Below are 60,948 nucleotides of genomic sequence, written 5' to 3'. Positions count from 1 at the left end.
ATTTGACACGGATCATCAACGTCACGTCGTTGACCGTACCGCTTCTGATACGATGTATCTTGGTTTGATGCCATCGGCTACTGCTACGAAGTGAGGAACATGGATGTTGGAAAAGAAAACCCTGGCTAACTAATACCAGATGAGAATATAATTGTATTGTATTCAATAATAATGTCTGAGAGTACAGGGAGCGAATATATAGAGATGCTAGATAGAATCCTAGTCTAACACGAATAATATAATCCTAGTCTAATATGGATAATAGAGTCCTAATAGTCCTAATACGAATGACCTAGAAATATGGAACAACTAACTTGAGCGTGAATAACGGTAATTATATCAAATTGATACTGTAATTGTGTTAAAATAAAACTGCAGTACATATTTGATGTATGGACCACAATGCATGGTGGACCGCAATCCACGGTATAATTTGCCCTTTAAGTGCATATCATATTCAGATTAACCCCATTCGTACTAAGTCAGGCCTATTAAGGGACAAAGTGTGAAACTATTATTTAAAAAAAAAAAAAAAAAAAAAAGTTTGACGTAATATTCTCGATATAGAGATCCCAAGTCCAGCTGTCCTCATTCTCAATGGATATGCCAACTACAACTCACATGCAGTTCTCCACGAGTCGAGTACTTGGGGTTGGCCTGGGGGCCAATAAGGTGATTATCCAATTGGAGTTTGTTTCCATCTTCAAACTGTGCCATGAACATGGAAGACTTAATTACGTCACTCACATATATTATATATACTCCTTTCGTCTCATTTTATGTGTCTGATTCGATTAACGAGGTTTAACTAGAGATATACGATTTGAATATATATATATATATATATATATATATATATATATATATATATGTGTGTGTGTGTGTGTGTGTGTATTATTTTATATTTTTATTTCATATTAAAACTTTTTAAACAAATCAAGTTAAGGTATTCCGAATTTGAATATTCTAGTCGAATCGAATATATCTACTATACTAATAAGAGCCCAAGAGAGTTAGGCCTATTAAATTAAATATGTACGCCACTTTATTACTCGTATTAAATTAAATAAATTAATAGCTACAACAAAAACTAATGCATATGCATTTAATTAATTTAGAATTAGATGTCTATAATGTCTTTTATTTAAAAAGAAAATATAATTTTATTAGTTATATTATATTTATTTTCTACAATTCAAAGATTTCTTACCTTCAAATATACTATTTATTATATTCACTACATTGTCCATTGTCTTCTTTTTACATTATCTTGTAATTAAATATCAAATTTATTTCTTCAAAAAAAAATCAAATTTATAATACAAAATATGTTTTATATATATATATATATATATATATATATATATATATATATATATATATATTTTATTTACCAAGTATTTTACACATATAATAAATATTAATATTTTGTTCAATACTTTTACATGATAACCTGCGACACACATCTCAAACACATGAAACATGTAGGGGAAAAACTACCACTGCCAAATATCAATAGGTACTTGTAAGATGAAGAGTTCATAGTACAACTAAGAATCTAAGATCTCAGTCATATATACAGCAAGACAAATATAAAGCTTCCTACACCATAATCTAATTGCACGATGAATCTCTCTATGTTATCACTAGTAACACAATTGCACATGACACAGTACCAATAAAAAAAAAAGGGCATGTACTGAAGATGAAGACAATGACAGTGCTACCCAAAAGAGAATTAAGAAGAATTAGAGAAATTTAAAACAAAAGTAATATTTATTTAGACTATCGCTTTTAGGCTAGCGTTATTACAAAATTACAAACATTTATTTAAGTGACAATTATAATCAATCTCTCATATATTATCTTACATTTATATACTTTAAATTACCGATTTAAATAAACAAATTCAATATTTATTTGTCTATGCATAATAATACATTGATATATATATATACTTTGTAATACTTATTTAAAAATAATAATTGGGCATTATCCCATTCGTGTAAAGCGCGTAAAATAATTAGTGTATATAATATGGATCAAGATTTACCATATTTATGGTGGACCTTAGTGGCTTGGTCCACAATATAACGACGGCCTCCCATCCAAGGCATAGTTTTCAATCTCTTTAGCAATGGGGACCTCTTTTCTTTGGACCCAAAACAGCTAAGAAAGGTCAGCAACTATTTACATGGTTCCAAATCAAACTTTCATTGGATTTTACTGTTATGGCTGCCCTACTAAGGTCGTCTTCCTTGTGGACTCTTTCCAAGATTCCAACTCCTTGGACCCAACCCTCTAACTTCTTCCAAGAGAAAACTATTCCCAAAACTTTCAATTTTATTCTTCTCAAAAAAAAAAAATTTACATTTTTATTTTTACTATTTATGCGAGAGGGTAACAGTGTTGTAAAAATCAGTCTAGGCACTAGGTTCCCTTAGACTAAGGCGATTCCAGCCCTAGACGGTTTTTATCGGTTGACCGATTAATTGACTGACTAAGCACCCTAGGCGCCAACTCGGCGAGTGCTTTTTTTACCTACTCGGTTATTCCTCTTTTATATTTCTCCAACCATGTACTCAACTAACCATCTAATATATGCAGTTGACTATTTTTAGGGATTATAACACTTTAACAATTTATTGCCCTGCGTAAGAAAAGTAGAGATGATATATTCGAATATTATTAGGCCAGCTAAATGCTTTAGACGCTAGACGCCTGCCTAACGTATTCTGCAACATTGGATGATAAATTGGCTTTTGACCTAAGGTTATAGATATAGTAATTTAAACATGAACCCAATTTTTCAGATCTAAGAATCAGCTTTTTGAGAGAATGATCCAAGCTCACTAAATTGGGGAAACATGCCAACTAGTTCAACTTGGCATGCAACGGGTAGATTGACCAATCTACACCTGTAATAATGACAATAAAGTCTATAATAGTCACTTGAATGTACCGCCACCAATCAAGAGACACCAACCAATTTTCAAGGTATTACTGTACATAGTTGGGATAAGCGACTCAATTTCAAAGATATTTGCCATCTTTAGTAAATGACAATTAGCTGATTGGATTAGAGAGTATGACTAGTTGATAACATTAACTAATTGTAAAAATATGTTTAGTAAATTAACTGTTAGCTAACAGCTGTTTGGTATAATTTCTTTTTTTAAAAAGTTAATTGAATAAGTTGCTTTAAACAGCTTTTTAAATTTTAGCATTTTAGAGTTACAAAAAACTGATTAACCAAACACTTATATTGATTTTTTAATCCAAGTCAAACAGCTAATAGTGGTCAAATAAACTAATAAGCTAACTATTTTACCAAATAGGATCATTATTGCACAACTAGCATGCAACGGGTAGATTGGCTGACCTATGCTTATTGCTTAGTGACAACATAATCTATTAAATGAGAGGTCTCAAGTTTAAACCCCAGTGTAAAAGGATTGACCCTTTGTGTTTCTGTAGGTTGAGAAAAGTATGTATGAATACATTCTAATAGATTAATAGTATTTAAAATTATTTAAAAAAAAAAAAAAAAAAAAAAAAACTTAGAATGTAATATCATGCCACCTAGACGGTACCGCTACTAACCAAGAGACACCAACCAATTCAGTTTGCAATGTATTAATATACATATTACGGATAGTCGACTCAATTTGCAAGGTATTAGTGTACATGATAACTTGGATCAAAGTCTTTCTAATCTCTCTACATAGAGTAGACTCATCATATGCTAATTGATTATAGATTTGTAATATTTTATAATGCACTCATTGTCTAATAGAAAAATCATATAGATCATTTCGAATTGAGTTAATACCCAAAATAATTATCGATTATCGTAATTTTTCTCAATTAATTTTGATCTAAATAATTTTGGTGATCTAATGCAGTCACAGACTTTTGTATTTTTGCTCAATTTAGTCATTCGTTTGTTATTTCGTCAAATTGGTGTTAAACAAAGGGACAATTCAGTCATCTCAATATTGGTCTCTCTTTACTCTCAGCCTTGTGAAGTGCGAAATCTCTCTTTCTTTTACGAATTACTCCTAGAATTACTCCCAGACCTAATATTCGTAGGTTTGGGAGTAATTCGTAAAAGAAAGAGAGATTTCGTACTTCGCAGGGCTAAGAGTAAAAAGATACCAATATTGAGATTACAAAAGAGTTAATACCAATTTGGTCCCTCTAATATTATGATTTCACCACTTTGATCCTCGACTATCAAAGTTGCTCAATTTAGTCCCTAACTATGTAATTTTTACCTAAAATGGTTCATCGACTTTAAGGTTTCACCACTTTGGTCCTTGACTACTAAAGTTGCTCAATTTAGTCCCTAACTATGCAATTTTTATCTAAAATGGTCCATCAACTATTAAAATTTCACCACTTTAGTTCTTGACTCTCCAAAAAAGGTCCCCAAATCCACACTAAACTTAATAGTCGAGGAACCATTTTAGGTAAAAATTGCATAGTTAGGTACTAAATTGAGCAACTTAGTAGTCGATGACCAAATTGGTAAAATCCTAATAGTTGATGGACCATTTTAAGTAAAAATTGTATAACTATGGATTAAATTGACCAATTTTGGTAGTCGAGGATCAAATTGATAAAATCCTAATGGTCAAAGGACCAAAATTGGGTATTAACTCATTACAAAATTTACTGTTTTTTTTTTTTTGGGTGTGTGGGCTGGAGGGCTGTTGAGTTTTACTTAAACACGAAACAATCAAGTGGACAAATTGATAATGCAGCCCATCTATAATAATAATACAAATACAACACAACAAACATATGAATCACATGAACCATTCTTTTTGTCTTTCCAGTGACAATTAATGAATGTGTGAAAAAAAAAAAAAAAAAAAAATGTTCTCTCTTGCAAATTTGCAATGTGGTGATGTATTACTGAACTGTACAGCATGTGAGAAGAAAAAAGCTTGAGATGAGGTTATTGTATTTGAGTAAATAGTGAGTGATCAAGATTTATCTTTGGATGGAGATGTTATGAGGTGATGCAACGTTGAGGCTTGGATAACAGCGGTAGGACTAGGTTCTCGTTCTCTAGTGCGCACCTGGCGTAGTCCCTGGTTTCTTTCCACGCTCAAAAGACGCCTAAATGGGCGTGGAAGGAGTCGCAGAAGCCGCGATGAAGTTACCAGCAGAATCACACCCATCACAATGAATAGCCTGTATCATCATCATCATCATAATAAGATCGATCTAGAGCAGTATTAGTGTTTAAGAGAGCTACAAGGTTATTCACTCTGGATTATGAATAAATTTGGGGGACAAAACACAAGTATAAATACCATCCGAGCAAAAGTGAGAGACGAGCCATTGGCGCTGAAGGCAAGCGCTCTCCCAAAGCAAGCATACCAGCAAGTACACCAGTAACAATTGATGCAACCGCAGCACATGTGGACACTACAATTGCTCTCCCATGCTTCAAACCGCGTGTCTGTTTTCATTTTCAAAGGAAACACAACCTTTTTTCTTAACAAACACTGATAGGTATATGCATGGAATACAAGTTAAATGGTTTTATGCTGGGCTGTTACTTTGTTAAAAAATACCTGATACACAAACCCAGAAGCGCTACAGCATATGCTGATCGAGATACAAACGGGTACCAGCAGTTTCGAGAAGCCTTGCTCCAAAAATAAAAACCCAATTTTCGATATAACAGATGACATCCTGCAATAATAACCTTATTTATTTCTCTGCTCAAATTGGAGATGCCTCAAGAAAGCATGCATTCAGAAGATCAATTGGACCCTTCCTACTAATGCATAAAATGAAGGTTGGTCCTCAAATTTGTCAACATTTTACAGAGCATTCATTGTCATTCAGAAAGAAAATTCAATTTATGTACCCAAACAAAATGCCAGACTCCAACCCATAAATTATTTCCTCAATCACTTCATACTGTACCTGCACGATGGATAAGTGTCATCAAATATCAAGAAGCTTCAAAGAAATAGTTTATCAGTGGAAAAGAAAATCCATACCAACTCTTGTTCTCTTCGTTGGCGTCTATAGATGCGAAGCCAGCCATTAAGGAGCACCTACATTCAACAAAAACTTCTGAGACCATTGCAAAAAGGTGGGTATTTGAGGGGGTGGGGGACGGTTAGGGTGAGACAAGTGAGAAACTTCTCTAGCAGTCCAAGTTAGACGACTGAGTATGAGCAGAAACCAGTTTCCAAAAGCACCCATAAACCCAGGAAGTTTGAGATTTGTGGCAAATTTAAGATTGCAACTTATTAAAAAAGCAGAACAATGTTTGCAAAAATCACAAGTAATTGAAGATGATGATAAATCCATTTTCTTGGTAAAGCACAATAAAGACACGTTATTCAGATTCACAATGATTTTATTTTTAGTCAAATATTAGAATGTTAGTGAAATGATAATTTTTTACTTTTATCCTTGATAAGTAATAATTTTATGTCTTGATAAAACTTATCATACATATCCATATTCTAATTTGGAGTATCAGATGGCACATAGAGTAAGATACCTACAAACAAGAATGCAACAGCAAATGCCAGCCATGGTAAATTGAAAATGGAGATTGATGAAGCGCTCTGCTCCTCCCCTCCAGCACCAACACCTGCATGCCCACATTTACATATATTAAGTAAACCATAACACGATTAATGGCACATAAAATAAACTATTTTTATGAGTAAAATAATCCACATGGAAAACAAATGAAATCTCCGGTAGTTGACTGAAAAATATTACGGTTACTTCTCTTAGCTACAACTTAAAGATTTTTCCTCTTTCCTTATATGACTTGTCTACTTCCAGGAACCAAAAATAATTAAGGTTTAAGAACTCATGCTTAAAAGAATAAAAATAATAATAAATGAAAATTTATGTCACAAAGAATATGATTGCTCCCAGTAGTTCCGCATTTCTGCTGGGACCAACATTTTCTTAGATGAATGAGTCCCTCCTTAGACATGGTTAAAGCAGAATTGGCCTTGTCTAAGATGTAAAGCCATTTTTAGTTTCTTTGTTAAAACATTTAGCTCCAAGGACTTACATTACCTATAGTGCCAATGCCAGCCAAAGTGATTCCCACCCAATCAATAGTGTTCATAATCTCCTTCAGATAAAAATGTGAAAAGATTGAAAGGATGGCAAGCCCACTGCCAGAAACAGGCTGAATGACAGAAACCTGAAAGGTATAATCAAGGTCATAACTTTTAAGATATGATGGGATGAACATTGAAGCTAATGTTCTGCACGCTTCTTGTTTATAGTCTATTAACCATAATGTTCTACCAGTTAAATTTGGTTGGTAGGAGTATTTTAATTAAATGAGCCGTGCAACTGAATCCAAAGTCCAATGGAGGGAAACCAAGCATACATAACCACAAGTTTACTGCTGATGCACTTACTGGGGCCAGAGATAATGCTCGCAACATTAAGAGGGCTCCAAAAATATCCATTAGGAAGCCTATAACCCAAACTTTGTTAAAAGCATATGCTCTTATCACCTGCAAACACAAACCGCTCAAAATTACTGAGAGGCTGAATAGAATCAAGACATTTAATGTTCTAAAACTAATCAATTAACAGATAAAAAGTACACTAATGTACGGAGTATTATTTAACAGAAACTTCCAACAGGTAAATGCTTGTAGCACCTCATCAAGAATAAGAGTTGGACAAAATCAAATCTAGAAATAAGCCCTAGCCACATATGATACTAAGGTACAGCCACATATACATCTGAATGTATCTCGACTATAATCAGATCACAATTACACTTCACAAAGTTAGGTTGATTTGTCAGAAAAACTACTCTAAATTAAAATGACTGTAAGTACAGAGGAAGATGTTTGACTTTAATTTCTAATATGATTGGCTTAAAATTGCTGAATTTCCTTGGAATTCTGTGAAATATAAACTGAACATTTTTAATGTAAAATCACAAACTCCTTTTCAAAGACTTAAATAATAAACCTTGGAGCAAAAATAAAATAAATATTCCCACTTTATTAGATAAGAATACTTGTCAATGTTTGTGTGTACCCTTTCAGAAGTTTTTCAATAGTTATTACATTTAAATACATTGACAAGGACTGTGATATGCCAGCATAAAGTACGAACATAAAACAATGGACTCTTAAGAATAAAACCATCAATATCAACTACAAAAGTTATAAAGGCAAATGTTATTTGTACCGAATCTTATACCATTTAAGATGGTTTGTGGCATGTGTCATTACCCTTCATATTATTCTACTACAAGTCAATCAAGAGAGGCAGCACGACATTCTTACAAAATTTGGTGCAAAAATGTAGTAAAAGCATCATAAGTTCATAACCCTTTGAATTAATTTTAAGAAGTTCCAAGAATGCATAAAAGCAACCCAATCAAACACATCATCATTTATGTGGATCACAGTTCACAGCATATCCTAATCACCAAATCATCAAAGGCTAACCCCATGTAAAACTCCAATGCCAGATTGACAAAACACGAATCTAAAGATAAGATTGGCCAATTCCTCACATCCATACTTCTTAAGAAAGAACAAACAAGAAACAGCAGTAAATTTGATAAGATACCCAGATTTCATAAACCTGCAAAGAATTACTGTGATCTGAATCTCCATAACCAAAAACACACCTTTAGCTTGAATGAGAGAGGGGGGAGGATGATGGTGCCCTTCTTCTGGAGGACTTTGCCGATGTTGTTACCGGCGGTGGCCGCTACCGTGAGGCAGATTGATTCCCACATCTCTGTCGCGCGCGCGAGGGGGGGTTCCTTCTTGATTTTCCTGAAGAATGATCTTAGCTTGGATCAAACACTGGTTATTTCTTTAAACAAATTCAACTACTGCACTCATCTACAGCCTAATTGCCAATATTTAATACAAGATTTGTAGCTCCAAATGATCTTCTAATAGTATATTCCTCTTTTTAAGTATGTTTTTCTTTTTTGCTTTTTCCATTTTTTTCGAAATGTGCAAGTATGCTTTACTTTCAGTGCTTACAAGTTCCTCTTTGCTTTCCCAAATCATTTGGGAATGTTTTCGGAGCAATAGAAACGCTCCAACAACACCTTTTTCTCATGTTTGACATTGTACCAATAAGGCCATCATTGCATAGTGGACACGATTCTATGTCATAATTATTGAACCTTATAATTATAAAGTTATATATTCATAATTTTTGAACTTTGTATATTCATAATTATTGAATTTATTCACAATTACAGAACTTTATGTTCATAATTGCTGAACTATATGTTTATAATTATAAAATTATATATTCATAATTTTTAAACTTCATATTCACAATTATTGAATCTCTATATTCCTAATTACAGAACTATATGTTAATAATTATAGAACTATATATTCATAATTTTTGAACTATATATTCATAATTATGAACATTTTTGGAACTGTGTCCACCTTGCAAGGTGGACACAGTTTCACAATATAATTTGCCACAATCATGTGTCGTTTCATTCCGTTGGAAGGAAGGAATTAAAGAGAAATGAATTGTAATTTAGTAGAGAAAAAATAACCTGAACATTTTAAATTTTATTACTTGGTAGGCAGAAACAAAATGACTATAAATTGAAAAAAAAAATTGTATAAAGACTAAAATACTCTTGTAAGATGAAATTCTCAAAATGGTTCTCCGACTATGGTATTTTCTCAAATTGGTCCTATAACTTTTAATTGATCCTCAGACTATTAGATTTTAAGTCAAATCGATCGTCTGTTAGTTAGGCGTGAACTTGGCAGTCATATTAGAGGCAATGTAAATTTCCAATTTTTCCCTCTAATTTGACGGCCAAGTTCGCGTCTAACTAACAGATGATCGGTTTGGCTTAAAATCTAATAATTGGATGACCAGTTTGGGTTCAATTAAAAGTTATAGGACCAATTTGAGAAAGGACCATAGTCAGAAGTAGGGGTGAGCATAATTACCAAAAAATCGACAAAACCGATAACCGAACCGACCGATAATTTCGGTTATCGGTTATAAGCCTTAAAAAAAAAGTTATTCGATTATTTATCAGTTATGAAGGTGTAATAACCGCGGTCACCGAATAACCGACGCTATTATATATATATATATATATATATATATATATATATATATATATAATAAATATTATAATATGTTAGTTGTGGCTGTTGTGCAAATCTCCATATATACACTATGCAGTAACTAAATAAACTTACTGAAAGATAGTAAGTTTATTTAGTTACTGTAAATTTGTATATATACGTAGATGAGCTTCTTAGAAATAATTATTTCCTAACAACGATTTATATAATAAAGGTTGTAATTTCATAAGATATTCACGTTGATGATTAGTGATGTGTAAAGGCGGAATTACTGGTGAAATTCCCTTCCTCTCATTCTGTTAAAATTTAAGTGTATAAGGGTTAAAAGATGTATACTGGATAAGGTTGTGGGTCTCAAAATCCTAAAGGGATTTCTATTTCTAAAGGAGGTCACATTCCTAAAGGGATTTCTATTCCTAAAGGAGGATCCCCGTTCTTCTTGAAAGAGGGTTTCTCATCACATCTATAAATACCCAGGAAAACTCTAGGGATCTTAACGGTTCCAAATCTCTAAGTCTTCTAGTCTCCCTATCATCAGAAGGTGAATAAGGTATACGGATCAGAGAGGTGAAGCATTATATTCTTGATTCATTCAATCTAGAGATTACATCTTCAATGGAACCAAGTAAGTCCTATCTTTCCTATTTAATTAAAAGTCTATGATCATGAACATTGTTTAGTTGATTGATTTGTTTTACATGCGATCATTGTTAATTGTTCTTCCGCATTTAAGTTATAGCGCATAAAGGATTATTTAACATTTAGTATTAGAGCCTGCTTGTAAATTGATTAATCACTAAAATTAGGGGTCATGATATTTGGGGATTTTTTAATTATAAGGTTTGTCGATTGCCGCTGTTCGTATGATTTGTTTTGTCGATTGCTAACGATTCATATACGCACTGTTTATACTATCATACTGTGATTGAAACCAATTTTTGGTCTTCTTTTGACGTCAACATAATTAGCATCAGTACATATGTATTTGTACGTACTATTCAAGATATATTTATATCTTGTGTATGTATTGTACTGTATATGCCGCTGTTCATATGATTTGTTTTGTCGACTGCTATCGATTCATATACGCACTGTTCATACTATCATACTGTGATTGAAACCAATTTTTGGTCTTCTTTTGACGTCAACATAATTAGCATCAGTACATATGTATTTGTACGTACTATTCAAGATATATTTATATCTTGTGTATGTATTGTACTGTATATGTTTTATATATGTTAATTGTATACGTACATGCATGCTGTGATAGATGTTTGTTACTGGATTAATTAAACATTTGGTTTCAATATGACAGTATGTACTGTAAGTTCTTTGCTATGTTGGAATAATTAACAAACATATATGGTTGGTATGTATATACTGTAATGTATATATGTTTTGGAATTGAATCATATGGAATCATGTTTGTTGTATAGTGTTCGTACGATATATGATTCATATGTTATATGGTTTGTCTCTATCAAATCATGAATTATATGTTATAAGAGAACGACATATAAATTAAGGTTTATTTTGTTTGGACAATTAAATTGAGTTTATTTGGGTTTATTTAAAGTATTATGGACTCACTTTAAATTTTAGGCTCATTTAATTTGTGTTTATATTTGAGTCTATTTGGGTTATTTAAAGTATTATGGATTTGCTTTAAATTCTAAACTCATTTAATTTGGGTTTATATTTGAGTTGTTTGGTCTATTTAAGGCATTAAGGGGGCGTTTGGTTTAGGTTATATAACATAACCAAGGGAATGTGACATTCCAAATCTCACATTCCTATGTTTGGTTCACATTATCTCAGGGAATCTAACATTCCCCAGAAATGTCATATTCCCTCCACATAGGATTTTGAAGGGAATGTGATTCCCTTCAATTTCTAAGGTTATGTAAGATAACCTTGATTATGTTAGTTTATTACACACACACACACACACACACACACACACACACACACACACACACACATATATATATATATATATATAATTATTTTTGTAATTATATATTTTTTATTTTTATTATGTTAGGTTAGCATATAAAATAATTTTGTTTCTCAAGTTCAATATTTTAGCGAATATTTTAAAATCATGTAATTATATATGATACCGTTATCTTATTTATTTATTTTAATTTTTAAATTTATTAAAATATATAAAAATATGTTAAGGATATTATAGTGTGTGAATAAAAGATAACCCTAAACCAAACATGATTATATTACATACCCCAATTTTAACCAAACACAGGAATCTAACATTCCCAGTAATCTAACATTCCCAGCAATCTAACATTCCCTAAGGTAATCTGACATTCCGTGAACCAAACGACCCCTAAGGACTTGCTTTAAATTATAGGCTCATTTGGGATCAATTATGGTTGGAGGTTTTATCCACTTTTGGTTTATATATATGTTTATAAATGAATTATTAGCATAAAGCGAGTGCGTTAGTCGCCAAAGCGGCCCACTCAAGGTAATAGCTAATAATCATTTATGTTTATAGCATATATATAAATTAAGGTTTACTGACATAAATGAGTTATTAGCATAAGGCGAATGTGTTAGTCGCCAAAGCGGCCCACTCATGGTAATAGCTAAATAATCATTTATGTTTATGTTACAACATAAATTAAGGTTTATTCACATAAATAAATTATTAGCATAAGACGAGTGCGTTAGTCACCAAAGTGGCCCACTCAAGGAAATAACTAAATAATTATTTATGTTTACAAATGTTTATCGTACACAGGTTTTTTGCATCATTGAATGACACTAAAGGATTGATAAACGTTTGTGATCATTAACACATGGTTCTAGCGGTTGCCCAAAGGTAGATCAGACATGTGATTAATGACAATTTAGGAGATTATGATTCTTGTTTTGTTAATATGTAGTGCATGTCCAAAGATGGCCTATATATTAAATTGAAACATGATGAATAATCTCATTCAAGTATGTGTGAATGATGCATGTCGGTAAATTGACATTGTATTTAAATTTGACCCAAAGGCGGATTTAAATGCAAACTTAAGGTTTATAAATTATAGTCTGAATAAATGTTTGTTACTCAAAGCAATTGATATGTGAGATAAATGTTTGCAGTGAACACCATGGTACCACACTTTAATGGTGGAGGCATCAAGTTCGACGGGCATAATTATGATGACTGGATCGAGTATGTCAAGTTTAATGCTGGCATGCATGGACCCGAGTCCGCTCTTCTTCAGGATAAGCCCGTTGAACCTACTGCTGCTAGCTCAGAAGCTGATAAAAAGCTGTGGGAGACATGGGAAAGGTCGAATCGATTGCTGCTTAGCTTTCTTAAGATGAGCATTGCGCCGAGTATTAAACCTTCCATGCCTAAAACAGGAAATGTAAGGGAATTCATGACAGAGATCAAGAGTTTTGCCAAAACAGACATTGTGGATAAGCCTGTGGTGGCAACTCTTATTAATGAATTGTCAACCAAAAGGCATGACATAAGTAAGTCCATGGATGAGTACATCACGCATATGGTTAACATTTACAACCGACTTAAAGGCCTTGATGTTGAACTTGGTGAAAGAGTTCCTGTGGAGTTCATTCTCAAATCCTGCTAAGGAAGGGAGTTTGAACAATTCCGTATCAATTATAATCAGCAAAAGGGAAAATGGACTTTAACGGAATGTAAGGCCATGCTGATTCAGGAGGAGTCAAGGCAAAGGGAGGTCTCAGGTTCCAAACCCCCTGTTGCTCACTTGACTTTTCATGACGGTCCTAATGTCGGTGGTAATGGCAGCAAGTTTAAAAGTAAAAAGAAGGGCAAGCATCCTATGAAGGTGCAAGGTAATGTTCATAAAGTGCAGAAATGCTATTTTTGTAACAAACCTGAGCACAAGACGGCTGAATGCCTGAAGAGGAAAGCTTGGATGGAAAAGAAGGGAATTTATGATGTTTCAACCTCCAATGGAAAATGAAAAGTTTCTTTTCATGGGAAACAAGATGAAAGCTAGAATTGAAGGCAATGGAACTTATAGAATTAAGTTGGATATAGGCTTCTGCCTTGATCTTGAGAATTGTCTATTCCATTATGTTCTAGAAATCTTGTTTCAGCAACTAGATTAGACATGTTAGGTTTTACTTTAAGATTGGAGACAAATGTTCGTGTCAACAAAAGACATTTCATGGTTTTGGTGTTTTGTTGGATACACTATATTGTTTAAATCTTAATGTTGACTTCGTTAATTCCTTGTTTAATGAATGCACCAAAAGAATCTTCAGCTGACTTGTGGCATAAAAGGCTTTGTCATATATCCAAATAAAGGATATTGAGACTTATTAAGGTTGGAATTTTGTCTCAATTGGATTTTAATGACTGGAATAATGCATGTGTCGATTGCATAAAGGTAAAGCAAGTCAGACATGTATCAGTACACTCAGCCACAAGAAGCTCATGATTACTTGATTTAATACATACAGATATCTGTGGTCCTTTTAGGATGTTCCGTCTTAGGGCGGTGATAAATACTTTATTACCTTATTGATGATCATTCTGGGTACTGTTATATCTATTTACTGCGTGAAAGATCTCAGTCTGTGGATGTCCTAGAGACATTCATATTTGAAGTTGAGAGTCAGTTAAATAGAAAGGTAAAGACAATTAGATCATATAAAGGTGATGAGTATTATGGGAAAACATCAAAAGTTGGGCAAATTACCGGCCCATTTAAAGAAATTCCTCGAATCTAAGGGCATTTGTGCATAATACACAATGCTAGACACACCACATCAAAATGGTGTGGAAGAAAGGTGAAATCGTACTCTAAGGGAAATGGTTAGGAGTAAGGTCAATAACTGTACATTGCTTATTTCATTGTGGATATATGCATTAAAGACAACAGCATACTTACTCAATAGGGTTCCTAGTAAGGTTGTTTTTTAAAAAACACCTTATGAACTGTGGACAAGAAGGAAACCTAGTTTGAGGCATCTCCACATTTAGGGCTGTCAAGCTGGAGTGACGATATATAATCCACATGAAAATAAATTGGAATCCAGAACCATTAGTGGTTTTTTCATTGGATATCCAGAAAGGTCTAAAGGGTACATGTTTATTGTCCTAATCATAAGTACGAGGATTGTTGAGTCTGGTGATGCTCGCTTCATTTAAAATAGCGAAGTCTGTGGGAGTGTGGGAGCTCATAATGTTGAGATTAATGAGTCATTGATGGATCCAGATTCATCAAGTGATCCTTTTTTCCTGTTGTTGTTCCTATTGCTGCAGTGTAGCCTTATGGAAATACTTTAGAACAACAACAACTAGATGCTCCAATTCCACATGAGGAAGCTATTGTAAATGAAGATGAGGTTGAAACTCAAGATGATGATCAAGTGCAATCTCAGCAGGAAGTGGCATTAAGGAGATTTACTAGATAGAAAAGATCAGCCATTCCTGATGACTATATTGTTTATGCACTTGAGAATGAAAGTGACTTGAGCATTGATAATTATCCAGTCTCATTTAACCAAGCCATACAGGATAATAATTCTCCTTGAGAATTATTTTGGCTTTGGTGGCTCATTGTGTTCTTGAGCTCGGCCAAATGGTTGTTAAAATTGCCTTTCTGAATGGTGAATTAAAAGAGGAAGTGTACATGGATCAGCTGCAAGGTTTCATGACCACATGAAAGGAAAATCTGGTATGTAGATTGAAGAGGTCGACCTATGGATTAAAACATGCTTCTAAACAATGGTACATGAAATTGTCATTTGGTTTTGTAGAGATCACTGTTGATCGGTGTATCTACATAAAGGTTTAATGGAAGCAAGTTTGTAATCCTAGTATTACATGTTGACAACATTCTTCTTGCTACTAATAATAAAGGGATGTAGCGTGATGTTAAGGAGTATCTTTCTAAGAACTTTGAAATGAAGGATATGGGCGAGACTTCATATGTGATTGGAATAAGAAATATTCTGTGATAGATCACATGGGATTTTAGGTTTATCCTAGAAGACTCACATTAACAAAGTTTTAGAAAGATATAAACTGGAATTCTGCAAAGAGGGTCATGTGATACTTACACTAAGGACCACATGCTCACTATAAAAGAAACGAATAACCTGGAGGTTATAAGTTATTCGGATTCAGACTATGTCGGATGTTTGGATACCCAAAAATCCACATTCGAATATTTTTTTTTTCCACTTGCTCATGGAGCAATATCTTGGATGAGTGTGAAGGAGCCTGTCATTGCTACTTCCACTATAAAGGCAGAATTTGTAGCATGCTTTGAGGCTACAATTCAATCATCATGGCTGCGTAATTTCATTTATGGTTTGGGCATTGTCGACACTATAGCCAAACCATTGAGGATTCATTGTGATAATACGGCAGCTATGTTCTTCTCAAAGAACGACAGATATACTAGTGGTGCCAAGCACATGGATTTGAAATTTCTGTCTGTTAAGGAGAAGGTACAAAATCAAAAGAGTATCAATAGTGCACATTGGCACCGATCTTATGATCACGGATCCGTTGACTAAGGGATTGACGCCCACGACCTTCATTGGCCATGTTGGAAGGATGGGCATACTGGTAAAGTCCTTGTATAACGGTTAACTCTGCCATACATGTATGGATTTATGTTTGATAGCACATCAGGTTGATGATACTCTTAGATATCTATTCAGGTTTTGATTTTGTTATGGTTGATGTTGATCACTTATTTATGCATAATTCATAAGTGATAACAATGGTCTTGTTTAAGACATAAGGAATAAGGTACTTTCGGATTTTACCTTATTATTATGGTTCGAATTTTTATTAACTGTGATACATGGAAGGGAGCGGGACGCTATGTCAGGCCTTTAACCGCCATGATTCGGTTAATAAAGTTCGATAAGGTGGTGACTTTTACATTTTCATATTAAGTGAGCTCATAAGGATTGAAAATTGTAAAGTCACGCACATATGAATCAAGTGGGAGATTGTTAGAAATAATTTATTCCTAACGTTGATTCATATAATTAAGGTGTCATGCTCATATGAATCAGTGGGAGACTGCTAGAAATAATTATTTCCTAACAATGATTTATATAATAAAGGTTGTAATTCCATAAGGTACTCACGTTGATGATTAGTGATGTGTAAAGGCGGAATTACTGGTGAAATTCCCTCCCTCTCATTCTGTTAAAATTTAAGTGTATAAGGGTTAAAAGATGTATACTGGATAAGGTTGTGGGTCTCACAATCCTAAATGGATTTCTATTCCTAAAGGAGGTCACATTCCTAAAGGGATTTCTATTCCTAAAGAAGGTTCCCCATTCTTCTTGAAAGAGAGTTTCTCATCACATCTATAAATACCCAGGAAAACTCTAGGGATCTTAACGGTTTCAAATCTCTAAGTCTTCTAGTCTCCGTATCATCAGGAGGTGAATAAGGTATACGGATCAGAGAGGTGAAGCATTATATTCTTGATTCATTCAATCTAGATATTACATCTTCAATGAAACCAAGTAAGTCCTATCTTTCCTATTTAATTAAAAGTCTATGATCATGAACATTGTTTAGTTGATTGATTTGATTTACATGCGATCATTGTTAATTGTGCTTCCGCATTTAAGTTATAGCGCATAAAGGATTATTTAACAGAGCTAATATATATTACTTGTGAATGTAGCTAATATATACGTACAGTTGCTATATATATATATATATGTGTGTGTGTGTGTGTGTGTGTGTGTGTGTGTGTGTGTGTGTGAATGTTCGGTTATTCGGTTAACCGAATAATCGATCGAAACCGACATAATCGGTTTTGGTCGGTTAAGAGTGTATGTTCGGTCGATTTCGGTCGGTTATGGAGATTTAAAAAATACCATCGGTTATTCGGTTATCAGTCGATTATCAACCGTAACCGACCGATGCTCACCCCTAGTCAGAAGACTATTTTGAGAATTTCCTCACTACTAATAATTCAAATAATAAAGATAAAATTGTAATTTATTATGGAATTGCAATTCCTATGGAAACCATAAGGGGATGTTTGGTTCATGGAAAATGTTTTCCAAATGAAAACATTTTCCTTAAAGTGAAGGAAAATGTTGTTTTCTAGTGTTTGGTTCATGGAATTCATTTTCCATTGGAAAATGAATTCCTCAAATTTAAGGGAAACAAAATCCTTGGTTGGACCAATGATTTTGTTGTCCATGGAAGATGGGAAGAAAAATTGAATAGATTGCCTATTTTACCCTTGCTTTCTTTTTTAATTATAAAACTTTTATTAATTTGTAGGGGCATATAGGCTTTTATACTCATTATTCCTTACAATTCCAAATTTAACCAAACAATAGAATTAGCATTCCGAGTAATTCTTTTTCCATCAACCAAACAATGAAATTCATCTTTCTAGTAATTGTTTTTCCATGGAATTTCAATTCCACTTCCCTTAAAATATTTTTCGCGAACCAAACGAGCCCTAAGAATTGTAATTCCATGGTTGGAGGGAATTGTGATTTCGTGAAATTGTAATTTCATCCTAACAAATAATAAAATTGTAGATTCCATTAAATTTAGTAGGCATAAAATTCCGATTTCATCCTGTAAACGCGAAAAACTTGAATTGTATATATTCAAAATTCAAAGTATCGGTTACAAGTAGTATGTATCAATCAAGAAGGGGTACAATCTCTGTATATGAGAAGTCCTCTGATTCTCTACTAGAAGTATGCCTATTAGATGTGTGCCAAATTTGGAATATGCCAAATTGGAAGTGTGCCGAGTCCAGAGTATGCTGAACTTGAAGTATGCCGAGTTCGAGTATGGCCGAACTGGAAGTATGCCGAGTTGGGAGTATGCCGAACTGGAGTAGTTCCTTGCTGAAGGGTCTCCGGAGTTAGTAGCTTGTTCCTCAATGAAGGGCTAATATGCAGCTTGATCTTCAAAGAAGGGCTTCCGATGTTCAAGTGACGTGTTCCTCAGCGCGGTATACGCAGTACAACTGCGGGCGTGTTCCAGACGATATCCTGGCGAGACTTCGGCAGAGCTTCAGTATGCAGATTTCCAGAGCTCCAATTCTTGAAAATGAAACCACTATTTATAGTGGTGAGGGTGAGAGAAAATCTCCAACCAACTCTTAATTCCTTATTTAATTTAATTTCTTTAATTAAATTAAGGAATGTATCGGGACACCATTGCGTCCAGGTTCATGATTTCATTAAATTTCCAAATAATATCAAATATTCAAATTTCTTCAAAATTATATAATCCACATATAATTTTGATGGGCCAAGACCAAGTCAAACCCGCTAATTAGGCAACCCAATTCATCCAAGCAGCCTGGTCCAACTCAATTAAATATTCCACCAACTTGGGCCGAACAATCCAATATTCAATTACAATTAATTAAGTAATTAGACCAATTAACTATTCAATGAGTCATTTAATTAACCCAATTAAATAAATATTAGTCCAACTAGCTTAATTAAAATAATTAATTTAATAATTAAATATTCACCACGGTCCAACACCATTATTTAAATTTTCAATGCTTACAAATTGCCCCTTCGAGACTTGCTTGACGTGCCTTAAATGCATAGGGAAGGTAGTCTCGAAATTACCCGTAGCAGTCTAATTTTGGAGAAAGCAGTCCAATAAATGATATCTTGATGGTAGAACACCTAATATGATAACAGCCCAATATTTGAAAAATCCATAGTGTATCCACCATTTCATTAAATGCCCATTCTATTTTAGCCAAATTTGACCCCAACTTTGACTAACATTAATTTCCTTGCATGGTTTTTGACAACCAAATCACAACTTTAGCTAGAATTGAGTAGGAATTCGCATACATAATCCTTATCTCATCCCCACTCCATTACTTAACACACGGCTTGCCCACAAATCACCAACACATATCTTGATAAAATGTACTTGTATTATCCTTATAATTCTTGCTGGGAGATTGAATCCACCTAAACCGCGCATACGTTGCTGATAATACAAACAAAATAGACTGCTTGCAAACTGAGTCCAAATGTGATTAACATCACAAGGACTCCAAAGCTAACCATAACACTATCAATTTGAGATAGTTTCGGAGTGCGTATGGATCATATCATCCAAACAACACTATAAATACGTCTTCATTTTCTTTGCATTTTCATTCTTCAGCAAGATATTCACTTTGCACCTTCGACCAGCCGAATACAGGTGATCTTTTAATTTATGCACCATTTATATATATGTATATTTGTCTTGAAATTTTATTGCAGCTTTCCTCTACGAGACTCCCTGGGAATTAATTTTCCATTGCTTGGACTCTCCATCATTACCAACAGTGGACTCTGAAAATTGCTTTTTCGGAGTCTCGCCATTTTCATAAACACTGGATCGGGACTGCTTGGAATCTCGCTATTGCTGCTCCAGTGCCTCTCCATTCTCACCGTACTTGGTGATGAAGAAGAAATGAGATCAAACCGGCGATTAGTATCGCATTGGACATCTGTTGAACTCACCGGGCATGTGCTCCGGCACGTTGCTGCCACAAGGTTGCATGTCACTGAGCGCGTGCTCCGGCACGTTGCTGTCATCGACGGGGATGCTAATGGTTGTCGACAATGACACCGTTTGGAGGCATGACTGTCGACAATGACACCATTTGGAGGCATGGCTGTCGACAATGACACCATTGAGTTACCGTCGATTCATCGACGGAGAAGATAGAACCACTATAGGAGTTGCTATTCCTGGAGGAGGCTCTGGAATTGAAAGGCTTATACTTTGCTTCCGGCGTATTTCAGGAGTGCATGCACAGTAGAATCATCGCCGGAAGACGGATTGCTTGGAGAAATAAGGGGTCGCTGGTGACTTCTCCGGAGAAAGAGGTTGAAGCTTCGCTGGATAGAAGAAACCGCTACAAAGGTACCAAAAATGTGCTTTTCCTTTTTTTTTTTTTTTTTTTTTTTTTGCTTTAACCTGCTTTGAATAGCCAGCACTTTTAGACAGTCTGCAATTTTGAATGGCCTTTCACGCATCCCATGCATACTCTTCTTTGCCTTACTTGTGTCAGTGTATATAAAGCTTTACTGAAGGGAGCATGTGAGTACAACATACTCATGATTCAACTTGCTTTGTCCTTGCTTTCCGTAAACATATGTGCATACATACTATATACATGGCTAGCTTTGCATGCAGTGCGAACACATATATATATGTATATATAAATCCACTGGTCCATGTGAAAGACTATATACATATGTATATATATATATAGCCTTCGATGCTCAAAGCTCTCACTTCATCCTTTTGCATGCCACCATGATATACAAGCTCTCTATGCATTCTATGCATATAATATATATGTCACCACGTGAGTGTATATGTGCGTAATATATATATATATATATATATATATATATATATATATATATATATATATATATATATAAGAGCGCTCATATGCGGCGGGATCTTATGGTGCGGCGGTGCGGTCAAATTCCAGAATACACCAACAGTGTTAACAATATGCACCAACAGTGTAATAAAAACACACCCCAATGAAATGTAATAAAACATCACAAAATAAACCACAGACTCAAAAAAATACACCATATAACTCACCACCCCCAATGGTGTATTTCCGAACAGTGTATGGTGTTTTTACTCACACCTAATGGTGTGTGTTTGGTGATGCAGGGCTCTGTTTACTCGGTTTTGTGTGGTGTATTTCCTAACGTTGATGGTGCATATTTGGTGAACTATTGGTGTTGCCGCACTGTAAGAAATAACCGCACCGTAAGACACTGCCGCACCTCAACCCGCCTATATATATATATATATATATATATATATATATATATATATATATATATATATATATATATATATATATATATATACATAGTATGTGGCCATAGATGGCATATATAATATATTTATTTATATGGGCTTTTGGCCGTATGTACGAACACATATATATCGTTTCACAGCTTCAACGTTTTTTTTTTTGGCTTTTGCTGCGCGAACGTTTTCTTTCGCCATGCTTGAATATGTGCCATATTTTCTCTTCCTAAATTTTCTACGGTGGCTCTCCTTTTAGACTCCGTCATGGGTACACCATATGTATATATGGAGAGTGCAGAGTTGGCCTAGAGCCATGTGCTGTCTTACCCAGCTTGTTGACAGAGAAGAAGAACCACTTTAAATTCACATCCACACAGAGCCTCGTACCCTCCGTATTTTATTTCTTGCGTGTGTCAGCATTCAATCACGCCTTTTGCTTCTTTCCTTTTTATTTTGAAGACCCTTTGCTTCTCTTTTAATATCCCACTGCTAGCATGAGTACATGCACATTGGTCCATATATTACTTTCCCTTGGTTTCTCTATTTGCATGCAAACATAGACGTGTACGGGGACGGCATACACAAGATGCTTTGGCTTTGTATGTGATATGGGTGCACGGCTGTACACATGTATTATTATAATACATGTGGGCCATTTGCTAGTATTCCATCCATATGTGTTTGCCTTGGATGCAGTGTAGGTATGTATGCATAACATATATCATTCGCCAATTTGTTTGTTTCTGTGGATCATATATATATATATATATATATATATATATATATATATATATATATATATATATATATATATATATATATATTATATTATAGCTTCTGCATGTGTTGTGTATCTATATAATATATATATCCGATTGGAGTAGTAAATATCACCTACCAATTGGATTTGACTTGATATTATATGTTCTCTTTGGATGTGCATGTGTTTGCTTGTATGAACCATATATATGGTATATATTATGTAGACCACATGTGTATAATGTGCTATTCTTGTTTGCACCACCACCTGCGCAGATATATACATAACACACGTACATTGATTCATAACCCATGTACTTGACTTGCATGTATTATGTGTACATATGTATCATAGGTGTTCTTGTGGCAAAAATTTTATTTTACCCTTAGCTTTGGCTTCAAACTGTCTCTTCTTAGCACTTGACCTCTCGATTCTTAATGCAGCTTCAGAACCATTTTGAACAAAGGTGGTGTTTGGGGACACCGTGGGAGCCGATCAGAAGAGGAGGCTCAAAGTATCAAGCGACGAGACTGGAAAAAAAAACATGTCGTTCATCATTCACCCACCGATGACGCCAAGAACCCTCCTTGCCCCGATACTACCTTATCAAGTGGAGGAATGGACTCGTAACGCCGAACACCAGCCATCCAAAACATGGGTTCTAAAAACTGGGCTAGGTCATACGGAGTACTCAGACCCACTCCCGACCCTAGGGAGACGGATCCTTAGGGGTGGGGTTTCATGGAACCAACATCCCAGCTTCAGAGGCAAGTTCAGCTTCACACCGGGATATTGGGAATGGACTGAGACTATACTCAGTATGCACCGTGAGCTCCTGGAGGCCGTGACGATCTACGACGGCATATACGCCTCGCTGTTCACCTACGACCGCTCGACGCATATCGTCCAAGCGTTCTGCGAATCGTGGTGCCCTATGACCAATACACTGCTTACATCACTTGGTGAGCTTTCAATCTCACTTTGGGATGTGCGTGTGCTCTGCGGTCTACCGATATCTGGCGACATCTATGATGAGTATGTCCCAACCGCCTCAGAGTTAACGGGGGAAGATGCTAACCCTGACTCCACTCCTCAAAGTTTTAAGTACTTGTTCCAAGCATATTGCTACATTAGTGACCGAAACAGGCAACGAGGGAGTCGTCGCGAAAAAAACGATAATAACCGTTCAGTGTTCACATTGTTGACTGGATAGAATTTTGGAGTAGAAGACCGCCAGTTTATGACAGACCAATGCCAAGGAAAGAGGACAAGAAGAAAACTCGCCCAAAGAACACCCAAAATCCAAATGGCAAGATCCCAACATTCAAGGGATGGACTAAAACAACCAGAGCACCCTTTGCCGAGCTTGGAATTCCCCCTGAACATGAAAATGAGACTCACTTAGCGGCATACTTGAGTTGCTGGCTATGCGTATTCGTGCTCCCCATTAAAATGACGCGAGTCATTCGCTTCCAGACATTCAAAATGGCTTGCTTAATGGCGACAGGTAGAACATTGAACCTTGGGATCCCCGTGCTTGCGAGCATCTACACTGGACTGAACGTGATATCCCAATCTAATACCCCGGGGCTAGCTGATAGTCGCTTCCCCATCCACTATGTCTATGGATGGTTGTCGCTTTATTTTGACACTCATTTCGCCAAAGATCACACGTCAGCTTCTCCGTTGATGATCGCCTACTCGGGGGAGGGTGGTGCGAGATATTACGGACCGGTAGAGGCTCGTCGCAAGATTTTCAAAGCTGACAGTGCCAACTGGCTTTGCACGACACGCCGCTTAACTAAGGATCTTCACTTCCTTGACGATGGGAATGCTCACGACACCGACGACGAGTACTTCATGTGTCTCCGTTCTAACTACCTCGTATTACGATGGACAGATGCATGTGTCGTCGAGCCTTAAACTCCTCATCGATTTAGTCGACAATTCGGGTACTATCAGGATGGCGGTTCTGGCATATTAGGCAATGACGAACGTGAATTTACGCTTTCGGAGGGTTTCCAACGTTGGCGCCATTTTACACTCAGGGGCTCAGGGTCGCGAGTGACATTTCCCGCGACTCGAGTCACTGTCACTATGAAGAAGTACTTTTCGCGGAGTTACAAGGATTGGTGGGCCCAAGTCCATGGGGACTACCTTGAGCGCAGCATTAACGATTTAGTTCCAGAGTACCCAGCCGATATGCAGCATGAAGCCGGTACCTCCAAGAAAGGCTAACGTCCAGTCCAAGAAAGTGAACCGCCACCCAAGAAGAGAAAGGAAAAAATTATTCCACAAAAGGAAGTTGATGTGATACGATAGGACTCGGATGATGAAGATAGCCGCGACCACCACTGGAAACGGCGACGAGACAGACGTTCGCCTTCCCCAGTGGAGGTAAACCACTGTTCTCGCTTATCCCAATTGTTGTTGATAGCGTTTAATTTACCCTCTTTTACTTCTTGACAGGAAAATGTGGCGATACCTGCTATGGGAGGAGCTGAGTCATCGAATCAAAGGGGGGCTACAAGCAATACTGGAGAAAGCGGACACTCAAATAATGCCCCAGCATCGAACACGCACCAGTCAGGGAATTCCTTCGACGAGCCACGCTTAAGTCAGCAAGATAGACCTGAGGTCTTTGTGTTTGATGGAAAAGACCTCGTGCTGGAAGAATTTAAGGTGGTCATCATACATGTCTGGAACAAGCTTCGCAAAAAGTTAGACGAAACCTCGGTAGAGCATGTTTCATCTTTGCAAGAGAACTTTATGAATGCTTTTGCAAACTTGCGGAAGTTAGACATTGACATCTCTCCTTTGGAAACACGGGTTGAAGAGATTTTCACAAAAGCTCAAGCCTTTGATATCCTAAGGTCCACGATTTCTGACAAAACATCAAGCGAGTCCCAGTCTTTATCTTCGGCGAAGGATGAGCTCAAGAACGCACAAGAAAAGTATAAGAGCCTTAAGAAGGATTTACTGGACCAACACAAGATGCTTAAGGCTGCCAAAGATCGGGAAGAGGAATTGGAGAAAGAGTTGAAGTTAGCTCGCGCCAAGGTGGAGTAATGCGACACTACGGTTGCCGAAATCACAGACGACCTGGACAACGCTAAAACTGCCGTTTCGACGGCTGAGGCAGAGGCCACTCGCATTAAGGAACTAACTATACTGACGCCGGAGGATGAAGTGAGACTAAAGGAGGCAAAGAGAGGCTTAGAAGCCTGCAAAGACGATATGCTTAGCTTTAGGCTTTTTTGTTGACTGATGCTCTTTGTCCTTTAGTTTCTCTTTTGATTGCAAGAATTTTCGTCATTTTGTTTCTAACTTTTGATAATTGAATGCTTCTCATTTGTATGCTGGTCTTTTAGCAATAACATCTTTACTTTGATTTATTGGACGATTGTCTTGATACAACATTCTTGCAACATGAGTTGGATTTGTTTTGTTATGACTGAACTTAGATAATCTAACTTCTAAGCTGCCTACGTACTCCTATGAAGGAGATCAAGTCAAACGTAGTTCAACTGATTTTTTTTTTTTTTTGAAAAGTAGAGCCGTTCACAGTTTAGACTCATGCGGGCCAGGAGCGTCTATGATTTGGGCCCACCCAAAGACAAAGCGAGATGCATTAGCAGTTTAACCACGTGCTGCATTTTTGGTGGATGAGTCATTCATCAGATCTTCATGACTTGTGTTGACACCCCAAGTTTAAGGGTGGTAAAGCTTTAGGAACCTTCTATTAATTGGACCGATCTTCAAACCATCTTCACTAATCAGCTTGTAAGCCCCACCGGTGTAAACTTCTAAAATCACGTAGGGACCATCCCACCTTGAAGTGAACTTGTGACCGGTTTTTCTCGTGACGATGATGGGCCTGCGAATAGCTAGGACTTTGTCCCCAATTTGAAAGGAACGGGTCCTTACCCTTTTGTTAAAAGCTCTAGACATACGAGCTTGATAGCACTCCAAGCTTTGTTGCGCTTGCAGACGTTTTTCATCCAAGGCTTCTAGCTCAGCCAAGCGTAGTTTAGCATTTTCTTCATCGGTAAGACCCTCCTGTATGGCCAACCTCAAGGAAGGTATTTGGCGCTCTAGAGGCAAGACCGCTTCTACACCATTCACCAAAGAGTATGGAGTGCTTTGAGTAGGTGTGCGGTATGTGGTTCTATACGCCCACAAAGCTTCTTCCATTCTGTCATGCCAGTCTCTTTTCGATTTTGAGACCACTTTCTTCAACAAATTGCATAGGGTCTTGTTAAAAGCTTCTGCAAGCGCATTTGCAGCTGCATAGTAAGCTGATGAGTTTCGCTGCTTAAAGTCAAAAAGCTTGCAGATCTTGTCCATCAACTTGTTGTCAAAGGGCTTCCCGTTATCTGTTAAGATATATCGCGGGATACCAAATCGATAGACGATGTGGACATGGAGAAAGTTTGCAACATTTTCTTTCTTCACCTCCTTCAATGCCATGGCTTCAGCCCATTTTGAAAAGTAATCGGTGGCAGCTAGTATGTAGGCATGCCCTGCAGATGACTTAGGCGTAATTGGGCCAACCACATCAAGTCCCCAAGCATCGAATGGCCAAGATGCAACTGTTGGGTGTAAGGTTCTGGTGGCTGATGGATAAAGTTTGCATGATATTGACAAGCTCAACATCTTCGAGCATAGTCTATGCAATCCTTTACCATTATAGGCCAATAATAGCCCATTCGTTTAATATGGAAGTGCAACTTGGGACCGGATTGATGTGCACCGCAAACCCCAGAATGAGCTTCTTGCATAGCTTGTAAAGATTCCTCTTCCCCTAGACATCGGAGAAAGACTCCCTCAAATGAACGACGATACAACGTCTCTTTATAGTAGATGAAGCGAGGAGCTCGACGCTTTATATCCACCCTCTTACAAGGATCTTCGGGTAACTTTCCATCAACGAGGTAGTCAATTAGCGATTGCCTCCAGTCGTCTTTGCCAATATCATACACTGAGGCAGTAGGGAGTTCAACAGTTTCATCCACTGAGCCGTCTTCATTGAAGATTGGTGGAACTACCCACTTTTGACATACTCGCACTCGGGTTGCAGGATGAGCAATAGTTGAAGCCAATGCAGCTAAGGCGTCAGCCTGTTTGTTTTCTTTCCTCGGTACATGTTCAATTGTGACGTCCCCTAACCATTGCATGAGTATCTTTGCATAGTTGTTATATGGGACTAACTCCGCCTTTTTCACTTCATATAGACCCAACACTTGGTTTATGATCAACTTTGAATCTCCATAAATGTTAATTCTCAGTTGCTTCATGTCAGCCGCTATTTCGAGCCCGAGTATCAATGCTTGATACTCAGCAACGTTGTTTGAACATTGCTCGGTCAAGGTAAATGAATATGGCAACACCTCACCTTCTAGAGTGACGAAGACAACTCCAGCACCTGCCCCTTCTCTATGTGAAGCTCCATCAAAGTACATCTTCCATAGGGGTAGTATTTCAATGACAAGCACATCTTCATCAGGCAAATCGTCAGACAACTCCCACTCAGCAGGTATTGGGTGGTCTGCTAGGAAATCGGCCAAGGCTTGCCCCTTTACAGACTTTTGCTGCACATATATAATTTCAAACTGTTGAAACAATAAGTACCACCTTGCGAGGCGGTCGGAGAGAACGACCTTCGCCATAACATATTTCATCGGGTTCGCTTTGGAAACAAGCCGGATGGTATGAGCCTCGAAGTAGTGCTTAAGTTTTTTGATAGAGAACACAAGTGCCAAACATAGCTTTTCAATTGGGGAGTACTTTAACTCGTTCGGGGTCATCATTCTGCTGAGATAGTAGAGAGCATTCTCCTTCCCCTTGTCATTTTCCTGAGCAAGCAAGGCTCCCACAGAACTGTCTTGGGCGGAGATATAAAGGATCAGCGGGCGGCCATGAACAGGAGCAGTTAGCACAGGCGGCTTCATCAAGTATGACTTGATACTCTCAAATGCATTCTTGCATGCCTCATCCCATATGAATGGGATGCCCTTTTTCATCAACCGACTAAAAGGTTGACATCTTCCTGCTAGGTTCGATATGAACCTTCGGATGTAAGCCAACTTCCCTTGTAAGCTTTTAAGCTCATGAAGGTTTCTCGGCTCAGGCATCTTCATTATGGCGTCAATCTTTGCTTGTTCAATCTCGATGCCCCTGTGTCGAACAGTAAACCCGAGGAACTTTCCAGCAGCAACCCCAAAAACACATTTCAGGGGATTCATTTTGAGTTGAAACTTCCGTAGGCGGTCGAAGACTTGCCTTAAATGCACCAAGTGATTTGTGCGCAATTTTGACTTCACAACCAGGTCGTCTACGTAGCATTCGACCATTTTATGGAGCATATCATCAATTATTGTCTGCATAGCCCGTTGGTATGTAGCACCTGCATTTTTCAAACCAAAGGGCATTACTTTGTAACAGTAAATGCCTTTCGGCGTTCGGAATGCAGTTAAGTCTTCATCTTCCGGCGCCATGCGGATTTGATTGTAACCGGAGGAGTCATCCATGAATGACAGGATCTCATGCCCAGTCACGGCATCTATCATTAACTCCGTGATAGGAAGCGGGAAGTCATCTTTTGGGCATGCCACATTGAGGTCCCAAAAATCTACGCAGACGCGGATCTGGCCGTTCTTCTTGCGCACAGGCACAATACTAGATATCCAGGTTGGATATTTAACTTCACGAATGAAGCCAGCCTCAATAAGCTTATTAACTTCTGTTTCAATCGAGGGAATGAGCTCGGGGCGGAAGCGTCGTTGAGCCTGCTTAACCGGGCGACACCCCTTCTTCACAGCTAAGCGGTGCACAGCTACCTTTGGGTCTAACCCTGGCATCTCCTTGTATGTCCATGCAAAGACATCAATATATTCTTTCAGCAATGTGACATAGATTTCTTCATCTTCGTCAGATAGGAGTGCGCTAATGAAGATAGGACGAGGATTTTCAGGAGTTCCCAAATCGACTTCTTTTAATTCATCCACTGCGGCTCGTACCCCTTCTTTTAACTCATGGGGTGCCTCTTCTGCATCTTCTCCCTCAGTCGGAGTCTCATCACATAAAGTGATATGGAACGACGAAGCCACATCTTCCTGAGTAGTTGGTGGTACGTCATCACTTGAGCCTACACTTTCCTCATTCTCTTCTTTATGTACACGAGTGTGTACAATGGTCTTCAGTTGGACTTTCAACACTTCACCATATGAAACATGAATATATGTTTCTCGTCTCATACGAGAAGGAATCATGCTTCTAAGCCTTTTGGGAGGTTCCACTTCAACAGGAACATTGGCACTGTCTTTAATAACTTGGACAGCTCCAAGTCGATCATGCATTGACTTTCTCTTTAGGGCTTTAGGACTTGACCCCAATCTATCAAAGACTGAGCGTCGAGAGTCAGCCTTACCGATCCGGTCGAAGACTGACTTCTTTTTGTCTTGCCCATTATCATTGGTAGGAGTGAGTTTTGGGTCATACTCGCTTCCCTCCGCGGAGATACAATTACTTGCAGCTCTGTTTATAAGAATTCGCATTGGTTTAGGGGGAACATAGCCCAACCCTTTGCGCGTTTGAGGTTCTTGGTGATTTGCTTTGCCGTTACCACCGGCTTCTGGGATAAGCTTTCCCAACTTCTGTGGCTCGTTGGGGTTATAGCCAGCCTTGGCTAGAAGCTTATAAGCATTAGGGTCGAAACCCTCGGTACGCTTGGCGGGGAATGTTTGGCCCACTTTATCACCACCTTTATCTTCAAATGATTTTGCTGCATTTGCCTTGAGTGTATCAATCCTTGCAAGCGGGAAAATGAGCTTTTTGTTGTGTTGATCTCCCTCTACAACTTGCTTTCCCTTCGACTTTGATTGGGAAGGTGGATCGTCATTGCTTTCCTCAATATCTTCAACAATAACTTGCCTTTTAATGTAGAACTTTGCGTCTGCAAAGTAAGACTCAGCCTCTGTGAAAGGGCTTTCATCGGCGACAACCTTTTCAACTACGCCGTTCCTTTCAAACATAAGGCATTGATGCCAAGACGAGGGTATCACCCCATTTTCATGTATCCACGGCCTTCCAAGTAACAAGTTATAAGATGTCCTCGCATCTATGACATGGCAGAGGACACCTGAACTTAGGCTTCCAATTCTTAAGTCAAGTCTGATGATGCCGATTGCTCTTTGCCCTCCTGGTTGAAGCCTTGTATCATTAGACGACTTTGGGCAAGCTCATCTGTAGATATACCAAGGTCCTTCACAACTCGAAGGGATAGGATGTTGACAGCTGAGCCTTGATCAACCATAATTCTTTTGAGCTTTTGCCCACGGGTATAGCCTTCAACAAATAGTGGGCGATTGTGTGGCATGCCTCCAAGTAACAAGTCTTCATCCTTGAAGGTAATTTCTGTGGAGTAGGAAGTAGCCTTATGCATTAACACTTCCTCATCCTCGGTGTGTTTAGGAGATGAACATTCACCTCCATCTTCTGGCTTGTCATTTGTATTTAGGCAGGAGCTAGAAGTGCCTGCCCCTTGAAGATCAAATCCCTTTGGCATATATTGAGCCAAAGGAACTGGTGCTCGTGGCTGTTTGACATGGCCCTTTGTCTTTGATTTGCAGGCATGAGTATTTTTTGAGGTTTTCTCAACCCAACTTTTCACTATGTGCTTTTGATGCTTCACAGGCTCGACTTTTTTCTTTCTATGAGTGACAATCACCCATTTTCCTTCGGATGTGTTATCATTCTGCCGTGGTTCTGAACTTTGACCGACAGCGTGCTTAACAATGAAGGGGAGTGGGCGCTTCCGTTGTTTCCCATCTTCCTTTTCAGTACACAGCGGAGCGAACCATCCGGGTGTGATCGAGATTTGATTCGAGCTCGCTTTGGCATCGGCAAGCTCAATTTTCCCATCACTGGCCAGTGCCATGACTTTATCTTTGAAGATAAAACACTTCTAAATCGGATGACCAAGAAGACGGTGGTACTTGCAGTAATATGGGTCATCCACCCTTGTAGCTTCCTCAGGACGTTTCATTTCAGGCAACTCAATGAGCCTAAGTTTGAGTAGCTCATCGAACATGGGAGATACATCGGAATCCATGAAAGGATAAGTCTTCTCCTGCCTTTCTTCAATTGTAGGCCTTTTACCACCCCTTGACGGGACAGAAAATGGTCTTGGCCTAGGCCTTTCAGTTGCCTTAGTGAAGACCATCATAGGAGTAGCCTTCACATTCATCACTTCTTTCTTTTCTTATTTTGGAAAAGGTTTGTTCCACTTTTTAACTTCTTGTTTTCCAGGTGCATTGGATGAGCTAGGCATGTTCAATATGTTGAGCCCTCCGCTAGCTTCGATGCTCAATTCCATGTCGTGAGCACGACTGGATAACTCCTCAAAGGACTTTAGCTCAATCCCTTGTAGGATATAGAAGAGTTCAAAGTGCATGCCTTGGATGCACATCTCAATTGCAGAACTTTGGGATATTCTTTCTTTGCAATTCAGGCATAGTTCCCTCCACCTTTCGATGTAGGTACCGGCGCGTTCACCCTTCCATTGGCGAGTAGTGGTGAGTTCCAAGAAGCTAACTGTTCTCCTCGTGCTATAGAAACGGGTTAAGAACTCACGTTCCATATCATGCCAGCTATCAATGCAGCCGGGCGCGAGGTCAGTGTACCAGTCAAACGTAGTTCCCTTTAATGAACGGACAAACTGCTTTACCAACAGATCACCATAAGTCCCTGCATCATTGCATATTTCCACAAAGTGGGCAATGTGCTGTCGGGGATTTCCCTTGCCACCGAATTGCTGGAACTTAGGAGGTTGATAGCCGTAGGGCATTTTCAACTCCTCAATTCTTTGTGTGTAGGGCTTAGCATAGGAATATGAAGGTTGGCCTTCATCCAACTTGCCTTTGATGGCCCCCATTATGTAGTCCTTCAACTGATCCACCGGTATCATGCCTTCGGTAACTGGAATAGTTTTCTCAGTTGCAGGTAAGTGGGAAGCAGCTTCTCCTACCACATGGCTAACATGAGGTGGTGGCGATTGCTGACCAACCTCTTCTTGCCCTTCAGGTTGCTTTCCTGGAGCACGGCTTCCTTGCTCCTCCATGATGCTTCCTACCCTATTATCGAGGGTGTTAAGCCGTTTCTCTTGATTTTGGAGAGCGACAGCCATTCCTTCCAGAGACCTAGCAATTCTAGCTAATTGCTCCTCCACAGACTCTGTGTTTGTCGTCATGGCAGGCATTTGTAGACATGCGACCACTCAGGTGCAGCCTTCCATAATGGATGTGGCGGAGTTACAGGGGAAGTGCTCCCGCTACTAGCGTTCCCTTGTATAGAAGTTGGACTACCACCATCGGTAGCCCCCTTGGGAGAGGGTGGACTTCCAGCAAAAGTAGTCGCCTTTGAGGCAGCAGGGGCCTTGTCAAGCCTTTGAACCACACGTCGTGCCATGGACTGAGGTTCAGGCACTTGGACACCCAAATCCTTTGCGCGGTTTCTTGTCAGTGGACCATGCGTTTTTGGGGTAGTGCCAGAGCTAGCTACAGGCGTAGACTTGGACTTAGTAGCTTAGGCATAGGCCCTCCTGAACATGGGATTGTTCGATGTCATTTGATGCGCAGGTAGAGATATAGTAGTAGTAGAGAGATGAGAGGTAGAGCTGTCCCACTGGGCGTGCCAAAATATGTAAACGCGAAAAACTTGAATTGTATATATTCAAAATTCAAAGTATCGGTTACAAGTAGTATGTATCAATCAAGAAGGGGTACAATCTCTGTATATGAGAAGTCCTCTGATTCTCTACTAGAAGTATGCCTATTAGATGTGTGCCAAATTTGGAATATGCCAAATTGGAAGTGTGCCGAGTCCAGAGTATGCTGAACTTGAAGTATGCCGAGTTCGAGTATGGCCGAACTGGAAGTATGCCGAGTTCGGGAGTATGCCGAACTGGAGTAGTTCCTTGCTGAAGGGTCTCCGGAGTTAGTAGCTTGTTCCTCAATGAAGGGCTAATATGCAACTTGATCTTCAAAGAAGGGCTTCCGGTGTTCAAGTGGCGTGTTCCTCAGCGCGGTATACGCAGTACAACTGCGGGCGTGTTCCAGACGATATCCTGGCGAGACTTCGGCAGAGCTTCAGTATGCAGATTTTCAGAGCTCCAATTCTTGAAAATGAAACCACTATTTATAGTGGTGAGGGTGAGAGAAAATCTCCAACCAACTCTTAATTCCTTATTTAATTTAATTTCTTTAATTAAATTAAGGAACGTATCGGGACACCATTGCGTCCAGGTTCATGATTTCATTAAATTTCCAAATAATATCAAATATTCAAATTTCTTCAAAATTATATAATCCACATATAATTTTGATGGGCCAAGACCAAGTCAAACCCGCTAATTAGGCAACCCAATTCATCCAAGCAGCCTGGTCCAACTCAATTAAATATTCCACCAACTTGGGCCGAACAATCCAATATTCAATTACAATTAATTAAGTAATTAGACCAATTAACTATTCAATGAGTCATTTAATTAACTCAATTTAATAAATATTAGTCCAACTAGCTTAATTATAATAATTAATTTAATAATTAAATATTCACCACGGTCCAACACTATTATTTAAATTTTCAATGCTTACACATCCTACCAAACATCTCATAAATTCATTAGGACTTTTACAATTTTTAATTTATTTATCGTCCTGATATTACAATGTACAGTCAAACCATCGAGTGAGTTGTTTAAGAAATAACTTATCTCTTTAGTCTTTTTGATAGGGGTGTAAATGAGCCAAGCCGCTTGAGAGTCGCTCGTGAGCGGTTCGGTCAACGCTCGGCTCGAACTCGGTCAAAATCGAGCTCGGCTCGAGCTCGAGCAGCTCGTGGATTAAACGAGCACGAGCCGAGCTTAGGTATTGTAGGCTCGCGGCTCGACGAGCCGCTCGCGAGCCTTATAATATATTATATAATATATATAATATATACTCCGTAATATGATTATATTATATTTAGTATATAAAAATAATAATTAGGGGAGGAAAATTAAAATAGTTTTATAATTATGTATGCATAAAAGTTATAAAACAAAGTAGTTTAAATTTTAAATCAAACAGGTCAAATTCGAGATCAAAATTGAGCTCAAATTCAAACCTAAACTCGAGTTCAAATTCGAGCCTAAACTCGAGCTCAAGTTCATACTCGAATTCGAGCTCGAGCTCGAGCTCGAGCTCGAGCATCAGTTCACGTGTTCGAGCAGTGCTATCATTAACGAGCTCGAGCATGAACCTACCCAGGCTCGGGCTCGGCTCGGTTCGTTTACACCCCTACTTTTTGAGTGCAATAATGCCTCTCGTAACTTGACTCTTCTTGATTGTGTTGTCTAATTGAACTTGACTCTTCTTGGTCTGGAAACTATTTTTGGGATATTTTGTTGTCAAATAACTCCATAAATAAATGCCAAATGACATGTTGTACTTGTACACTTGTACCCTTTTTCAGTTTTGTCATTTTTTTCCATCGATATTGCAATAACTTCACTCATTTGTAGTTAATTTGTCCTCTTTTTTTTTTTTTTTTCACAAAACCTTTTTTTGGTATGATACTTTAAAAATGAACAATCAAGAGTGAACTAGATCACCTAGATCCTAATCTATTGTGTCTGGGTACCTGAAGCATCTATAGTTGAGTAAGGATAAGAGCATCCTAAGCATCTACGATACTAAAATATTTATATAAAATATTTCAACTCAACGCTCGCGCAAGTGTCTCTAACTATTGGAGATACTTGAAAGTATAACTGCAATATTCTCTTCACTTTATATTACCTTGTTCTACCTACTTAGTCAAACTAATTCTTTATTTTATTATTTAACATTTTCTAATAGAGTTTAAATTCAATTTTTATTTTATATGGAGTAATACATTTAATGTAGTTTTCAAATATATAAATTTTATTTATTAATACTAAATTAAATAGTATAAAAAATAAATTACACTGTAAATAACTTCAAACAAGTTTTATTTATAGAACTCTAACAAATAAAATGGGATAGAGCTAATAGTAGTATTTTTCTCCCTTCATGACTGATTTTGGAATTTTGGTGGTCACCTAAACCTTTTTCCGTTGATTGTAAGTAGTATTTTTGAATGATACAAACTTGTGTTGGTATATGGCAAATTATGTTGTGGACTCGTGTTTATGTGCATGGTGGACACGCGGTACATTCATAATTTTTATACTGTAGATTCATAATTTCTATACTGTAGATTTATAATTTTTAAACTGTAGATTCATAAAATTTATAATGTAGATTCATAATTTCTATACTGGATATTCATAATTTCTATACTATAGATTCATAATTTATGTACTGTAGATTCATAATTTCTAAACTGTATAGTTATCAAATTATGAACACATAGTTATCAAATTATGAATATGTTCAAAATATGAATCTACAGTACAGAAATTATAAATGTGCAGTATAGAAATTATGAATCTAAATTATAAATTTTATGAATCTACAATATAGAAATTATGAATGTACAGTATAGAAATTGTGAATCTAAATTATAAATTTTATGAATTTACAGTATAGAAATTATGAATATACAGTATAGAAATTATGAATGTACAGCGTGTCCACTATGCACATAGTGGACACGAGTCCAGTGCATAACGCTCCTTGGTATACAAATATGGTTAAGGAGTTCATTTTACTCAATTAGAGAAATTAAATTTTACAATGCCATACCAGGACTATGTAGTCTAATGGTATTCGAGTTGGACTTCCATTTGGAAGGTTGTAAGTTCAAGCCTCAGTGGAGGTGTTATTAGCTCTTTGTGTTTCAGTAGGTTGAGAAAGTATATGAACAAATACTACAATGTAATAGAGCTAGTAGCATTCCAAAAAATTTTACAATGCCATGTATTTTATAAAGTTATACTTTGTATTTTGTCAAAGATATATAGTAATAGAGGTAGACAATTTTTTAGTATGACCCAATTTTTTTCAAGTTGGACCCATTTGTGCCCCAAAATGGGGGTCGAACCCATGCACAAATGGGCCCAACTCGAAGCAAGTGTGGCTGGATGTGTAATATGTTGAGTTTTTGTAGATTGATTCAATATTGACAATCGTTATGCTGTGCATCCGTATGCACCATGCATGGTGCATACGGATGCCAAAACAACGTCGTTTTATTAAAAAACGCGTATCTCCTCTTTAAAAAAAATTCAGGTTCGATTCCCAGCAACAACATTATATTGTTCATTCATTCTGGAATTTTAGTTCATAGATTATGAAATTATAGTTCATCGATTATGGAATTGTAGTTCATCGATTCTGAAATTTTAGTTTATAGATTATGGAATTTTAATTCATTTATTCTGAAATTTTTAGTTCATAGATTAGATTATAGAATTATAATTCATCGATTATGGAATTATAGTTCATCGATTATGGAATTTTAGTTCATATGTTGTTGCTGGGAATCGAACCTGATTTTTTTTTTTAAGGGGAGACGCGCGTTTTATTAAAACAACGTCGTTTTTGCATCCGTATGCACCATGCACAGCATAATTTGCCCAATATTGAATCTAATCTGAAACTCAAGCCACTATATATACATGCTAGGATTTTCACTTTTCATAAATAACCAACCCATTTCGGCCCCCTTTTCACTCGACTCTCATAGTCGCGGTTACATGTTTCTCATCCCCTTACTATCTCAACTCTCTAGCATCGAAACGCTACGTCTCTGTTATTTAATTCTCCAGTCCCCCTCTCAATCTTTCAATTTGTTTAAGGGTTTTCACTTCCCACTTGTTTAATATTAGACAGTACAATTTTACAAACCACAAAATACACACGCATACAACATTATAAAAATAAAAATTCACTCCACAATTCCCACTAAGGGTCTGTTTGGAGAGGAAAATGACTTCTGAAAAATGACTCATTTTTCAAAAGTCATTTTCCTTTCCGATGTTTGGCTGCAAAATGGAAAACTAAATTTTGGTGTTTGACTCATTTTCTGAAAATGATGTAGAATTGTATAATTAAACATTTTATATAATTAATTATTTTGTTTAAAATATATAAAATTTACAATAATATCATAAATAATAATATTTATAAAATCAAATAATATTATTTATTAAAAAATTTAAAAAAAAAAAAAAAACAAAAAAAAAAGACGAAATGGTTTCCGCCGTTCTCTCTGGCTTCCGGCAGGAAAGGCGGAAACCAGAGAGCTCTCTGGCTTTCGCAGCCGGAAACCCTCGAAGCTCTCTAGTTTCCGGCGGAAGGAAACCAGAGAGAAGCTCTCTGGTTTCCACGGCCGGAAACTAGTGAATATTGTTGAATGTTGTTGAAGGATGGTGTTGTTGAATGTTGTTGAAGGAGGAAGGCTGGCTGCGTTTGTGTGTGTGTGTTTAGAAGATGGAAAATGACTTCCCAAAAAAAGGGAAAGTCATTTTTCGGAAATCAACCCTCATTTTTCATTGACTATCCACCATTTTCCTTTGACCACTTCATTTTCCGCCTACCCAAACACCAGAAACTCAGAAAATGATTTTCAGAAATCTTTTTCCGAGTTTTCAAATAGACCCTAAATTAATCTAATTTTAGGTTGAAGATCTCAAATCTTGGGTGCGAATCACTATCCAATCGCTAGTTACCACCAATCCACCTCATCAACATTAACTAAATATTGTTAGAAAGGATACTTGAAAGTCACAAATTTAATTTTTTTTTTCAAAGTTGTGATTTGCATATTATTATTACCCAAGTAAACCCTCAATTATAAAAAGTTTACAAGTTAAAATACAGTACTTCATTCAGTATATGGTGATAGCAATAAAAGTGAATTAAGTCCATATTTCATTCACTATGGTTCTGTTTGGCAGAGCTTATTTAGGAGCTTATATCTTATTTTTAATAAGCTATAAGTTCTGTTTGATAATGTTCCCAAAATAAGCCCCTAGCTTAAAATAAGAGCTTATTTTGGAACGCTACTTTAGATAGCGTTTCAAAATAAGCTCTTAGCTTCCTAACTTTTTTTTCCATCTTTATCCTTATTATTTTAAAGAAATGACATTATTTACTCTTCCCAATTAAAACCTTTTTCTCATTCTCCTTTAATTTATCTGCAACTTTCACCACAAATATTATTATTATTATTATTATTATTATTATTATTATTATTATTATTATTATTATTAGATTTGCAACAATATTGCTACTTCATTATGAGATGCTAGATCATGATTATGCTAATAGTTTTATTTCAAAATGTTAATTTTTTTTTAAAGACAAAATATTAAATTTTAATATGTAAACAAACTAATTTAAATTTTATGAGATGTCCTTTTTAGTCTTTTTACATTTATCAGCTTATCAAAAAACTAATTTTACCAAACACTTTCAATCATAATAACTAGCTTAACAGCTCTGAGCTTATAGCTTTTCAGCTTTTAGCTTATAGCTTTTCAGCTAGGTTTGCCGAACAGAGCCTATATTGTGAGACAATGCAATTCCGGAAAAAAAAAAAAAAAAAACAAAAACTGCGCCGATGTGGATTCCGTCGAATCCCGGCGCCGGAAAATCGGCGGCGGCTCTTAACCGGCGTCAGGATTTGACACTTGCTTGGACAGATATATTGGCCAGCTCGTATATCCCCCTCTAAGCATATTCCTAAGTTACCTTAAACTTGAATATAATCAACAAGAAACATGATTATACGTTAAAATCGAAGGAAGAAAATAAAAATCAAGAATCAAGGTTGCAGATCGAAGGAAACATCCATTGATAATATTAAGAAAAAAAAAAAAAAAAACCAGAATTATGATGGTATACATTGATAGCCCTGCCCAGGAAGCAAAACTCAATCACTTCCACCTCACAGCTATGAATCACAACAGAGAGAGAGAGAGAGTAAAATAGAGGAAAACAGGTTCCCCAGATGAGAGTGAGAGTGAGAGTGAGAGTGAGATTGATCACCACCAGCCATAAACAACCTGGGAATACTTGTCCCTAAGCCACCTGAAACTCCTCTTGAAAGAGCCCTTCACTTTCCCTTCAACAGAGTAGACTTTGTAGCTAGCCACCCTCTTCTTCCTCTGAAACTCCGGATCATTCATGCTCCATGACCTTTTAGTAATTGACCCATTTCTGCTCTTCCCCTTCTTCAGCTGCGGGGGTGGGGCCAGTGCTAGAGGTGGGGGTGACCTCAAATCTCCATAGTTGTAGCTCTCCATCTGATACCCATCTGCAAACGACTTTGATCTGTAATCTCCCATTATATTTCTAGCTTGATCTTCAACTGGATTCTCGATCTGCCTAAATATATGTGTTCGTTTTTCTTGTGTTTTGGTGGTTGATGGTAGAGCCAAAAGGATGAGAAACGCAATTTATTTTGTCAAGAGTGGGAGGCCAAACTGTTTGCAGAAAGACAGAATTTCAATTCTTGATTCTAGCACACTATGTAGACTAGATGCCATTCCTTCCGTGTTTAACAAATCAAGATTTGACCGGTCAATATAAGAATTGCCGTATTTCTGGGTTTTAAATATATATATATATATATATATTTTTTGCTCTCAAAAATAATTTTTTTTTTGTTGTTTTCAAAAAAAAAAAAAAAAGTACTACAATTTTTGGATGGGTTGGATAGCAACTCATCTTGACAATTAAGTGCACTAGAGTGACCGTCCGTCAATCCTACTTTTACCCTGAAGTTGAAAATTATTAAAAGAGATAAATTGCTGTGCTCAATAGTTGTCATTACATACATTATACTATTGTTAGTAAAGAAAAATAAAACTATTAACTTATTTCAGGTTTAGCATCAATTAAAATATGCCCTTGGAGCACACACTAGCCTTTTTTGACAAATTATATTGTAAATCATAATAAATGTTCATTTTTAATATACTGAATGTTCATTCTTAATATATTTTTAGGTAGTATATGAACCTTTCAATACATTTGATACATTAAAAATGAACACTAGATGTGCTAACAATGAACATTCGATATATTAAAAATAAATTTTATGTCAATACTCTATCTTATAATGTGGATCATAGTCTACCGTATAACATTGAGCCTTTTTTTTATATATATAAAAGTAATATTTTTTACTTTCAATCATAAATTTTAATGTGTTTTATTTTTTAGTTATCAATTTTAAAATAATGTATGTTCCAAAAAATGTTCTCATTATGTGAAAATTTCATCAAGTTTCATTATAGATAAAATTAAAAGTAAATATTATATATTGTGGGGCTGAAAAGTTAAATAAAAAGGGGGACTTTGACTACACCTTCTAACACGGCTGCTCTCCCCGGCATATCATTTCATTCATGTCAATTTCACGTGAAATTATTATTGGAAAATCCCTTGGCAACGAACATGAAATCATATATATATATATATATATATATATATATATATATATATATATATATATATATATGTGTGTGTGTGTGTGTGTGTGTGTGTGTGTGTGTGTGTGTGTCTCTGGGTGGGGTGGGGAGAAGAAAAGTCAAATAAACACCTAATTAGTAATGCATATGTGATATGTAATTATGTTCTTAAACTTTAAAAATTGAGTTAATTCCACTTTTAGTCCCAAATTTGTAAGTGGCATTCTATTTTTAGACATTTTTTTATTGAAACATTCCCTTTTTGTTCTAGTATTATTATAATATAACCAATTTTGATCATCTATCAAAAAAAATTATTGAAATTGCGTTAAATACAAGAACATTTCGCTCTTCAATTATGATTTTTTTTTTAAAAAAAAATAAACATAAAATATATAACGGGTCAACGCACTTTGTATTAAAAAGATCAAAATGTCCAATTTAACAAAATTTCAACGATTTTGTTGATAGAGGGCCAAAATTAGTCATGTCACAATAATACTAGGACCAAAAGGGGATGTTTTGATATTAAAAAAAAAAAAAAAAAAAAAAAAAGTAGACTGTCACCTATAAATCTAATACTTGACTGAAATTATTTCTAATTAAGGGGGTAATCAAATCCCATAGAAAACTCATTCCCTAATAAAATAAGGGTTTCATTCCATTATTTTCCCTCCTAATTGGTAATTTGATTTTTAAGTTTGGATTAGTGCTTTTAGATTTTTTATATTTTGTTCATATTGGTGTTTTGGATGTCGTTATATTAAAATAATAAAATGTCTTGATTTTTTGTTCTTGTATTTTTAAAATCTTTATCGCCATTATAGGATCATACATAATCAAACAGCAATATTGATAATCATTCTAATTTCACCATACTACCACACATGCAAAATACTTCCACCAAAACTCATTACCATTACCAAATATTTGATTCCCATTCCGATTTCAATTCCAATGCGTGAACCAAAGACACCCTAAATATTATAACAGTTAGGAATATTATGACTATGATCATTCAACCAACAAGGAAGCACATCTGGTGAACCTTACCACACCACTTTCTTACTTTTCAAATATTTCTTCTAAGTGCTAAACTTCTTGAGCAGCTAACCTCTGAATAATGACAAAATCATCACTTTCTTTTTGTGTAAAGTATTACTATACAAGTGCTGAATTTACATATTTTATGTCACACTTTTAGTTAATTTTTAAGGTTGTTCTTTGTATTAGTTTAAATTGGATTGGCTATTCCATTGCTTAACTGTTAAGCCATATATACTTAGTGATCCATTTACAATAAAGATAAAAGGGAGATAAACACGGAAAGTAAAGTAAGTCTCAGCATTGTTGACAACTGCAACATGAATGTTTGATTTTTATAAAAACATGATATGAAATTGGATCCCTTGCATGCACCAATATAACTTCAACATGGATGTTTAATTCTTATAAAAATATGATTTAGAATCGGTTCCTTGCAAATACCAATATAATAAGCTCTAGAGGTTTATTAAATCTACATTTGTATGAATTTTAAAAAAACTTTTAAAGACTTCAAAAGTCTAGTAATATTTAATCTAAAATTTTTAAAACTCTTTACGGAGTGTTTAGTTGAATAAGGCAAGTAAATTATTTCGTTTGGTTGGAAGGAATTGCAATTCCCTCATTTTCATAGAATTAGAATCTCATGTCTCATTGTTATTTCAATTCTTTGGTTTTTAAGAAGAAAAAAAATCACATTGATACAAAATTACTTTCTCTTATTTAACCTAAAATTAATATCTAACATCTTCCTGTCGATTGCATGATAATTAAATATGTCATGTTCAAGAGATACGGTAAATTAGTGGTATTTAAATATGTCCTTTTTTTCGTGTTTGAATATGCCGATGGGTCCAAAAAATACTTATCTTTTAAGATTAACAATAATAATAATAATATAATAATAATAATTGATGGGGTAGGGACCCCGGCCCAAGATAGATTGGCCCAAAGAAGAGGGTCCGAGATAGAAAAGATGGGCTAACGTCAAAAGAAGCCCGGAGGGCGCTTGGGCCGAGTCCAGGAATCGGCCCAGGCCCAAGCATGGGAACCTAGCTCAGAATTGCTAAGAGGAGCCCAGTGGGAACTTGGGCCGGGACGAGGAGTCGACCGGGGCCCAAGCCCGAGGAAAGACTCGGTTCAAGGAGCCGTTGAGATCATTGAGGAGACTCGTTTAAAAAGGAACCGTTAGGGCATTAAAAGCAGGCCTCGGTCAGGCTGTTACAGGCTTGAGAGAGCCGTTGTCCGACCTAGTGATAACGTCCAACGGCTCGATGCTTTAATTAGCTTTGAAGTCGGCCATTAAGGGCCTTTAAGTCAGTGGAGGGGGAGCCTGCTATATAAAGGCTCCTCCACTCTTGTAAAAGGGACACACGGAAAAAATACCCAGAGAGGGGAGTGAGACCAATTCTAAAGCAAGTACTTTGTTTCACTCAAATACGCATTTTATTGAAAGGTGTATCCTCCAGCTAAAGGTTGTGTTGGACCTCCTTGGGCCCGAAAACCCAAAAACCATCACTGGCGTCGTCTGTGGGGATCGAAACTAAGAGTCGCGTGTCCTCCTGATCGAGGCGAGTTCGAGAAACGACAAGAAGAATCTCGGTCGTAAGAGATCAGAAAAGCTCCTAACATGGCAGGAAGTCAGGAACAGTTAAGCCGACATGATAGCGGACTGGGGGCGGACTTGAGAAACCAATTGAATCGGAGAAACACTCGGAGCCGGGAAAACGAGACAACGCCGCCGCCAACACCACCGATAAACCAACAGCCGCCTCAGGTGCAGCTCACCCCAGAGAAACTACATGCGATCGGGCGTGCCTTCGCCGAGGTGAGCCGAGGAGTAAGAGAACAGTCCGTCACTCGTTTACCACAACGCAGTCAGCAGCCGTCTCATGGGCCCGATGACCGGCAACGGAACCGCCGGGCCGAGAGCCAGCCGGTACAGTCCATTCATTCACGGCTGGGTCCGAGCGCCGACGGCGGTCGGCGAGAGAACGGCTAGGTCGGAGGGAACCCAGTCGTGCCCCGTCAGTTGCTCGCGATAGGCAGACTGCACGCGAGAAAAACCGTACCAGAAGAACCAGGACTGAGGCTCGCCGCATAGAGCAGCCCGCCTGCAACCGCGACCAACCGGCCGAGTCGGAGGTCGGTGAGAGCACGGAATCGACAGGAAACCATGCCCGAGAGAGGGTCGAAGTGGCGAACTTAGTCCAAGAAGTGCGAAATCTGAGAGAGCAGATGGAGGGAAAAACCAAATCCCCAGGACGTACATTATTAACCGCCTTGCCCTTTTCGGACAAGATCATGGCCTTTAAGATACCGGGTGATTTCAAGTTTCCGGAGCAAGCCACGTTCGACGGGTCCGGCGACCCTCGAAAGCATTTGCTGAGCTACCAAGCCAAGATACAGGTCTTGGGAGTTCGAGACCCGGTCATGTGCCGCGCTTTTCTGCCCACATTAAAAGGCCCGGCGCAAAGATGGTTAGTGGCGCAGTCGCCGGGGTCGATTCGTAGCTTCGAAGAGCTAGCGGACCGCTTTATGAGTCATTATGCCGCTAATATCAGACCACAAAAAGACCTGACACACCTAGGCGACATTCATCAGGATGAAGGCGAGTCCTTAAAAACCTATCTGGCCCGTTGGCAGAAAGAAATCCAGTCTATAGAGGAGGTCGAGGACCAGACGGCACTCACCTTCTTCATCGAGTCCCTGCGGTCCGGTCAGCTATACAGAGATCTGCGGGACAACCGCCCGGCTACCTACGCGGAAGCCATTCATATGGCCAACAAGAGGGCTAACACAGAGCAGGCTATAAAACACAAACGACAGCGTGAAGTCGGCGGGTCCGCCAGTGGAAAGAGAACGCGAGCCGAAACCAAGGAAAGGCGCCCGGATGCGACCCGACGACCCGAAATCAGGCGACCATACGACAGGCCCGTCGTACACCCCTACCGGCCGGCTCCCGAACGGCCAGTGCATGAAATACAAGCGGTCGCCCCGCCTCCGCCTCCGCCGATTGATGACCGCGCCACGAGCGAGGAGACGGGTAAGACCTCTAAATATTGTCGTTACCATAAATCTTATACCCACAGCACAAAAGAATGCTTTTACCTGAAGAAGATCATGGAGGGTATCATCCAGCAAGGAACCCCGCCTCCTAATCAATGGAGGCGGAGGTCGGCCAATCGAGGGGACGAGGATGCCGCCGTCACTGCCGAGAGCAATCGGGGCAAGCAGCTAGCTTCTAAGAAGACGAGGCTCAGTGGCGTCAAAAGCCGGTTATCAACATGATAGTCGGCGGGCCGGAAGTTGGTGACTCGGCGAACACTCGGAAGGCCTGGGCCGGGCAGCTGTATGTCGGGACAGTATATGGGCGCGAGGAGAACTCCAAGAAGGCGTGCCGAGAGCCCATCACTTTCACCGATAGAGATTTGCCGGCTGGAGAGACGCCGCATCGAGATGCGTTGGTTATAGCCATGGATATCAAGAGGGTAGTCGTTCGCCGAATCCTGGTTGATACCGAGAGCAGCGTTAATGTGCTATACCTGGAGACCTTCATGAAAATGGGGTTGGCCCGAGATTAGCTGAATCCCGTCAAAACTCCACTCGCCGGTTTTACGGGGGATTCGGTAGAGGCCGAAGGATCCATCACTCTACCAGTTGAGGTTGGCAGTTACCCAGACGTACAGAAACTCAATATGAAATTCATCGTGGTAAATCTGGCCTGCTCGCATAACGCTATACTCGGCCGACTGGGTCTGGAGGATCTAGGAGCTCTGATTTCAATCGAGCACCTCTGCCTGAAATTCCTCACGCCAAATGGAATAGGTACGGTGCGCTGCGACCGGAAAGTCGCCCGCGACTGCTACTTGCAAGCCTGTGGAGGGATGGGCAGGCGTGAGATGCAGGTCCATGAGATCACGGAAAGGCCCCCAAAGAAGACAATGATACCTCGACCCGAGCCGGCTGTTGAATTGGAAGAAGTCGAGATTGATCCCGAGCAACCGGACAAGCGGGCCCGAATTGGAGTCGGTCTCCCCCAAGAGGTAAGAGACGAAGAGAAGACCGCGTTTCTAACGCCCGACGGAGTATATTGTTATCGAGTCATGCCCTTCGGGCTTAAGAATGCCGGAGCTACATATACGCGAATGGTGGCTCGACTATTCCAGCACTTGCTGGGAAAATCAATGGCCGCGTACGTCGATGACATGCTCGTCAAGAGCCGAGAGGAGAGTAAACATGCGGAAGATCTGGCCGACTATTTTAAAGTAATGATAAGATATAATCTCCGGTTGAATCCCAAAAAGTGTGCTTTCGCCGTGCAGGGTGGAAAGTTTTTGGGCTATATGGTCAGCAAGCGAGGTATTGAGCCTAACCCTGAGAAGGTACAGGCCATCGTCGACATGCAACCTCCTAGCACCGTCAAGGACCTGCAACGGTTGACTGGTCGACTGGCCGCCCTTAGCTGCTTCCTGAGCAAAGCGGCGGATAAGACTGTGCCCTTCTTCGAGGCCATGAAAAAGAAGGAGGGATTCGCTTGGACCACCGAGTGTTAGCAGTCGTTCGAAGAGTTGAAACAATATCTCTCGACACCCCCGGTATTGTCTACTCCCCAGGCGGGCGAGCCCTTATTTTTATACCTAGCCGCTTCTTCTAAAGCGGTGAGTTCGGTGCTAGTCCGAGAAGAAGAGCACGTTCAGCACCCGGTTTATTACGTAAGCAGCTCACTGAAGGTCGCCGAGTTGCGGTATACCGCCCTGGAGAAGATTGTATACGCGTTGGTGATCACTGTGCGAAAATTAGCACCTTATTTTCAAGCCCACATCGTCCGAGTGCTGACTGACCAACCGCTCGGGAGCGTCCTGCAAAACCCTCGTCGTCCGGCCGACTGGTGAAATGGGCCCTGGAATTAACCCAGTATGGGATTGAGTACCAGCCCCGGCCTTCCATAAAAGGTCAATCCTTGGCCGACTTCTTAGTCGAATGTACGGCGAGCGAAGAAGAAAAGGAACGCGCCACAGAGAACAGTTTAGGCGAGTGGTGGGAAATGCATGCGGACGGAGCGTCGAGTCGACGACACTGCGGAGGTGGAGTTATGCTCGTCACCCCGGAGGGATTTCGACTATATTACGCCTTAAGCTACCTGTTCCCGACATCTAACAACGAGGCCGAATATGAAGCTGTGCTAAATGGTCTCCGACTCGCCAAGGCCTTAGGAGTCGAGCGATTGAGAATCAAGACTGACTCCAAGTTGGTAGTCGGGCAGATCTCCGGCACGTGTGAGGCTAAGAATACACGGATGACTTTATATAAAGAGCGAGCGGTCGAGATGTTAAAGGAGTTCGGAGCCTACGAAATAGAATATATCTCCCGGGCGGACAACGTGGAAGCCGACATATTATCCAAAATCGCCTTGGAGGGAGTACCAGATCACCTCGTGAAGATCTGCCAGAGGGAGGAATTGGGCCGACCGAGTATCGAGGAAACGCCACTAGAGGTCCAGCAGGTGACAGACAAGGAATGGGATCGAGAGAAAAACCCCGAGATGTTCTGGATAGAGGACATCCGGCGGTTCAAGGAAACAGGCGAATTACCGGAAGATCCAGGAGTCGCCGCTAGGGTCCGACGAAAAGCCCCCTCTTTCCAAATTATTGATGGGCAGTTATACAAACGGTTGTTCGGAGGTCCTTTGCTGAGATGCTTGCTCAGGCCCGAGGCTGAAAAAATAATGGACGAGGCTCATAGGGGCATCTGCGCCGCGCATCAGGGCACCCACACGCTCGCCCGAAAGTTAGTCGTCCAGGGGTATTATTGGCCGACTATGATGCGAGATTGCATCGAGTGGATATCCAAGTGTGGCGTTTGCCAAGCATTCGCCAGGAAAGACACTCGGCCGGCTACCTTCTACACGCCGGTCACCACGGCCATCCAATTTGCCAAGTGGGGAATCGACTTGTTGGGGCCGTTACCGGTAGCCCCGGGGGGCATGAAATTTTGTGTCGTAGTCGGCGATTACTTCACCAAATGGGTTGAGGCTGAACCGTTGGCCACTATCACTGAGTACCAATGCCGATGCTTCCTATGGAAAAGGGTGATTTGCCGCTTCGGCTTGCCCGAGCATATTGTCAGCGATAATGGACGACAGTTCGACTGCCAGGCGTTTTCTGACTTCTGCCGCCGGCACGATATCCGCCATACCAAAGTATCCGTGGCGTACCCGCAAGCCAACGGGCAGGTCGAAAATGTGAATCGGACCATAGTGGATGGAATCTGAAAGAAATTGGAAGATATCAGAGGAAATTGGGCGGATGAGCTTGACCGAGTCTTATGGGCTTATCGCACTACGCCGCGGCGAGCAACCGGAGAGAGTCCATTCTCCCTCGCGTACGGCTTCGAAGCCAAGGTCCCAATTGAAGTGGTCGAGCCCACTCACCGGGTCCGCACTTATTCCGACACGGAGAATGAAGAAAGTCTTCGAATTGAGAAAAATTTCCTAGAAGAAAGGAGGGAAGCCGCGAGCGCTCGGATGGTCGAGTATCAACAAGCGGTAAAAAGATATCGCGATTGAAGGATTCGCCCACGAACCTTCCAGGTCGGCGATCTCGTATTACGAGACTGGCGAGCGTTCCAGTCCACGGAAGGAGACAAGTTCGCGGTAAAATGGGAAGGACCCTATCGCATTGCCGCGGTGGTCCAGGCCGGCACCTACAAGCTTGAAACTCTGGAAGGCAAGCCTGTAGACTGCACGTGGAATGTCATCCACTTGAAGAAGTTCTATCAGTAGAAAAGGTTAGGCCATGTATAGGCCCGAGGGGCCTAAAAGACTTGAATGAAAGGGTATGAATTACTGTTAACTATCGCCCGGACTCGGCGAGAAAAAAGTTAGGAAACAAGGGCCCAGACCCTTAGTCGTTTCCATGAAAAAGCCAAGAGGAGTCGCCTCGACTGGGGGACTCGGCGAGTATATAAAGAAACAACGGGGCGCTGACCCTAAAACGTTTCTGAGAAAGAAAAAGTCTAAGGGGTCGCCTCGACTGAGGGACTCGGCGAGAAAAAGTTAGGAAACAAGGGCCCAGACCCTTAGTCATTTCCGTGAAAAAGCCAATAGGAGTCGCCTCGACTGAGGGACTCGGCGAATATATAAAGAAACAACGGGGCGCTGACACTAAAACGTTTCTGAGAAAGAAAAAGCCTAAGGGGTCGTCTCGACTGAGGGACTCGGCGAGAAAAAGTTAGGAAACAAGGGCCCAGACCCTTAGTCGTTTCCGTGAAAAAGCCAAGAGGAGTCGCCTCGACTGAGGGACTCGGCGAGTATATAAAGAAATAATAGGGCACTGACCCTAAAACGTTTCTAAGAAAGAAAAAGCCTAAAGGGTCGCCTTGACTGAGGGACTCGGCGAGAAAAAGTTAAGAAACAAGGGCCCAGACCCTTAGTCGTTTCCGTAAAAAAGCCAAGAGGAGTCGCCTCGACTGGGGGACTCGGCGAGTATATAAAGAAACAACGGGGCGCTGACCCTAAAACGTTTCTGAGAAAGAAAAAGTCTAAGGGGTCGCCTCGACTGAGGGACTCGGCGAGAAAAAGTTAGGAAACAAGGGCCCAGACCCTTAGTCGTTTCCATGAAAAAGCCAAGAGGAGTCGCCTCGACTTAGGGACTCGGCGAGTATATAAAGAAACAATAGGGCACTGACCCTAAAACGTTTCTGAGAAAGAAAAAGCCTGAAGGGTCGCCTCGACTGAGGGACTCGGCGAGAAAAAGTTAGGAAACAAGGGCCCAGACCCTTAGTCGTTTCCGTGAAAAAGCCAAGAGGAGTCGCCTCTACTGAGGGACTCGGCGAGTATATAAAGATACAATAGGGCACTGACCCTAAAAGTTTCTGAGAAAGAAAAAGCCTGAAGGGTCACCTCGACTGAGGGACTCGGCGAGAAAAAGTTAGGAAACAAGGGCCCAGACCCTTAGTCGTTTCCGTGAAAAAGCCAAGAGGAGTCGCCTCGACTGAGGGACTCGGCGAGTATATAAAGAAACAATAGGGCACTGACCCTACAATGTTTCTGAGAAAGAAAAAGCCTAAAGGGTCGCCTCGACTGAGGGACTCAGCGAGAAAAAGTTAGGAAACAAGGGCCCAGACCCTTAGTCGTTTCCGTGAAAAAGCCGAGAGGAGTCGCCTCGACTGAGGGACTCGGCGAGTATATGAAGAGTCAATAGGGCGTTGATCCTAAGTCGTCTCTCAGAGTTAGAGGGGTCGGATGCCTTAGAAATATTTCTTCGATTTCCAGAACCCTCAAGAGATTAAAAGAGCATCAAGTCCAAGACAACACAGAAAGAAAGAAAAAAAGGGAATTTTATTAAAATTAAAAAAGCCCGAGAAGGAGGCCAGCCTTTACAAAAGGGGCTATCTTAAAATAATAGCCCTAAGCTACTGGGGAGGGAGTGTCGACATCGACCCCTTCAACTTGTGCCCTTGCCGTTGGTCCAGCTGGGGGAACAGAAGAAGGGTCCTCTGCCTGAGGGGAGGACTCAGTGAGATCGGGAGGCGCCGCCGCGGGAAGAGCCGCCGGATCAGCAGCCGCCGCCGGTCCTTCGGTCACCGGGAGAGCGTCAATCACTGGCTTGAGGCCCCAGCTCTCGGGGGTAAAAGAGGAGTCGCGGACCAGCAAGGCGGAGTGGATTTCTGTCTGCGCCTCGCGGAAGCCAAGGCGATAGTCGCGCTCACCCAAATCCAGAAGGAAGTCGTCACCTTCCGGCGTCGCCAGCCACCCTTTGGCAATCTCCTTCTGCCGGGCCTCTATGGCCGCCTTCACGTCCGCCTCGAAGGCCGCCGACTTCTTGTAGTCCTCCACCAAAGTCGCGGCGATGGTCGCAACTTTGTCTCGCTCCTCCTCCCACTGACGAGTGACCCTCAGCATCTCGGAGTTATGCACTTCCACCGCCTTGGCGTGCTTAGCTTGCTCTTCCAAGAAGGCCTCCTCCGTTTGGCGCACCCGAACGGCCAGAGATTTCAGCCCGGTCTTATACTCCCTCAGTCGCTTACTCACCTCCATTTGGAAGGTGAGGTTCTGCAAGGCGACGGGAAATCAGATAACGAAAGAAAAAGAACGGAAAAAAGAGGCGAGTCGAAAACACTTACGCGGTATGACTGGCGTAGCGAGGCCTCAATGATGTATTCGTCCCCCAGGGCGCCGGTCGCCGCCACGTCCTTAGGAAGAAGGACGTTTGCAGCCCATTTGCGGACGGAGGAGTTGCCTTGCCAGATCTGGGCATCCTCGTCCACCTGGTGGCTCAACCGGATCTTCTTCGGAACCGCCGCGTCCGTCTGCTCGGCCGGCCGCTTGGAGCTCGGACTCTCGGATTAAGAAGGAGGCGGCTGTCGGGTAGGCGACACGATGGGCGACTGCGTCAAATCGACCACGTCACGAGATGGTGGAGGAGTCGACCTTGGAGCCGATGACGGTTGGGAGAAAGAGGCCACAGCAGTGCCGGAAGCGCGCTGGGTCAGCCGACGCCTCATCTTTTCAGCTCTGTCCGTCATCTCTGGAGTCGGTACAACAGCCTCGTCGGAACTGGTGGAGTCAGAGTCGTACGGACCTGCGAAAGAAAGGAAAGCCATAAGTATTCCAAGTCGGAAGTGAGACAGAGCAAAAGAAGCGGGAAAAGGAAGGCAAGGAAAACTACCTACGGTGGCCGCACCCTCCGGCAGCAAGCCACGCTTGGCCATGGCCCGGACTCGGGACCAGTACTTGACGGAGTACGGCCCAAAGCTCTTCAAGAACTCGCCGCCCTGGACCGCATCGTTAGTGAAGACGGCACGCCGAGAGCAAGGCTTGAACAGAGCCGCCGGCCATAGGGTCGGAAAGGTGAAGGAAGAAAGAGCAGGGCGAACGAAAAAGAAAAGGGGCTTCCATTCCTTGATGGAATCAGATAACCCCTCGAAAAGCTGTCACCCCGGACGGGCGGCAACTTGGACAAAGCCCGGCGAGTGTGAGCCGACCTTGTTCACGGTAAAAAGATACCGGAACAAGTCTAGATCCGGCTCGCACATCCACCAATGGCAGAGGTTTATGAAGCAGGTGAGGAGGCGGTGAGAATTAGGCACTAGTTGGCCCGGAACCAGGTTATAATGTCGGAAAAAGAGAGAGAGAAACGGACAGGGAGGCACTCGGAAGCCAAAAGTGACCGAGTGCAGATGGATGCCCATGTAACCCTCCGGTGGGTTGTGAATGGGACGGCCCTCCGCGGCTACAACTATGGCTGAGGGACCGAGCAAAAAACGGGCCATGTCCAGGTCCGCCGCCGTAGCACACGACGGAAGCCCGGTCGGCCGGACGATAGAATCGAATTTGCCTCGCGGCCGCCTGGCGCCGTCCGGCAAAGCCGCCACCGTAGTTAAAGGAGCAGGGCTCATAGGAGTGGCCGCCCCCGAAGATGAGGGGGTCAGTTGAGAAGAAGACGCCGCAGGAAGACCTGCCGGAACTTCCAGGCGACGGGGAATGGGAGAAGAAGAAGATGAGGAAGAAGAGGACGACGGCGAAGTCGCCGCTAGGTTGTCAACCGGGCGACGACGAGAAGAAGAAGAGTGAGAAGAAGAAGACATTACCTAAAGCTGGAGGGGAGATCGGAGGAAACGCAGAGTGGCCGGAGAAGCTCGAGCTGAAGTTGAAGGGAAAGATTGGAGAAGATGGTGAGAAGAAAGAAGAAGTGGCTACTTAAAGGAGGGAGAATCCCAAGCGACGGCCACGTGTCACCTCCTCGTTGGAAGAAGCGGAGGTGACAAGATGTGAAGGGACGCCGCAATTAATGCCTCAAAAGGCGGGGCGACGATTCAGGCCTAGGGCTAGCTTGCAAACGGCGCGTCTGCCCTAGGCTATGGTCGAATGTCAGTGACCCGGCCTGCTAAGCCGGAAGCCCATCGTAGGCCACGGCCTCTGGGCCCACCGGGTATGAGCTAGAAGCTTCTAAAAAGACCCGGTAGAACCCGGCCCATCAGATGACATAGGTCAAGTTCGCGAAGAGACTTCGGTCATGAGGTCAGCAGCCAGATTTGGCGACTACCTCGCCAAGAAGGTCTCGCTGTAAAAGGACCAGGAATCGGTCACACAGACTGGGGGTCGGCCCAAAAGATATAGGAAAATAAGAGTCGGACACGAAGGCACACAGTTTATTTAATGAGGCATGAAAAGTACAAGGCCTAGAACTCGGCCAGATGCAAATTACAAGGGAAAGCAGATCAAGGCTTGGCTTCCTTCTCTTCCGACGAGCGAACAGTCGGAGGACCCTCCAGGAAGTACTGAGAGCGGAAAGGCAGGGGACTCAGCTCAGGCTCCGGCATCTCGTCCAGATACACGGCTGGCTTCCCATCATCGATCATTTGCAGGGGCCTCTCTAGGGCGCTCGGAGACATAGCCACCCCAAAGAGCGGAGGAACCTCCCACACTTCTTCCTCCTCTGGAACTGGGTCGTCCACCACTGGTTCCATTTATGCGACAGCAGGCTCCCTACACATCAGGTCCAGCATGTCCGGGGGCACCACAATGGGGTCTGAAGCCGAGTCGCCCACCAAACGCCCTCCATTAGCCAGCCTCTTTTGCTTCAGCTTTTCGAGTCGAGCATGCTCCTGGTTGCGGATAGACCAGCGGCGATCACCATCTCTGTGACTCATAGTTCCGCGCTTTTGTAAATGAGATGTGTTGTGATTTGCACGAACCATGAGAGGTCCTTATATAGCCCTAAGGGAGCGAATACCCAGGCGCAAATCACGGGGGAATCTTAACTGACGTGATAGGACCGGATTTGATGGGGGCGCGAATCTCTGTCAGAAGCTAATCCCATCAAATCCACTTGGGAAGACCAAGATTCGCACGCTAAGCTGAAAAGATTAGACTAGCCCCAAAGATACGAAGTATCTCACATGCGTCAGACTGAAAAAGAGGCCTGGCGGCATGACCGACTCCTCGACAAGTCGGCCGAGTAGATATGTTATAAGTACGGAATGCAGAGCGAGAAAGGGAAAAACATCATTTTATTATAAAGAAGAAGGGCACAAGTAGTAAGGAGCTTATTACAGTAATGATAATGAAAATGCTCCTAAAGAAGACCCCTCTGAAATATAAGGCCGAATCCGGCCTAGATGATCACTCGCCAGGCGAGGAGCAGCCGCTCCCGAAGAATCCTCCCGATGGTCCAGGAGGAGATGGACAGAACGAGTCCCAGAAGGCCGGCATAAGTGGTGGCACAACCGGCTCCTCATCATCCGAATACGTCTCCAGGTAGCGGACGTAATCCTCATTATTCATTAGGCCCGTAACCGGCCCGTCCAAGTCATCTAGCGGGATGGAGAAGGTTATACAGAAAGTTAGTTGCTCCGGGACGGCTACTTCAACGAAGGACCCATCCTGAGAAGTCACTCTAGCGGTTGTGGGAGTAGGCGGATGGTGTGAAGACGGAGCGACCTCGCGTCGAGGAGGAGTCGGCGGCTGAGGGACCGAGGGAGTAGCGCCGGCAGGAGACCTCTGAGAAGCCGGACAAGGGGTCTTCTTTTTGTGTTCTCTTTCAGGCCGAGTCCGCTTTGAAGGCAGCGGGCGCCAAGGAGACCCAAAGTCAATTCGTTTCCCCTTCAGAGGTGAACGACCCATGACGAACCAATGGATGGAATGGGAAATGAGGAGGCCATTTATAGGTGCCAAGTCAAGCCAGAAGAATCCAAACGGTCCCATGGAATCCGGAGTGAATGGCAGGTAATCCGGGCGTTACAGGGGTCATTCAAGGCGTGGATACGGTAATTGAAGGAGACGGGCGGCTACTACTTTTCCAAACCCAGGTTAGCGGACCGGGTATGGAAAAGTGAGGGACTAGTTGATGGGGTAGGGACCCCAGCCCAAGATAGATTTGCCCAAAGAAGAGGGTCCGAGATAGAAAAGATGGGCTAACGTCAAAAGAAGCCCGGAGGGCGCTTGGGCCGAGTCCAGGAATCGGCCCAGGTCCAAGCATGGGAACCTAGCTCAGAATTGCTAAGAGTAGCCCAGTGGGAACTTGGGCCGGGACGAGGAGTCGACCGGGGCCCAAGCCCGAGGAAAGACTCGGTTCGAGGAGCCGTTGAGAGCATTGAGGAGACTCGTTTAAAAAGGAACCGTTAGGGCATTAAAAGCAGGGCTCGGTCAGGCTGTTACAGGCTTGAGAGAGCCGTTGGCCGACCTAGTGATAACGTCCAACGACTCGATGCTTTAATTAGCTTTGAAGTCGGCCATTAAGGGCCTTCAAGTCAGTGGAGGGGGAGCCTGCTATATAAAGGCTCCTCCACTCTTGTAAAAGGGACACACGGAAAAAATACCCAGAGAGGGGAGTGAGACCAATTCTAAAGCAAGTACTTTGTTTCACTCAAATACGCATTTTATTGAAAGGTGTATCCTCCAGCTAAAGGTTGTGTTGGACCTCCTTGGGCCCGAAAAAGCCAAAAACCATCAATAATAATAATAATAATAATAATAATAATAATAATAATAATAATAATAATAATAATAATAATAATAATAATAATAATAATAAACATTTTGGACTTTATACTACTTATTCCCTTTCAATTTCCATTTATACCAAACATTATTGGAATTGAAATTTAAATTCCTACTTTATTCCCACATTATACCTCTCACATGGAATTAAAATTTCTTTCTCTTATAATTCCCTCCCTCTAACCAAACGTACCGTTAAAGTTTATTGATATTGGATTAAGAATTTTTGAGTCTTGAGTATTTGATCTAAACTTTTAAAAGTCTATTGGTATTCAAAAAGTTATTGACTCAACCTATTATGAATTAAAAAAAAAATAGTAGGGATGTTTTATAAAATGATGAGAAAAGGTACAAAAAGTCATCCAACTCGAATAAGCTTCAAATAAGTCTACGAAACTTGTAAAATATTACAATTGACATTTTTAGTAGGTAACTTACAAATTTGTACTTACTAGGATTGCCACATAATTTTTTAAAAAAAAAATTTGAAACTTTTCTTCTTTGCACTCCTTCTGCTTCTGCTAGTACCTGTTACTCTGTTAGCAGTACGTACCCAATCTTCATCCTGAAAGAAATCCCCCCTTCCATAATATATTTATGGAATAAGGGTCAAATAGACCACTCAACTGTACACTAAATTACAATTAGACCATCGAACTCAAAAATAATGTAATTGAATCCCTGAACAACACAAAATAATGCAATTAGGTCCAAAATAACTTGTTTACCTACAAGAGCAGGTTACTGATTTTAAAAATGATTTAAAATAAAATAACTAATTAAAATTTAAATTAAAAAAAAAAAAAAAAAACTAATCTACTGGATTCGTCTCCATGGCCGGAACCTTCGTCTCCAGCCATGGAGACGAAGGGAGAAACTCCATGGCCGGAGAACACCAGCCATGGAGACGAAGGGAGAAACTCCATGGCCGGAGAACACCAACCATGGAATTTCGTCTCCATGGCCGGAGACCACCGGCCATGGAGTTTCGTCTCCATGGTCGGAGACCACCGACCATGGAGTTTCGTCTCCACGGCGGAGACCACCGGCCATGGAGCCCTCCATGGTCAGGAGGTCCCTTCGGCTGGTGGTTATTCAATTGAATGATTCTGATTAGCTTTTGCTGAATTTGATCTCACTATTTTGCCTGCCTGCAAAGTTTACGCTTTCTGGGGAATTTTTGAAATTGGATAGTTAAGTAAAGCTTTAAACTTTAAAGACATCATTGATAGCCTATTTGCTTCTGGATGGAATAGTTCTGCTCACTTTCTGCTTTGATAAGTTGGTTGTGTGGTCTAAAACTTCCTTTCTTTTAGGGTGAAAAATAAAACAGAAGAAATTACCTAGCTTTTGATTAATGAATTATGTGAATTGGATTTCTTTGTTTTATTTTAAATTTTAATTAGTTATTTTATTTTAAATTATTTTTAAAATCGGTAACCTGCTTTTCCAGGTAAACAGGTCATTTTGGACCTAATTGCATTATTTTGTATTATTCAGGAATTCAATTGCACTGTTTTTAAGTTCGATGGCCAAATTGTAATTTAGTGTGCAGTTGAATGACCTATTTGACCCTTATTCCTATATTTATTTACATGCCCAACACCCAAATTTAAAAACAGAAGTATCAATAAATTCTCAAAATTTCCATTATTCCTGAGGATTGGCTACGTGGCACGGCCATTCGAGCAGACTATTGAATTGCAACGGCGGCGGTCGGCGAATGCTTGGAATTGAGATCATCTTCACCGCCATCGAACATAAACCCAAGAGAAAACCAGAGGGGGGCGGCGAGGGTGTGGTATGCAGCATCCATGGATGAGGTGCCGGCAGCTTTCGAAACCAGTGCTAGTTTAGCTTTGAGATTGAGACTGTCTTCTTCATTGATTCGAGTTGGATAACTTAATTGCTACAGAGTATTTCTTTAAATAGTTGAATGGTTTATTTGTAAAATGATTAAAAAAAGATAATATATTATAACCTTTTTTGTAAAGAAATTATAAACAATAAGAATTGAAACTATTGAAAATTTATAAAAATGTATTCAAATAAGAATTTTAATTACTTTTATTGACTTTTTAAAATAAAATAAAATAAAAAGTTCACTAAAAATCTATCAAAGTTTTTGATATATAAACCTACTCTTACAAAGTTTACAAAAAGTAATTATTCATTGAAGCCCTCGAGATTTCTCTTTTGTAAAGCCTTGCAAGTATAGGATAGTGAGGCCATCAAGACAGATCTACAATCTTTATAGAGCCCTTCACCTTGAAGATACACAATTACTTTTTCTCTTCACCAATCTATAGAGATACAAACCCATAAACTGTTTTTTTAGTACTATTGAAAAAGTTAGTACTATTGACTCTATGTAATCTATATATATATATATATATATATATATATATATACTTTAAAGCACAAAGAATCAATAATACAAACCTAACCTATGACTCATCTAAGAAAACTACAGTTATGCTACTTGACCACAAAGTCTTTACCATATAAACCCATAAACTTAAGGGTTGTAGTAGTTGATTACAATTACAAGGAGTGTACTTGTGCGCTTTGGAATGAAGAACAAAATTGAGGCAGAAAGGTCTTTCAGCAGGGTAAAAGGGAGAAAAAAAAAACCAGAATAAAAGTAAATATCCTTAAAATCACAGAATTTTGATGAAACTTATACTAAATAAACAAGAGCACAAGAAAAACACAAGTAAAAAACCAATGAAGTCATTAATTTAAACAACATTCAGTACTGCAGTTGTTTTGGACATTTAAGAAAAGCACAAAAGACAAAAACCAACAAAATTTGCAACAGCAGATTCAAACTCTATGACCAAACTGGGAAAAAAAAACTGCAATTCCCCAATTTTGCAAGTTCCAGGACCAACCTACCATCGTCTTTCCCAATTGCAAGTTCACTACACATCCAAATTACCTACCGAAAATTACTTAATGTAAGGAGGAACCCCATTCACCTTTTTTTTTTCCTGAGCAAAAACCACATTACAGGAGATCTGCAACGTTAGCCGGCAGCTCCTCAACTAAAACATTATAAAACTTCTGTATGTCAAAAAGCATTCTGTCGTCATCCTTTGTAACGAAGTTGATGGCGACACCCTTCCTACCGAATCGTCCACTACGTCCGATACGGTGGAGGTAGTTCTCTGGCTGAGTTGGTAGGTCATAGTTGATAACAAGGGACACTTGTTGAACATCGATACCACGGGCCAAGAGATCAGTGGTGATTAGAACCCTGGAAGAACCAGAACGGAACTCCCGCATGATGATGTCCCTGGTGTTCTGGTCCATGTCTCCGTGAGTGGCCGAAACAGTGTGGTCACGGCCACGCATTTTGTCAGTGAGCCAATCAACCTTACGCCTGGTGTTTACAAAGATGACACTCTGGGTAATGGCTAGTGTCTCGTAAAGATCACAAAGTGTTTCGAGCTTCCATTCCTCTTTCTCGACATTCACATAGAACTGCTTGATACCTTCCAAGGTAAGCTCATCACGTTTCACAAGAATCCTAACGGGTTTGTTCATGAATTTCCTAGTGATTTCAAGTGCCTCCGGTGGCATTGTGGCAGAGAAAACACCAACCTGGATCTTTGGTGGTAGCAATTGGAAAATGTCATAGATCTGAACAAGTAGAAATTACGAGTTAAGTCAAATAAAATCACTGGGGACAATGATTGATAAACATATAAGGGAAAAGGAAAACCTGATCTTTAAAACCTCTCGACAGCATTTCATCAGCTTCATCCAACACAAACATCTTGATGTTATCAGGGCGAAGGGACTGCCTGCGCAACATGTCAAACACACGTCCCGGAGTTCCAACCACGACATGAACACCACTCTGGAGAATGCGCTGATCCTCACGAACACTGGTGCCTCCCACACAAGCATGAACCTTGACACCAAGATAGTCGCCAAGTGCTCTCATAACCTTCTCGATTTGTTGAGCGAGCTCACGTGTTGGTGCAAGAACCAAAGCCTGGCACTCAACTAAGCTGTAATCGAGCTGTTGGAGGATTCCAGAGCAGAAAGTTGCAGTCTTTCCAGTTCCAGATTGAGCTTGTTGAATAACATCAAGCCCCTTGCAGAAAGGCACAATACCACGTTGCTGAATTGCAGAGGGCTTCTCAAAACCTTAAAACCAATTCCATTTACACTTTTAAATACCAAAATCCCATTTTAAACTTAGAAACAAAACATTGGAATTTATTGATGAAAAAAAAAATCTTAAATGGTATAATATATTGTGGATAAAAGTCACTAGTCACTGAACATATCATGCAAATGATATAAAAGAAAGTAGTTTTTCAAGTTAGGAAATCTTGTGCACCTACATACAGTAGATATCAGAAATGAAATCTAAAACATTACCATAAGCATAAATGCCCCTGAGAAGGTTTTCTTGCAAACCCATTGAGTCGAAGCTGTCGTATACCTCATCATAAGATGTAAAGAACTCCTGTGCATCAGTTTCCAGGCTGCACCCAATAATTCAGCAACTCATAATTCATTATAAGACCAAGTAAAGGTAAGCGGATGCAAATGTGTTGTGCACAATTTCTATAGCTAAAAATAGTGTCATTTGCAGGCAATAATTTTAACAGGGTTGCTAAAACTCACATCTCATTCATTTTAGCATCAAACTGACGCGCATCAAACTGAGAACCTTCTGGTGCCATTCCCGCCATGACTGTGGTGAAGAAAACCGTAAATGGTAAATGCATGTGTACTATTCAGCAAAAGTCTAAAAGGAGAATTAACAGGCACTTTGAAAGAATAAAGGAAGCACATCCTAACACTAAAAAAAGAAGACAAATCCCAACAACAATCAATATCTTCTTCTTTTTTCAACTCAAATACAAGAAACGCAAGGAATGAAACTTTTGCATAGCAAGTAACAAAGAATTATGAATTAAATCTTAAGAAAGAATATTAGAGAGATGAAAACTATGCCAGAAGCAGATATAAAAAAAAAAACCATAGGCATACAGCACCCTGAGAGTTCAGCCCCCATAAACTGCCAACCAAAAGGGGTGAAGGATAAAGATTGCCAAGTGCACAGTTCGATTCATTCTCGGTTTAAATTGATGACAAAAACCAAGACCACCCTGTCCCTATCCCTATCCCTCACAATGTGGTAAAATTTTCCTCCCTTTTTCCCATAATGGAAAAACATTAATACCATCCACACATGTTATAAAACCCATA

The 60,948-nt window shown here is 40.0% G+C and overlaps 4 protein-coding genes across 4 annotated transcripts in view; all 4 read right to left on the bottom strand.

Annotated features, from left to right (window-relative positions):
• Positions 1–4,746: 4,746 nt before the first annotated feature.
• LOC109190718 (probable magnesium transporter NIPA9) lies at positions 4,747–9,091 on the bottom strand. Its single transcript, XM_019341289.1, has 9 exons — positions 8,663–9,091; positions 7,425–7,523; positions 7,072–7,201; positions 6,540–6,628; positions 6,024–6,080; positions 5,888–5,946; positions 5,589–5,709; positions 5,325–5,473; positions 4,747–5,202 (listed from the first exon to the last, which is right to left on the bottom strand). The coding sequence occupies exons 1-9, from the start codon at positions 8,771–8,773 to the stop codon at positions 4,992–4,994; spliced, it is 1,026 nt and encodes a 341-aa protein (XP_019196834.1). The 5' UTR covers positions 8,774–9,091; the 3' UTR covers positions 4,747–4,991.
• A 17,343-nt stretch (positions 9,092–26,434) lies between these two features.
• LOC109191059 lies at positions 26,435–28,746 on the bottom strand. Its single transcript, XM_019341638.1, has 2 exons — positions 27,477–28,746; positions 26,435–27,402 (listed from the first exon to the last, which is right to left on the bottom strand). Exons 1-2 carry the CDS (start codon positions 28,744–28,746, stop codon positions 26,435–26,437), a joined length of 2,238 nt encoding a protein of 745 aa, XP_019197183.1.
• Positions 28,747–39,523: 10,777 nt separating this feature from the next.
• LOC109190957 lies at positions 39,524–40,231 on the bottom strand. The gene has a single exon (XM_019341550.1). It carries the CDS (start codon positions 40,038–40,040, stop codon positions 39,738–39,740), a length of 303 nt encoding a protein of 100 aa, XP_019197095.1. The 5' UTR covers positions 40,041–40,231; the 3' UTR covers positions 39,524–39,737.
• An 18,202-nt stretch (positions 40,232–58,433) lies between these two features.
• LOC109190710 (eukaryotic initiation factor 4A-11-like) overlaps positions 58,434–60,948 on the bottom strand; it is a 3,115-nt gene continuing 600 nt past the window's right edge. The window contains exons 2-5 of the mRNA XM_019341276.1: positions 60,361–60,430; positions 60,112–60,218; positions 59,444–59,874; positions 58,434–59,361 (exon numbers count right to left, since the gene is read on the bottom strand). Coding sequence (XP_019196821.1) covers positions 58,726–59,361; positions 59,444–59,874; positions 60,112–60,218; positions 60,361–60,428 — 1,242 coding nt within the window. The 5' untranslated portion in view covers positions 60,429–60,430 and the 3' untranslated portion in view covers positions 58,434–58,725. The remainder of the gene's footprint in view (positions 59,362–59,443; positions 59,875–60,111; positions 60,219–60,360; positions 60,431–60,948) is intronic.

The sequence above is a fragment of the Ipomoea nil genome, unplaced genomic scaffold, assembly GCF_001879475.1.
Source record: "Ipomoea nil cultivar Tokyo-kokei standard unplaced genomic scaffold, Asagao_1.1 scaffold0205, whole genome shotgun sequence".
NCBI classification, from domain to species: Eukaryota; Viridiplantae; Streptophyta; class Magnoliopsida; order Solanales; family Convolvulaceae; genus Ipomoea; species Ipomoea nil.
Note: the sequence above shows the minus strand (reverse complement) of the source record. Positions and strands in the feature narration are given on the sequence as shown.

Excerpts from the sequence above, each read along its gene's own strand:
- LOC109190718 (XM_019341289.1), bottom strand. The coding sequence starts at position 8,773 with ATGTGGGAATCAATCTGCCTCACGGTAGCGGCCACCGCCGGTAACAAC. Across the intron at positions 5,947-6,023 it reads AACGAAGAGAACAAGAGTTG|GTACAGTATGAAGTGATTGA; the intron begins GTATGGATTTTC and ends TCCATCGTGCAG. Across the intron at positions 5,203-5,324 it reads CTCTCACTTTTGCTCGGATG|GCTATTCATTGTGATGGGTG; the intron begins GTATTTATACTT and ends ATGATGATACAG.
- LOC109191059 (XM_019341638.1), bottom strand. The coding sequence starts at position 28,746 with ATGAAAAAGGGCATCCCATTCATATGGGATGAGGCATGCAAGAATGCA. Across the intron at positions 27,403-27,476 it reads AGCTCATTCTGGGGTTTGCG|GATTGCATAGACTATGCTCG; the intron begins GTGCACATCAAT and ends ATAATGGTAAAG.
- LOC109190957 (XM_019341550.1), bottom strand. The coding sequence starts at position 40,040 with ATGGGAGATTACAGATCAAAGTCGTTTGCAGATGGGTATCAGATGGAG.